Here is a 72,089-nt window from a genome sequence, read left to right as displayed (position 1 = left end):
ATAACTACAAGGACTCAACTAAAATAAAAGGAGCAAACAGTAAAAAGGAATCGCTAAACCAAACCACAAATAAAGGTCAATTAACAATAATACTCAGTCACTATCATAAAATGCTCATTAAATTATAGAGAAAAGAAAAACAAGAACTTTAAAGAAGTACATGAAAGGCAGGCAGATTTGAGAATGGAGTGAGACACTGTTGTAGCCTATGTCTCATGTTATTCAATGTGTACATTGATCAAACAGTAAAGGAAAGCAAAGAAGAAATTTGAAAAGTAGTTAAAGTTGAGGGTGAATCCATAAAAACTTCGAGGTTTACCGAAAAAGTAATTCCATCACAGGCGGCGTAGGACTTGCACAATCTGTTGAATGGAGTATATAGTGTCTTGAGAAGAGGTTGTAAGATGAATTCCGACAAAATAAAAACAAAACTAAGTTGGATTAAAAAGTAGTCGATAAATAATAAAAACAGGAGGGTGACTGAAACTTTCGAAAGTCGATGCCACAGAAGTAACTTATGATGTAGATTAGAAGGTGAGACTGAGCATAATGAAGAGTGTAAGTAACCTGTTTATATGTTTGTATGTTGGCAGCGCTATAGACAGCATTAATATCACTGACAGCGCTGTGCGCGACCGCTAAGAGACTCTGTGGCTGGACGGACTCGCACTTAGATGGTAATAGCTAGCAGTGGTAGGTTTGGTCGTGTGTCCGTGCAGATTTAGTGTTGGTCGGAAATGGATTCTAAAATGATGATTGGTGTATCTGCTAATGTTCGTGAAATGGAATTATTGACGTTTATATAATTTTGGAAATGGATGTCACTCGAATAAGGTAAAATCTGCTAATTACATTGTTTGCTCTGCAGTAAAATCTTTCCTTTGCTAACCACATACCTATTAGTAGTTAGAGCCTTTAGTAGTTAGAATCTTTTTATTTAGCTGGCTATAGTTGCGACGTGATGTAATTGCTGTAGTTCGAGTAGTGAAGATTTTCTGAGGTAACTGACTTACGAAATGTATGGGTTATTGTTAGGATTGCTTCTAATTCATGGGCATTCTTTTGAGATAATTATTTTACAGTGAAGATTATCATTTTTCAGCAGTGAGATTGCTTTGCGTTTCTATTTTGTGGATAATAAGGGAACAGGATAAGTTTGAGTTTTATTGTCGGAAAAAATTCTGTACGTGAGTATAATGATAAAACCAAGCTAAGAGGCAGTAGGTTCAGTACGTTCACTTTCACTCAGCAGTGTAGGAAGGTTCAGTTGCATTAAGCAGTTTTAAGTAAGAACACTGAAGTTTCAAGAGCTACTGGAGAGGAGCAAGTTTTGTAACGTAACTTGTCTATGAAACGGGATAGTTCGATAGAATACTTTCCGAGGCATCAGACAATAAGAAGTTTAGTAATGGAGCGAACGGTGCGGGTGTAAAAATTGTAAATGGATGCCAAAGCTTAATTACGGTAGGCTGGTTCAAGTGGTACAGGTTGCAGTAGTGATAGAGAGGTGAATAAACTTCAGCAGGAGAGATTACCAGGAAGGTTTGCACGGAAACAGTCCTAGAAGTAAAGATCAGAACGCTATAATGGACCTGGTGAACAAGCTGGACAGTCCACGAGGCGTTTCGCAGATGAGCTGTTCTGTACAGAGACGTCACTACCACAGGAAATTGCGGAGAAGTGCAGGAAAGCATGCAGAGCGAATGTGAATAAGCAGAAAGGCACGTTATCGTTTCCTTACATGACCGCTGAATAAGCTCTGCAACCAGTCACATCTGTTAAATATGTGGGGACTCCTAACGATAAACACCTCTGACCAGGGACTGCACATCGAGTAGTGTGGTATGTGTGGACTTCAGTCGGGTTTAGATATCGATGCCGCTCTAATGTGTCTTGCACTGTGTTCCATTAATGAAGCGTCATCATACCGAAACCGTGTCGTTCGAATTATGGCGCTGTCGCTACGTTCCACTACGGAAAGCATCTGCAGATATCTGTGACGGAGGTGCACGAGGTACTCTGCCCAGCCCACAACCACCACCACCACCACACACCAAAAGATGTTGGTGGAGTACGGACAGAGATGTGCATAATGCAGGTGATGGAAGAGTGGAAACAACAAACCCAATCCACGAAGAAAATGTATTAATAGGAAGGGAAGGTGGTTGCCTCACGAACAGAATTATTAATACGGGACAAAGGAGGTATTGTGTGTGCGAAGCTTTTCACAGCGTGTCTGTGCAATAAAATCTTCACGCCTAGAATTTGCACTGATCAGGGCAGTTGCTGTTTTTCTGCAATTGTAAGTTTCGCCACGAGCGCTTATCATTCATCGCACAGAAAACGGCGACACACAGCACTTGTTGGTCTGTTTGGTAAAGTGTATGGCTATGCGAGTCTGTCACCGACAGTTCCTGCCCGTACAGCGCATGCTGAAGTGATCCTGTTGCCCCACCTCCATACTCCTGGAAAATTTGTATCTGCTCTCACGCGTATGCTGTTGTAGCTTACTTTGTCATTTCTTGTCAATCCTGCCTCGTCAATAAATCCACCCATTACATCGTCATGAGCAAAACAACCATTTATCAAGAGACTGGTTTCCGGTCATACACATACAGGAACTTTTCTGCTAGTGTTAATCAGTACTAACTCTAGGAATACGTGACACTTTCTTTGCGACTCTTTGTTTGTGTAAGAAGACGGACTGGTACTTTGCCAGGAGATGGAAAGAGAGAGTACCCTTTCTGAAACATGGCGCTCACGCTACCGTATTATGAAGCAAGAAACACGAGATGATCTTATTGAAAAGGAAGTATAGATTGACCAGGGTGTAATTAGGCTGTACTGCAAAAGTTGTTATTAATTCCTGCAATTGTGGCCAATGGAACCCGTGTGTGGGCGTTCAGGTCACAGCTGATCAAACCTACTGCTTCAATGAGGAAATAACAACGAAGCATACCACTGTTCTGGTGTAGATCTTTTAGCACCAAACCCAGAAATGACCCTACTATGTTAATGCACGTGTTTCTGTTGACTCACAAATAAGAAAAGTGGCTGTCAGGGGCAGGCACAGAATTTTTTCTGGGGAAAACGTGGAGCGAGAGGAGGAGGGGGGTGGGGGGTGGGGTAGAGGGATTAGAATGCTGAGCATGTTCTTAAAGGCTTTGTGAGTCTAATTTTGGAAAAATACGCACACACACACACATACACTCTTGGAAATTGAAATAAGAACACCGTGAATTCATTGTCCCAGGAAGGGGAAACTTTATTGACACATTCCTGGGGTCAGATACATCACATGATCACACTGACAGAACCACAGGCACATAGACACAGGCAACAGAGCATGCACAATGTCGGCACTAGTACAGTGTTTATCCACCTTTCGCAGCAATGCAGGCTGCTATTCTCCCATGGAGACGATCGTAGAGATGCTGGATGTAGTCCTGTGGAACGGCTTGCCATGCCATTTCCACCTGGCGTCTCAGTTGGACCAGCGTTCGTGCTGGACGTGCAGACCGCGTGAGACGACGCTTCATCCAGTCCCAAACATGCTCAATGGGGGACAGATCCAGAGATCTTGCTGGCCAGGGTAGTTGACTTACACGTTCTAGAGCACGTTGGGTGGCACGGGATACATGCGGACGTGCATTGTCCTGTTGGAACAGCAAGTTCCCTTGCCGGTCTAGGAATGGTAGAACGATGGGTTCGATGACGGTTTGGATGTACCGTGCACTATTCAGTGTCCCCTCGACGATCACCAGAGGTGTGCGGCCAGTGTAGGAGATCGCTCCCCACACCATGATGCCGGGTGTTGGCCCTGTGTGCCTCGGTCGTATGCAGTCCTGATTGTGGCGCTCACCTGCACGGCGCCAAACACGCATACGACCATCATTGGCACCAAGGCAGAAGCGACTCTCATCGCTGAAGACGACACGTCTCCATTCGTCCCTCCATTCACGCCTGTCGCGACACCACTGGAGGCGTGCTGCACGATGTTGGGGCGTGAGCGGAAGACGGCCTAACGGTGTGCGGGACCGTAGCCCAGCTTCATGGAGACGGTTGCGAATGGTCCTCGCCGATACCCCAGGAGCAACAGTGTCCCTAATTTGCTGGGAAGTGGCGGGGCGGTCCCCTACGGCACTGCGTAGGATCCTACGGTCTTGGCGTGCATCCGTGCGTCGCTGCGGTCCGGTCCCAGGTCGACGGGCACGTGCACCTTCCGCCGACCACTGGCGACAACATCGATGTACTGTGGATACCTCACGCCCCACGTGTTGAGCAATTCGGCGGTACGTCCACCCGGCCTCCCGCATGCCCACTATACGCCCTCGCTCAAAGTCCGTCAACTGCACATACGGTTCACGTCCTCGCTGTCGCGGCATGCTACCAGTGTTAAAGACTGCGATGGAGCTCCGTATGCCACGGCAAACTGGCTGACACTGACGGCGGCGGTGCACAAATGCTGCGCAGCTAGCGCCATTCGACGGCCAACACCGCGGTTCCTGGTATGTCCGCTGTGCCGTGCGTGTGATCGTTGCTTGTACAGCCCTCTCGCAGTATCCGGAGCAAGTATGGTGGGTCTGACACACCGGTGTCAATGTGTTCTTTTTTCCATTTCCAGGAGTGTATATACAGGGTGAGTCATCTAAAACTTGCACCGCAAATATTGCGAAAATGAAAAGTGCTATTGATGTGACGTGTTGACAGAGTGTGTTGGTAGCTAGGGGCTCGTTAGCCAACAAACAGATTGTAATCGTACTCATAGTGTATTTTTTGTGCAAACATACACTATTTTAAATGGAACAGACTAAAAGTAGGATAAATTAGAATGTCGTCGGTGTTTTTTGCAAGATTCTAGTGCGAGTCGTTTACGAGGTATCATTTTTTAAAAGTTTCCACACCGACTCTTGTTTGTGCCATTAAATCTGCGTAGCTGCTAGGTACGATGTTGTTATGTTTGCTTATAGTGTGCTTGCGTGTTAGTTGAGTGCACTGTGACTCGTTAGTCTGACAGTGCAAGCAGTAGGTCGTGAGTGGACAGTGGGTTTCGCCAATGCAGAAACAGCCGACATGCTCATGGTATATGGAGAGTGTAGGACGAATACAGTTCGTCCTTGTACGGTGTATGCTGCAATACAGGGTGTTACAAAAAGGTACGGCCAAACTTTCAGGAAACATTCCTCACACACAAAGAAAGAAAATATGTTATATGGACATGTGTCCGGAAACGCTTACACTCCATGTAAGAGCTCATTTTATTACTTCTCTTCAAATCATTACAATCATGGAATGGAAACACACAGCAACAGAACGTACCAGCGTGACTTCAAACACTTCGTCACAAGAAATTTTCAAAATGTCCTTCGTTAGCGAGGATACATGCATCCACCCTCCGTCGCATGGAATCCCTGATGCGCTGATGCAGCCCTGGAGAATGGCGTATTGTATCACAGCCGTCCACAACACGAGCACGAAGAGTCTCTACATTTGGTACCAGGGTTGCGTAGACAAGAGCTTTCAAATGCTTCCATAAATGAAATTCAAGAGGGTTGAGGTCAGGAGAGCGTGGAGGCCATGGAATTGGTCCGCCTCTACCAATCCATCGGTCACCGAACCTGTTGTTGAGAAGCGTACGAACACTTCGACTGAAATGTGCAGGAGATCCATCGTGCATGAACCACATGTTGTGTCGTACTTGTAAAGGCACATGTTCTAGCAGCACAGGTAGAGTATCCCGTATGAAATCGTGATAACGTGCTCCATTGAGCGTAGGTGGAAGAACATGGGGCCCAATCAAGACATCACCAACAATGCCTGACCAAACGTTCACAGAAAATCTGTGTTGATGACGTGATTGCACAATTGCGTGCGGATTCTCGTCAGCACACACATGTTGATTGTGAAAATTGATAATTTGATCACGTTGGAATGAAGCCTCATACGTAAAGAGAACATTTGCACTGAAATGAGGATTGACACATTGTTGGATGAACGATTCGCAGAAGTGTACCCGTGGAGGCCAATCAGCTGCTGATAGTTCCTGCACACGCTGTACATGGTACGGAAACAACTGGTTCTCCCGTAGCATTCTCCATACAGTGACGTGGTCAACGTTACCTTGTACAGCAGCAACTGCTCTGACGCTGACACTAGGGTTATCGTCAACAGCACGAAGAATTGCCTCGTCCATTGAAGGTGTCCTCTTCGTTCTAGGTCTTCCCCAGTCGCGAGTCATAGGCTGGAATGTTCCCTGCTGCCTAAGACGCCGATCAATTGCTTCGAAAGTCTTCCTGTCGGGACACCTTCGTTCTGGAAATCTGTCTCGATACAAACGTACCGCGCCACGGCTATTGTCCCGTGCTAATCCATACATCAAATGGGCATCTGCCAACTCCACATTTGTAAACATTGCACTGGCTGTAAAACCACGTTCGTTATGAACACTAACCTGTTGATGCTACGTACTGATTTGATCGATGCTAGTACTTTAGAGCAATGAGTCGCATGTCAACACAAGCACCGAAGTCAATATTACCTTTCTTCAATTGGGCCAACTGGCGCTGAATCGAGGAAGTACGGTACATACTGACGAAACTAAAATGAGCTCTAACATGGAAATTAAGCGTTTCCAGACACATGTCCACATAACATCTTTTCTTTATTTGTGTGTGAGGAATGTTTCCTGAAAGTTTGGCCTTACCTTTTTGTAACAGCCTGTATATCCCAACAGATGTCAACCATCTCGGCAGGTATTTATCAACTTCTTCAACTAGTAACGTAAAAATGGTAGTGTAACACTTAGCGTAACAGAAGGAAACAAATGACCACAGAAGAGGGGGACATTAATGTTGCATTTGGTCCGCACGTTAGATCCCGCGCAATCGGAGGACGAAGTCTCGCGAGTCAGACAAATATCCTACACATCCTCCATCGACATGGGTTCCACCCCTATCACATGTCTCTCCATCTAGAGATGCCGGGTTCGATTCCCGGCGGGGTCAGGGATTTTCTCTGCATCGTGATGGCTGGGTGTTGTGTGATGTCCTTAGGTTAGTTAGGTTTAAGTAGTTCTAAGTTCTAGGGGACTGATGACCTCAGATGTTAAGTCCCACAGTGCTCAGAGCCATTTGAAACATTTTTGAACTTCTGCCTACTAATTTAATTTTTTAAGTAGTCTGTGTTCTTCCTCACCATACAAAACTTCATAAAATTCGGTTCAGTAGTTCAGGCGTGAAAGGTAACTGAATTACGTTCACAGGTATAATATCAGAAGAAGTGCTCTATCATGAGTGGAATGCGCTGGTTCGTGATAAATTGTCAAACAGGACACTGAGGTACTGTTTGTCAACAAGTGAACGGCGAAATGTCAAGGAGCGTAGAACAACAAATGTAGTGACAGTAAGAGGCCTGAAAACAAAGGAAAATGTACGCGTCTGGCTTCAAATAAAGCTGTTTATAGTAACTGATGGCACAGCTATTTCTTATTAACTAGGAAAAATCCAGAGAAATCAAAATTCATCGAAAATGTCGTTATGTGTGAGCCTCAAATTTATGAATTTTTGACATAGTAAAAGATTTAACTTTACTTGCATGCCGAATAAAACTTACAGAATAGGTCCTTTGTGTGCTACGCAATCACGAAACGATAAACAGCGTCATGTTTTATTGCACTTTTATTGTAAATTCTGACAAAATAGAAACAAGAAGCAATAAAATGGAGGCTACGGGAGAAAAGAAGTGCTTCATATCATCAGATTATGACCAGCAAGAAAATCATTGATTAATGTTCCTGAAAGAGGATGTAATAAAAGAAAACATTTCAAACGCGAATTTAAATCTGAAGTCGTCTGGAACACTTTGTTCACCTAAAAGAAATTCACATCCGATAACGTCAGTGGATTTATTGCATTACTTTCATGCCTTATACTTCTTAAGATCGACTGACGTAATAAAAGCCACATTTTTTTATTTTTTGTGTGTAAAATGCATCCGAGGCCGAACACCAGAACAGCCGTCGAACCGGCCTACAGAAGCGACCCTCTGCAGCCCGGGGCAGTACCGGGGTGCCTCCACCCCCGCCACGGCCTGACAACGCGTCAAACAGCCACCGCAGGCGGCCTGCAGAGTTCCTAACGTCGTGACCGCACCTGCACGCTGCCTGCATTGCACCCTGCAGAGATCGAGAGCGCGCCAGTTTCTGGTGAGCACACCTCTTCGTTTTCTACTGCAGACAATGACGTTTTCTCTTTCCGTCTGTTGCATTTGGGTCCACAGGTGAATTGTAAATTAGGACACATACAGCACAACGTGACCATTTCTTGTTTCACGGTGTACTTCCAATACCTCTGAGGTACGAATCTGCACGTCCTCTCCAGAAGTCACCGCAGTTCTTGTTTCTCCACATGCAGGAGGTAAACTACCGGGGAATGGCTGTCACACGCGGTGCTCGGTCAGGTACACTATTGATTGGCTTCTCCATTTAGTGCTGTGTGCACAACGACCATATATGTTAAATTAAAAGGAATGTCAGCGCTGGCCGTAATATCGATGGTTTATTGATAGCAAAATGGATTTTCAATCACATAGTGATCATCTTCAGTGCAGTGGTGAACAAATTAAACTCATAGGCACTGGTATCAAGTTATTATCAGTAACCAAAAATGAGATATTGTGATCGTTTCTCAGTTTTGGTTACTGATAACTTGCAGCGCTGACCTTCCTTTTAATTCAGGTACACTATGTAATCAAAAGTATCTGGACACCCCACAAAAACATACGTTTTTCATATTAGTTTCTTTGTGATGCCACCTACTGCCAGGTACTCCACATCAGCGACCTCAGTAATCATTAGACATCATGAGAGAGCGGAATGTGGCGCTCCGCGTAACTGACGGACTTCGAACGCGGGCAGGTGATTGGGTGTCACTTGTGTCATACGTCTGTACGCGAGATTTCCACACTCCTAAACATCCCCAGGTCCACTGTTTCCGATGTGATAGTGAAGTGGAAACTTGAAGAGATACGTTCACCACAAAAACGTAAACCCCGAACTCGTCTGTTGACTGTCAGAAATCGCCGACAGTTGCAGAGGGTCGTAATGTGTAATAGGCAGACATCTGTCCGGACCATCACACAGGAATTCCAAAGTACATCAGGGTCCACTGCAAGTACTAAAAATGTTCAAATGTGTGTGACATCTTATGGGACTTAACTGCTAAGGTCATCAGTCCCTAAGCTTATGCACCACTTAACCTAAATTATCCTTAGGACAAACACACACACCCATGCCCGAGGGAGGACTCGAACCTCCGCCGGGACCAGCCGCACAGTTCATGACTGCAGCGCCTGAGACCGCTCGGCTAGTCCCGCGCGGCCTGCAAGTACTATGACAGTTAGGCGGGAGGTGGGAAAACTTCGATTTCGTGGTCGAGCGGCTGCTCATAAGCCACACATCGCACCCATAAATGCAAAACGACGCCTCCCTTGGTGTAAGGAGCGTAAACATTGGACGATTGACCAATGGAAAAACGTTGTGTGGAGTGACGAATCACGGTACACAATTTGGCGAACAGATGGCAAGGTATGGGTATGGTGAATGCCCGGTGACGTCATCTGCCAGTGTGTGTAGTGCCAACAGTAAAATTCGATGGCTGTGGTGTCATGGCGAGGTCGTGTTTTTCATGGAGGGGCTTGCACCCCTTGTTGTTTTGCGTGGCACTCTCACAGCACGGGCCTATATTGATGTTTAAAGGACCTTCTTGCTTCCCACTGTTGAAGAGCAATTCGGGGATGGCGATTGCATCTTTCAACATGATCATAATGCACACCCTGTGGCGGAGTGGTTGCACGACAATAACGTCCCTGAAACGCACTGGCCTGCACAGAGTGCTTAATCCTATAGAACACCTTGGGGGTGATTCGGAAGGCCGACTTCGTGCCAGACCTCACCGATCGACATCTATACCTCTCCTCAGTGCAGCACTTCGTTCCCCAAGAAACCTTCCAGCCCTGACCGAACGTATGCCTGCAAGAGTGGAAGCCGTCATCAGAACTAAGGGGGTTACAACACCGTACTGAATGCCAGCATTACCGATGGACGGCGAAACGAACTTGTAAGTCATTTTCAGCCAGGTGTCCGGATACTTTTGATCACATAGTGTACGTTACAGTCATCTGCACGTGCGGTGACGCCGGTCAGGGAGGAGTGTCCTGCCAACTTTGGGAACCTGTAGCTGGGGAAGGGCGGCACGAGCTGTTTGTTGCCGGCGTGTCCGGCTGAGTGCTGGGCGACTCCAGCCTCCTAGATGACTGCACTGCAGCAGGAGAGCCCCGAACCCGGCACTCCTCCGAGGAGACGGCGCCGTTTCCCGAGAACAGCCAGACAGCTAATCCACTGCGTTTCACGCCGCACTCGGCAATGCTAAGTTAAAAGAACCACATCTACATATACATCTACATGACTACTCTGCAATTCACATTTAAGTGCTCGGCAGAGGGTTCATCGAACCACAATCATACTATCTCTCTACTATTCCACTCCCGAACAGTGAGCGTCAAAAACGAACACCTAAACCTTTCTGTTCGAGCTCTGATTTCTCTTATTTTATTTTGATGATCATTCCTACCTATGTAGGTTGGGCTCAACAAAATATTTTCGCATTCGGAAGAGAAAGTTGGTGACTGAAATTTCGTAAAAAGGTCTCGCGGCGACGAAAAACGTCTATGCTGTAATGATTTCCATCCCAACTCGTGTATCATATCTGCTACACTCTCTCCCCTATAACGCGATAATACAAAACGAGCTGCCCTTCTTTCCACCCTCTCGATGTCCTCTGTCAATCCCACCTGGTAAGGATCCCACACCGCGCAGCAGCATTGCAACAGATGACGAACGAGTGTAGCGTAAGCTGTCTCTTTAGTGGACTTGTTGCATCTTCTAAGTGTCCTGCCAATGAAACGCAACCTTTGGCTCGCCTTCCCGACAATATTATCTGTGTGGTCCTTCCAACTGAAGTTGTTCGTAATTTTAACACCCAGGTACTTAGTTGAATTGACAGCCTTGAGAACTGTACTATTTATCGAGTAATCGAATTCCAACGGATTTCTTTTGGAACTCATGTGGATCATCTCACACTTATCGTTATTTAGCGTCAACTGCCACCTGACACACCATACAGCAATCTTTTCTAAATCGCTTTGCAACTGATACTGGTCTTCGGATGACCTTACTAGACGGTAAATTACAGCATCATCTGCGAACAGACTAAGAGAACTGCTCAGATTGTCACCCAGGTCATTTATATAGATCAGGAACAGTAGAGGTCCCAGGACGCTTCCCTGGGGAACACCTGGTATCACTTCAGTTTTACTCGATGATTTGCCGTCTATTACTACGAACTGCGACCTTCCTGACAGGAAATCACGAATCCAGTCGCACAACTGAGACGATACCCCATAGCTCCGCAGCTTGATTAGAAGACGCTTATGAGGAACCATGGGCAATCATGTCTTGAACAGGGAGGGAATTCTAAAATTACGCTAGTCCTAAACACCAGGAAATGGCGTAAAATTTATACGAACTGCTGTGACCGTTTTCGATGCATAGGTATTTGGCCGGTCGGGGCCCATTTATTTTTTTGTACGTACTAGAGCAGCTAAACCTTGCTGTGGCGCATCTGTTCCAAGTATTTAGGAAAGAACGAAGGAAGGGAGGAAGGAAGATCATAGTTTAACACACTGTCGACAGGGAGGTCATTAGAGATGGAGCACAAGATACGGCTGAGTGAAGGGTGGGGAAGGAAATCGGCTGCACCCGTTCCAAGGAATCGTCCCGTCATTTGTCTGGAACGATTTAGGAAAATCGCGGAAAACCTAAATCCTGATTGTACGAATGCCTAAACAATCTGCGAAATTTTGATGGTGTAATTGTTGTTCGCCTTGTATTTCAGTCTGCAAGCTGAGCCACGGCGAGGACGGTTGTGTTACAGTTGACATTTTTGTACGAGGATGTCAACACAAGTTGGCTCTTCACTTACATTCCCACACCAGGGTTCCCGGGTTCGATTCCCGGTGAGGTCAGGGATTTTCTCTGCCTCGTGATGGCTGGGTGTTGTGTGATGTCCTTAGGTTAGTTAGGTTTAAGTAGTTCTAAGTTCTAGGGGACTGATGACCATAGATGTTAAGTCCCATAGTGCTCAGAGCCATTTGAACCATTTTTTCACTTACATGGTCCTATTAGTACGTTTTAGAAGTCAGTTGTAATTCTGGCGAGCCAATTGTTAGACAGACATTTTCACTGATGGAGGACACAGAAGCAGCTGTAAGGACTTTCCTGGTGCACGAAGGATGCGATGTTAATTCCACGTGAGTGACGATTCTACACGTTAACTGATTCTCCCGCCAGTTCTTGGTAGAACAGAATTACAATAAATGAAAAGCACAACGTTGCTTATGTTTTACAGGATTAAATTATTGAGTTAACCTGTTTTTCGGCTTACAAGATCCTGACTTTAACTGGCTTGTCAAAGAAGTTACAATGTTCGTAAACAAAACTGCAAGAAATGCTACTCATCTAACTGACTGAGGCAAAAAGACACAGTAAATATCATTTCTGACAGCGCGATGATAACTCAGTTTATAAAGTAAAAAGTTGAACATTAAATAAATAAAGGGATGCAAATGGGAAATCTTAAATCTTAAATTCGAAAACTGCGCCAGTAATCGGCTCGCATTAATAAACAAACCCAATAAAATGAAACAAAATTAGATCTTGATGAGACTACGTCAAGGGGTATTAAAGGTGGAAAGTGATGCAGAAACCAACTGAAAGGAAAAAATTAACAGATGTAACAACCAAACGTATAGAGCACATAGGCAATCAAAATAAAATAGAAGGAAATGAATATATACACGAAAGTGAAGGAATATGAAGAAACGGAAACCGTACGAAGAAACTGATGACTGAGAGGATTATGTGACCTTTAGAAAAGGAAGTATTAAGTGGTGTTTGGCCATTTAATATTAAATCTGGACAGTGGGTCAGATGTTTGTTGATTTCCAGGGCTTCCAAAAGTTTGATTTCTTGGTCTTTGTTTGCTAATGGCATGCAACAGTGGCTCGTAGCTGCGTCCCTTACTCAGTACTTGCTCAGCAAATGTCGAGCCACAATTCTGCACCCTCCAGTACGCTCCTATTCAGCAGTCTATCTGCAGTGTCTCTGTCTGACTGACCAATATGAAGTGCATCACAATTGGAATGGATGGTAATTGAATGTGATCTTTGGTATTGAAAACACATTGGGCTGTAGTGTCCTTCACGCAGTAGAAAAGCCTACAGCAGCAGGGTTCCGATGCTTTTGATACAGTCAGTGACGTCTGTCCTAGATGTGGTACTGAACGCTACTTCCTGCAGGCAGCAGAAGGGTGGCTGACGAATTTAGAGGAGGAGTATAATATTCAGTTTTTGTTTCCTGTGCGAGATGTGGTGAATCAGAACAGGATTCTAAACGTTTCTAGACACTGCTAGAATCGCTACATCACTCATGTTCGGAAGGAACGAGCCCCAAATCTCCTTGCAGCCATCTCTGGACAAATCGTGGCGGTATGGCGGCTGGCGACTTGCTTCCCTACCGTTCCCCGCCCTCACTTGCAGTCCGCCTCTAACGGCATCGCCGTCGGTGGGACGTTTAAACGCATTTGGCTTTTTCAAGTCGCCGCCTAGGTTAGACCTCTGTTTACACTGGCACCGTGTGATCAGCACACCCACTGGGGAGCCCTTGCAGCGGCGGCGGCAGCAGCCCCTGGCGGGGAGCCCTGCACTGTGACGTCACCCGCCGGGTAGAGTCTAGGCTAGCCGGGGCTGCTCTAGCGCGGTCAGAAAGTCTCCCGCCGTGAGCCTCCTGGTTCCCAGGGGACGCGGGCGGCGGTCGGTCGCTTTCAGCCCACCCGTGTTCCCATTGTACCGTTTCCCCGCATTCTCAGGCTGGGATCAGATAACGACTCCGTTTTCTGTGTCGCAATCTCCGGCGCTCAGGTAACATACACCGTCCCACTTCCAAGGCTGATTACAGGCCGGTGTTGTTTTTTACCTCCTTCGTTCACATTCAGTGTTCTGCAGATCCCCTGGCGAAGGACAGATTTCAGGGCTGTGGAACGAATCGCATTGTACAAATTGTAGACAAAAATACGGAAACACCAAAATACGAGGGTGAGTCAAATGAAAACCTTGAATTTGTAATAATACATCGAAATTTCGCGCCGTTATCCTGTAAGTTGGTAAGCGTGCTACAAACAGCGTGCAGAATGGCCTGTAGGTGGCAGCATAGTGCAGATGCACACATACCGTAGCAGTATCAGTATAAACATGGCCGCCCCACTTGCGAATTGCACCAGGGAAGCACAGCATTTCGTTATTCGGTTTTTGCGTAGTGAAGGTGTGAAACCTATTCAAATTCATCGACCAATGTTCAGTACGGTGATACATGTTTGTCACAGCAGCAAGTCTAAGAATGTAGTAGGAATTTCACAAATGGTGTGACTTCAGTGGAAGAAGCTCCTCGTCCAGGTCAGGCTCTGACTCCATAGAACATTGCAGCAGTTGCAGCCGTAGTGAAGGAAAACCGCCGAGTGACACTGAATGACATTGCAGCATGTTAACACATTAGTCATAGGTCAGCACACCGCATTGTGCATGATGTGCTCCAGTTTCACAAAGTGTCTACAAGATGGGTGCCACGGCAGCTGACTCCTGAAATGAGAGAACGACGTGTTGATGCTTGTGAAGAATTTATTCGGCGCTTCGAACGAGAAGGTGATGGCTTCCTTGCAAGAATCGTTACTGGGGACGAAACCTGGGTTCACTTCCACCAACTGGAAACGAAAAGAGCGAGCAAGAAATGGCGCCTTTCCTCACCACCAAAACCAAAGAAGTTTCGAACAGAACCATCAGCAGGGAAGGTTATGCTGACTCTCTTTTGGGACGAAAGAGGCGTCATTTTGAATCGTTAGATGCCTAGAGGGACCACTGTCACCAGTGAATCATACACAGATCTCCTAAAAAATCATCTGCTGCCTGCAATAAAATCAAAGCGACGTGGATTGCTGTCAGCAGGTGTCATTTTGCAACATGACAATGCAAGGCATCACCTTGCCCGTACAACAGTTGCTACAATCACAGACCTGCATTTCGAATGTCTTCCTCATCCACCATACTCACCAGACCTTGCCCCAAGTGATTTCCATATGTTTGGACCACTCAAAGACGCAATGGAAGGAAGAAGATCCGTTCTGATGAAGAGGTACGCCACGTAGTGCATGAGTGGTTGCGCGGAATACCAAAAGAATTTTTTTCTAAAGGAATTTATGCACTTTGTAAGCGCTGGAGGACTTGCATTGAGTGTGGGGGAGATTATGTTGAAAAGTGATACAGCTTTGTACCGCTTCTGCACAATAAACAATATTTAGAAAAATATTTAAGGTTTTCATTTGATTCACCCTCGTACGGTGTAGGAAAATATTTGGTATTCAAAAGAGCTTCCGGTCGCATCGGAATGGATAAATACATAGCTTGTATGGTTTTTAAGGAACTCGATTACTGTTTTTCCTGCAAAATGTTGGCAACTTCAGGTAACGGTGATGGAGCTGGAGAGCGATGACGCATCCTTCTCTCCAAAGGAGACCACAAAGGCCTGATATGTGGGGACCCTGGTGGCCAGGGCAGGGGCTGTGAGGCGTAGCGCCGTATAACGATCCTGCCTTGGAGGCGGTTAAGTGGGAGATGTGTCTCAGAGCTGGATAGTGACAGATGGTGGCGCAAGATTGGCCGCGCACATAGTTTATGTATCAGCCGATAGAGGACAGTATTGCATAGAGGGTCTGATTTAGTTTCGATTGTGCCCACTAGAGTGCACTAAAGCAGTAGACTGTTTTTCATAAACTGTTCTAGTATTTTCATAAAGTGTTATTATGTCTTTTTGTGTAGGTAAAATGTTGTAAATGAGTTTAGCAGTATGAATGAGGCGTGAGTGTGGTTTAAGGTTAATATGAAAATAATTGTTTAACGAGTTATGTAGTGGGACTTAGTGTGGGAACATTTCGAAGAAGTATGGATGTGGACAAAGGGGATTTTTGTAGAATAGATTTGTAAAGTATGTTTATGGTAAAGAGAAAGTTAATTCCGTTATAAATAACAATAGTAAAGAATTTTATGCATAAACAAAACTTCAGCATATTAGATAATTACGTCGGTAAAAAGCGCAGTCGTTAGGTTTATTATTTTGCGATTAGTTATGGATGAAAAGCGCGGACTGACGCGGGAGAATGTTGTTGTGCTATTGGCTGTTGAGTAAACTGACCAATGGTAAAGCAATATTCTTCGCGCGCCTTTCTCTGCTGGTAGAGAAGGCTTAGAGTATTCTAGAGAGGAGTCGGAGCCTAGCCATGAAACAGTTCGGACTTGTGTAGTAGTAGTCCTGATGGAAACGATAAGTTGCCGGATCTAGCAGTGTTTCATACATCAAAAGTGTTGGAAAGTGACGGCATAATTATTCCGATGGATGTGTAGAAATTTCGGAATTTTTAAGTGAATTTTGTGAAGATAAAAGACATAAATTCCGCGTGGCGTATTGAGCAGGTCGGTGGCTAAAAACTGTGACTGCATCAGGTACCGACAGATTTAATATTTGGCGAGCATTGTCAATCAAAAACAATCCGTATTTTTGTAGCTATTACGTTTTCGGGAAATTCAACACCATAAACTTGCTGACGTGAGTGAAAGGGATTGAGTGACTTTGTTGAGACTAGCACGGGCTTGGCAGTGATACTTGTTCACCCAAGTTTCAGAATATACTATGGACGAAATTACCAACCTTTCATTTCGTGTGAAAACTTTCTCCCGAAACGTAGATTAGTGACTTTAATTGCAGCCTGGTTCACGTCGAAGCACAGTAGGTTTCGCTCGGCTTCCCTACTGATGATCTGCTGAGACAACTGATGATCTGCTGAGACAATGTTCACAGGTGGGTGCAGGTTCGTCGTAAAGGGACGGAAGGAACCGCAGTTGGACAATGCGAGGTGTAGGCAGGGACCCTGTAGGCCTGGAACTCAGTGTCACAGTCAAAACCATCACATAATCCTTGGCAGCAATGCGTCCTTGCGGAATAACCGTGGGGCACGTCCACGTCGTAGCTCCCCAAATCATCAGCCGGATTTCAGTCTTTGGCCAGAAGTTGGGAACAGTGCGTCAGAAGGCTCGTCCGACCAAATGAAATTCTTCTTTTGTCCCTCAGACCAGAGGTTATGGCTTCGGCATTAGGTTTTTCTGTTACAGGCATTTGAATCACCAGTGAGTGGTTTGAAATTCCAGCTCGTCCTGCAATTCTCTCCTTCCGGAGTTCCCTTCATGTTATTTTGCTGCTGACAGGGTTCGCGAGTGCGACATTAGGTTTTGCAGTGACTTTTGGAGCTGACGTCCGCTTAACTTTCTTCACTATCCTCATCAACGACCGTCTGTCACTCGACACACACTTTCGTCAGCTTTGTGACTCAGCGGACGACGTTTTACCAATTTCCCCATATGCGCCATAAACAAGCCTGGCTCGAGAACATCTTTCCACATAAATGACTTACCATTTGGCAGACTCCATTGTCCCTTGTTAACTTTCAACCTTACCAGTTTTCGCTTCTAATTGTGATACGCCCTGATGCAAGTCTTACACTGGGGCCTCCATCTCAGCTTTGCGCCACAGGCGAACGAAGCTGGTCTTGGTACGCCCTGAGTAGAAATGTTAGTCGTGGCGCCACCACTCACACTTCAATATACTGAGGGCACTGCACAGGGGCCGTTCGTGCTCAGATGCAAAAGCGCAACCTGCAGGCTTGTTTAGTGCCTGCATTTACACTACTGGCCATTAAAATTGCTACACCAAGGAGAAATGCAGATGATAAATGGGTATTCATTGGACAAATATATTACACTAGAATTGACAGGAGATTACATTTTCACACTATTGGGTGCATAGATCCTGAGAAATCAGCACCCAGAACAACCACCTCTGACCATAATAACGGCCTTGATACGCCTGGGCATTGAGTCAAACACAGCTTGGATGGCGTGTACAGGTACAGCTGCCCATGCAGCTTCAACACGATACCACGGTTCATCAAGAGTAGTGGCTGGCGTATTGTGACGAGCCAGTTGCCCGGCCACCATTGACCAGGCGTTTTCAATTGGTGAGAGATCTGGTGAATGTGCTGTCCAGGGGAGCAGTGGAAGATTTTCTGTATCCAGAAAGGCCAGTACGGGACCTGCGACATGCGGTCGTGCATTATCCTACTGAAATGTAGGGTTCTGCAGGATGAAGGGTAGAGCCACGGGTCGTAACACATCTGAAATGTAACGTCCACTGTTCAAAGTGCCGTCAATGCGAACAAGAGGTGATCGAGACGTGTAACCAATGGCACCCCATACCATCACGTCGGGTGGTACACCAGTATGGCCATGACGAATATACGCTTCCAATGTGTGTTCACCATGATGTCGCCAAACACGGATGCGACCATCATGATGCTGTAAACAGAACCTGGATTCATCCGAAAAAATGACGTTTTGCCATTCGTGCACCCAGGTTCGTCGTTGAGTACACCATCGCAGGCGCTCCTGTCTGTGTTGCAGCGTCAACGGTAACAGCAGTCATGGTCTCCGTGCTGATAGTCCATGCTGCTGCAAACGTCGTCGAACTGTTCGTGCAAATGTTTATTGTCTTGCAAACGCCCCCATCTGTTGACTCAGGGATCGAGACGTGGCTGCACGATCCGATACAGCCATGCGGATAAGATGCCTGTCATCTCGACTGCTAGTGATACGAGGCCTTTGGGATCCAGCACGGCATTCCGTATTACCCTCCTGAAACCACCGATTCCATATTCTACTAACAGTCATTGGATCTCGACCAACTCGAGCAGCAATGTCGCGATACGATAAACCGCAATCACGATAGGTTACAATCCGACCATTATCAAAGTCGGAAACGTGATGGTACGCATTTCTCCTACACGAGGCATCACAACGTTTCACCAGGCAACTCCAGTCAACTGCTGTTTGTGTATGAGAAGTCGGTTGGAATCTTTCCTCATGTCAGCACGTTGTAGGTGTCGTTCCCGGCGGCAACCTTGTGTGAATGCTGTGAAAAGCTAATCATTTGCATATCACAGCATCTACTTCCTGTTGGTTAAATTTCGCGTCTGTAGCGCGTCATATTCGTGGTGTAGCAATTTTAATGGGCAGTAGTGTATGTTCGAGCATACTTTTCTCGCGCTGTTTCCACATTTTTATCGAGCCCCTGCACATTACCAGGCAGGAGCAGCCACTGTAGGTCTCTTGTGTAAAGTGCACTGACAAGAAATTATGACCAGTGCCGTAAGTGAAGTAAAGTGAAGTGGTACGGCATTGTTGGCTGGGAAAAAATCGCAACACCCAGATGGCCGCATGACACTAGCGAAACAGAAGACCGCCGTGTTTGGCTTATGGCTCTGGCGCATCGCACTACATCTGAGCAGCAATTTGCAGCACAGTGACTCAACGAAAGGTTGCAAATTGATTTATTCAAGAACAGCTCCGAGTCGGACGTCCTGCAGCGTGCTTTCAAAAAATGCTTCAAATGGCTCTGAGCACTATGGGACTTAACTTCTGAGGTCACCAGTCCCCTAGAACTCAGAACTACTTAAACCTAACTAACATAAGGACATCACACATCCATGCCCGAGGCAGGATTCGAACCTGCGACCGGCTGGCGGAGCGTACTTTCCGTGGACCTGAAACCACCGCCATTTGCGACTTCAGTCATGTCAAGCGACAGCGCATTGGAGGGCCGTGTGTTGGTCAGGGGAAGGCCATCTGAGAGCCTGGTACCAACCTTCCTTCATGCTGACGCACTGGGTCTACACCTGGAGTCGTGGTCGGCGGCGGAATTTCGGATGACTTCAAATTTGTACGTCACTCTGATGATTAGACCAGTTGGGGTGCTACTCATAAACAGCATTCCAGTGGGTGTCTTCCAACGTGACAATGCTCGCCCCCATACCGCGGTTGGAACCCAACATGCTCTCAGTTGTCGACATATTGCCTTAGCCAGTTCAATCACCAGATCTGACTCCAACTGAACACATGTGAAGCATCATCGGACGACGACTCGAGTGTCATCTACAAACAGCATAAGCACACGAAAATTGAAGGGAATCACTGCTGTCAGCTGCAGCGGGACATTACGAGGAATCAGTGGCGACGAGCGAAAATGTGTACCGGACCGGAACGGGATTCGAACCTGGGATCTCCTACTTACTAGGCAGGTGCATTAACCACTGCTGATCGATCCATACTCAGACCGAGTGACACCTATCTGCAGTCCCTCTCCTTTTTCTCCCGTTCTACTCTGATTCCCACACGAGGTCGGACATAACTGTGCATTGGCACTGAACAAAATGGATCGATTGTCCAGCTAGGCCTATCAATTACATGAATGTGCGGCGTCTGTTCTTTCAGACAGATCCAAAACAATGGGCACCATGAAACTTTCTGGCAAATTAAAACTTTGTGCCGGACCGAGACTCGAACTCGGGACCTTTGTTTTTCGCGGACAAGTGCTCCACCAACTGAGCTATCCAAGCACGACTCATGACCCAGTCACACAGCTTCAATTCTGCCAGTACCTAGTCTCCTACCTTCCAAACTTCACAGAAGCTCTTCTGCGACCTTGCAGAACTAGCACTGCTGGAAGAAAGGATGTTTCGGAGACATGGCTTAGCCACAGCCTGCAGGATGTTTCCAGAATGAAATTTTCACTCTGCAGAAGAGTGTGCGCTGATATGAAACTTCCTGGCAGATTAAAGCTGTGTACTGGACTTAGACTCGAACTCATGAACTTTGTATTTTGCGGGCAAGTGCTCTACCAACTGAGCCACCCAAGCACGACTCACGACCCGGCCACACAGCTTCAATCCTGCCAGTACCTCGTCTCCTACCTTCCAAACAGCAAGTTTCATATCAGCGCACACTCCACTGCAGAGTGAAAATCTCATTCTGGAAACATCCCCCAGGCTGTGGCTAAGCCATGTCTGCGCAATATCCTTTCTTTCAGGATTGCTAGTTCTGCAAGGTTCACAAGAGAGCTTCTGTAAAGTTTGGAAGGTAGGAGACGAGGTACTGGAAGAAGTAAAGCTGTGAGGATGGGGCGTGAATCGTGCTTGGGCAGCTCAGTTGGTAGAGCACTCTCCCGCGAAAGGCAAACGTCCCGAGTTCGAGTCTCGGTCTGGCACACAGTTTTAATCTGCCAGAAACTTTCATATCAGCGCACACCACGTTGCTGAGTGAAAATCTCATTCTGGAATCGGCACCATGCATTTGTACAGCATTAACCATCCCTCTGCAACAGGCATGGAACTCTATCCCACAAAGTGACACCTGTACAACATAGTGCAGCACGTTTGCAAGCCTGGATTCAACATTCTGGCGATTACACCGGTTATTAATGTACCAGCATTTCACATTTTCATAGGCTTATCTCGCGCTTACATTAACCTGTGATCTTGCAGTGTTAATCACTGCCGGCCATTGAGGCCGAGCGGTTCTAGGCGCTTCAGTCTGTAACCGCGCGACCGCTACGGTCGCAGGTTCGAATTCTGCCTCAGGCACGGATGTGTGTGATGTCCTTAGGTTAGTTAGGTTTAAGTAGTTCTAAGTATAGGGGACTGATGAGCTCAGATGTTAAGTCCCATAGTGCTCAGAGCCATTTTTTGGTAATCACTTACATATTCATTATTCAACATTTATTATTTTTTGGTGCTGTGATTCTTTTTCCGTCAGTGTGAATGTACTAGTGAACGCGGCAGTGTGAAACGTCTCTGTGAAGTCACTTCATAAGACGCTAGTCGAATTCGGTATAACTTATTCACTTTGCTACCTGATTTTAGCTCAATTCATGAACTCTTCCAGAAAGACAGACAATCAAATAAGGCGTATTGAATATTATATGTGTGTTTTAATATGGGTTTTCAGTTTTATTTTGTGGGAAACGCTGAGTTGATCATCGTCTGCTGGGAGCAGACGATGTTACTTTTCTTGTGTTGGCTTAAGAGCCAACGCCGTGTTACTAGTGGAGGCCGAAATGCACGCGTTTAGCTCACGCAGGCTGGCGTGAGGAGGGATGGACTATACTGACGTGAGGTCTGGAACATGACAAGGAATCAGAATTCAGAAAGCGGACGTAATAAGTTTGATACTTAACTTTAATCCATTAATGATGAACGTCGCTCTTGACGGTACATGATTCACAATATTATCTGTTCAGAATACATTCATTTTTTTTTCTTTTTTTGGTCATCAGTCTACTGACTGGTTTGATGCGGCCCGCCACGAATTCCTTTCCTGTGCTAACCTCTTCATCTCAGAGTAGCACTTGCAACCTACGTCCTCAATTGCTTGACGTATTCCAATCTCTGTCTTTCTCTACAGTTTTTGCCCTCTACAGCTCCCTCTAGTACCATGAAAGTCATTCTCTCATGTCTTAGCAGATGTCCTATCATCCTGTCCCTTCTCCTTATCAGTGTCTTCCACATATTCCTTTCCTCTCCGATTCTGCGTAGAACCTCCTCATTCCTTATCTTATCAGTCCACCTAATTTTCAACATTCGTCTATAGCACCACATCTCAAATTCTTCGATTCTCTTCTGTTCCGTTTTTCCCACAGTCCATGTTTCACTACCATACAATGCTTTACTCCAGACATACATTCTCAGAAATTTCTTCCTCAAATTAAGGCAGGCATTTGATATTAGTAGACTTCTCTTGGCCAGAAATGCCTTTTTTGCCATAGCGAGTCTGCTTTTGATGTCCTCCTTGCTCCGTCCGTCATTGGTTATTTTACTGCCTAGGTAGCAGAATTCCTTAACTTCATTGATTTCGTGACCATCAATCCTGATGTTAAGTTTCTCGCTGTTCTCATTTCTACCACTTCTCATTACCTTCGTCTTTCTCTGATTTACTCTCAAACCATACTGTGTACTCATTAGACTGTTCATTCCGTTCAGCAGATCATTTAATTCTTCTTCACTTTCACTCAGGATAGCAATGTCATCAGCGAATCGTATCATTGATATCCTTTCACCTTGTATTTTAATTCCACTCCTGAACCTTTCTTTTATTTCCATCATTGCTTCCTCGATGTACAGATTGAAGAGTAGGGGCGAAAGGCTACAGCCTTGTCTTACACCCTTCTTAATACGAGCACTTCGTTCTTGATCGTCCACTCTTATTATTCCCTCTTGGTTTTTGTACATATTGTATATGACCCGTCTCTCCCTATAGCTTACCCCTACTTTTTTCAGAATCTCGAACAGTTTGCACCAATTTATATTGTCGAACGCTTTTTCCAGGTCGACAAACCCTATGAAAGTGTCTTGATTTTTCTTGAGCCTTGCTTCCATTATTAGCCGTAACGTCAGAATTGCCTCTCTCGTCCCTTTACTTTTCCTAAAGCCAAACTGATCGTCACCTAGCGCATTCTTAATTTCCTTTTCCTTTCTTCTGTATATTATTCTCGTAAGCAGTTTCGATGCATGAGCTGTTAAGCTGATTGTGCGATAATTCTCGCACTTGTCAGCTCTTGCCGTCTTCGGAATTGTGTGGATGATGCTTTTCCGAAAGTTAGATGGTATGTCGCCAGACTCATATATTCTACACACCAACGTGAATAGTCGTTTTGTTGCCACTTCCCCTAATGATTTTAGAAATTCTGATGGAATGTTATCTATCCCTTCTGCCTTATTTGACCGTAAGTCCTCCAAAGCTCTTTTAAATTCCGATTCTAATACTGGATCCCCTATCTCTTCTAAATCGACTCCTGTTTCTTCTTCTATCACATCAGACAAATTTCACCCTCATAGAGGCTTTCAATGTATTCTTTCCACCTATCTGCTCTCTCCTCTGCATTGAACAGTGGAATTCCCGTTGCACTCTTAATGTTACCACCGTTGCTTTTAATGTCACCAAAGGTTGTTTTGACTTTCCTGTATGCTGAGTCTGTCCTTCCGACAATCATATCTTTATCGATGTCTTCACATTTTTCCTGCTCTCTCCTCTGCATTTAACAGTGGAATTCCCGTTGCTTTTAATGTCACCAAAGGTTGTTTTGACTTTCCTGTATGCTGAGTCTGTCCTTCCGACAATCATATCTTTATCGATGTCTTCACATTTTTCCTGCAGCCATTTCGTCTTAGCTTCCCTGCACTTCCTATTTATTTCATTCCTCAGCGACTTGTATTTCTGTATTCCTGATTTTCCCGGAACATGTTTGTACTTCCTTCTTTCATCAATCAACTGAAGTATTTCTTCTGTTACCCATGGTTTCTTCGCAGTTACCTTCTTTGTACCTATGTTTTCCTTCCCAACTTCTGTGATGGCCCTTTTCAGAGATGTCCATTCCTCTTCAACTGTGCTGCCTACTGCGCTATTCCTTATTGCTGTATCTATAGCGTTAGAGAACTTCAAACGTATCTCGTCATTCCTTAGAACTTCCGTATCCCACTTCTTTGCGTATTGATTCTTCCTGACTAATGTCTTGAACTTCAGCCTACTCTTCATCACTACTATATTGTGATCTGAGTCTATATCTGCTCTTGGGTACGCCTTACAATCCAGTATCTGATTTCGGAATCTCTGTCTGACCATGATGTAATCTAATCGAAATCCTCCCCTTTCGCCCGGCCTTTTCCAAGTATACCTCCACCTCTTGTGATTCTTGAACAGGGTATTCGCTATTACTAGCTGAAACTTGTTACAGAACTCAATTAGTCTTTCTCCTCTTTCATTCCTTGTCCCAAGGCCATATTCTCCTGTAAACCTTTTCTTCTACTCCTTCCCCTACAACTGCATTCTAGTCGCCCATGACTTAGATTTTCGTCCCCCTTTACATACTGCATTACCCTTTCAATATCCTCATACACTTTCTCTATCTGTTCATTTTCAGCTTGCGACGTCGGCATGTATACCTGAACTATCGTTGTCGGTGTTGGTCTGCTGTCGATTCTGATTAGAACAACCCGGTCACTGAACTGTTCACAGTAACAGACCCTCTGCCCTACCTTCCTATTCATAACGAATCATACTCCTGTTATACCATTTTCTTCTGCTGTTGATATTACCCGATACTCATCTGACCAGAAATCCTTGTGTTCTTTCCACTTCACTTCACTCACCCCTACTATATCTAGATTGAGCCTTTGCATTTCCCTTTTCAGATTTTCTAGTTTCCCTACCACGTTCAAGCTTCTGACATTCCACGCCCCGACTCGTAGAATGTTACCCTTTCGTTGATTATTCAATCTTTTTCTTATGGTAACCTCCCCCTTGGCAGTCCCCTCCCGGAGATCCGAATGGGGGACTATACCGGAATCTTTTGCCAATGGAGAGATCATCATGACACTTCTTCAATTACAGGCCACATGCCCTGTGGAAACATGTTACGTGTCTTTAACACAGCGGTTTCCATTGCCTTCTGCATCCTCATGTCGTTGATCATTGCTGATTCTTCCGCCTTTAGGGGCAATTTCCCACCCGTAGGACAAGAGAGTGCCCTGAACCTCTATCCGCTCCTCCGCCCTCTTTGACAAGGCCGTTGGCAGAATGAGGCTGACTTCTTATGCCGGAAGTCTTCGGCCGCCAATGCTGACTATTTATCAAAATTTAGGCAGTGGCACGGATCGAACCCGGGACCGAAGACGTTTTGATTATGAATCAAAGACGCTACCCCTAGAACTGAATATGGCGCCTCGCTAGGTCGTTGCAAATGACGTAGCTGAAAGCCATGCTAAACTGTCGTCTGTGCAAATGAGAGCGTAATTTTGTCGGTGAACCATCGCTAGGAAAGTCGGCTGTACAACTGGGCGAGTGCTAGGAAGTCTCTCTAGACCTGCCGTGTGGCGGCGCTCGGTTTGCAATCACTGATAGTGGCGACACGCGGGTCCGACGTATACTAACGGACCGCGGCCGATTTAAAGGCTACCACCTAGCAAGTGTGGTGTCTGGCGGTGACACCACAACTTCTCGTTCGAAGGAGAGTACAGGATGACCAACGTAGGTTTCCAGTACCTGAACAGAGAGGTTTATCCATTATAGTCGAAGGCTGTTTTTGTGTGTGAGGTTCGTGACGGAGGGCTACCCCTCTGGTAGCTTCCACTGCACGAGGAGCTAGGTAATCTCGAAATAGAAAGCGGCACTCTCCGGAGAACGCTTGGTGAGTACGGGTCACAGTTCATAAGGGGGGTTTCAGGTGGTAGGAAGCAGGTTGAGTTAGGACTTCGTTATGTTTAACTGTAAAATACTTAAGAACTTCAGCTTAACTGAAGCGTGTGAAGCGAGTTATTTCTCCGAATGTGCCGTAATTATATTGATTTAAATAGGCGATTTTTGGGTGTTTAAGTTAAAAGTGTGGAAGTTACTTTGTTCATTTTGAACAACGATGAAGTAGAATTTCAAACGGTAAATCTGATTAGGAAAAGCTGGTTAGGATCACTTCAACCATACGTGAGTGTAATACTGTGTCGAAGCGAATACGATTTTAATAATTTTTAATCTTATATTTTGTGGAAGTTACTTTTGTCTTTGTGTGTCGATTTTGTGCCACGTGTTTGATAATCTGTTACCCTTCTGGTCCTCCACGGCACCGCAATAAGCTTTATTTTAATAGTTTGCTCGTTTAATGAGCTATAATTGCCGCAAGAATATCTGTTCTTCCGTGCGCTTTCTACAAATCAGCACAACAGTTTGATTCGGAATGCACCAAGTGCTCTAATTCGGCCGTTTGCAATCAGCAGACGCAGTTAGTATGTTAAATAATTATCGCACAACTTCGTGCACTGGTTAAACCTCAGTCCAGAATAGTGCATGCGTAGAATCGTAATGGGAATATCCTACATGCTGCACAAAGATTTGTTCATGACTGTTGTTGTTGTTGTGGTCTTCAGTCCTGAGACTGGTTTGATGCAGCTCTCCATGCTACTCTATCCTGTGCAAGCTTCTTCATCTCCCAGTACTTACTGCAGCCTACATCCTTCTGAATCTGCTTAGTGTATTCATCTCTTGGTCTCCCTCTACGATTTTTATCCTCCATGCTGCCCTCCTATGCTAAAATTGTGATCCCTTGACGCCTCAGAACATGTCCTACTAACCGGTCCCTTATCCAGTCAAGTTGTGTCACAAACTTCTCTTCTCCCCAATCCTATTCAATACTTCATCATTAGTGACGTGATCTACCCATCTAATTTTCAGCATTCTGCTGTAGCACCACATTTCAAAAGCTTCTATTCTCATCTTGTCCAAACTATTTATCGTCCATGTTTCACTTCTTCAGAAACGCTGTCTTCGCCACTGTCTACATTTTATATCCTCCCTACTTCGACCATCATCAGTTATTTTGCTTCCCAAATAGCAAAACTCATTTACTACTTTAAGTGTCTCATTTCCTAATCTAATTCCCTCAGCATTACCCGACTTAATTCAACTACATTCCATTATCCTCGTTTTGCTTTTGTTGATGTTCATCTTATACCCTCCTTTCAAGAGACTGTCCATTCCGCTCAACTGCTCTTCCAAGTCCTTTGCTGTCTCGGACAGAATTACAATGTCATCGGCGAACCTCAAAGTATTTATTTCTTCTCCATCGATTTTAATACTTACTCCGAATTCTTCTTTTGTTTCCTTTACTGCTTGCTCAATATACAGATTGAATAACATCGGGGACAAGCTACAACCCTGTCTTACTCCCTTCCCAACCGCTGCTTCCCTTTCATGCCCCTCTACTCTTATAACTGCCATCTGGTTTCTGTACAAATTGTAAGCAGCCTTTCGCTCCCTGTATTTTAGCCCTGCCACCTTTAGAATTTGAAAGAGAGTATTCCAGTCAACACTGTCAAAAGCTTTCTCTAAGTCTACAAATGCTAGAAACGTAGGTTCGCCTTTCCTTTAGTCTATCTTCTAAGATAAGTCGTAGGGTCAGTATTGCCTCACGTGTTCCAGTATTTCTACGGAATCCAAACTGATCTTCCCCGAGGTCCGCTTCTACCAGTTTTAACCATTTGTCTGTATGGAATTCGCGTTACTATCTTGCAGCTGTGATTTATTAAACTGATAGTTCGGTAATTTTCACATCTGTCAACACCTGCTTTCTTTGGGATTGGAATTATTATATTCTTCTTGAAGTCTGAGGTTATTTCGGCTGTCTCATACATCTTGCTCACCAGATGGTAGAGTTTTGTCAGGACTGGCTCTCCCAAGGCCGTTAGCAGTTCTAATGAAATGTTGCCTACTCCCGGGGCCTTGTTTCGACTCAGGTCTTTCAGTGCTCATCAAATTCTTCACGCAGTATCGTATCTCCCATTTAATCTTCATCTACATCCTCTTCCATTTCCTTAATACTGTAATCAAGTACATCGCCCTTGTATAGACCATCTATATCCTCCTTCCACCTTTCTGCTTTCCCTTCTTTGCTTAGAACTGGGTTTCCATCTGAGCTCTTGATATTCATACAAATGGTTCTCTGTTCTCCAAAGGTCTCTTTAATTTTCCTGTAGGCAGTATCTATTTTGCCCCTAGTGAGATAAGCCTCTACATCCTCACATTTGTCCTCTAGCCATCCCAGCTTAGCCATTTTGCACTTCCTGTCGATCTCATTTTTGAGACGTTTGTATTCCTTTTTGCCTGCTTCATTTACTGCATTTTTATGTTTTCTCCTTTCATCAGTTAAATTCAATATTTCTTCTGTTACCCAAGGATTGCTACTAGCCCCAGTTTTCTTCCCCACTTGATCATCTGCTGCCTTCACTACTTCTTCCCTCAGAGGTACCCATTCTTCTTCTGCTGTACTTCTTTCCTCCATTCCTCTCAATTGTTCCCTTATTCTCTCCCTGAAACTCTGTACAACCTCTGGTTCTTTTAGTTTATCCAGGTCCCATCTCCTTAAATTCCCACCTTTCTGCAGTTTCTTCAGTTTTAATTTACAGTTCATAACCAATAGATTGTGGTCAGAGTTTAAATCTGCCCCAGAAAATGTCTTACAATTTAAAACCTGCTTCCTAAATCTCTGTCTTACCATTATATAATCTATCTGATACCTTCTAGTATCTCCAGGATTCTTCCATGTATACAACCTTCTTTCATGATTCTTGAAACAAGTGTTAGCTATGATTAAGTTATGCTCTGTGCAAAATTTTACCAGGCGGCTTCCTCTTTCATTTCTCGCCCCCAATCCATATTCACCCACTATGTTTCCTTCTCTCCCTTTTCCTACCCTGGAATTCCAGTCACCCATGACTATTAAATTTTCGTCTCCCTTAACTACCTGAATAATTTCTTTTTTCTCATCATACATTTTATCAATTTCTTCACCATCTGCATAGCTAGTTGGCATATAAACTTGAAGTACTGTAGTGGGCGTGGGTTTCGTGTCTATCTTGTCCACAATAATGTGATCATTATGCTGTTTGTAGTAGCTTACCCGCACTCCTATTTTTTTCAAATGGTTCAAATGGCTCTGAGCACTATGGGACTTAACTGCTGTGGTCATCAGTCCCCTAGAACTTAGAACTACTTAAACCTAACTGACCTAAGGACATCACACACATCCATGCCCGAGGCAGGATTCGAACCTGCGACCGTAGCGGTAGCGCGGTTCCAGACTGTAACGCCTAGAACCGCTCGGGCACCAGCATGGCTCAGCCCACAGGCATCACTGGATGCAGATATGGAGGGGCATGTGGTCAGCACACCGCTCTCCCAGCTGTATGTCGGTTTACGAGACCAGAGCCGCTACTATTCAATCAAGTAGCTCCTCAGTTTGCCTCACAAGGCCTGAGCGGGCCCCGCTCAGCAGACTCATCCAAATGGTGGCCCAGCCCAACAGCGCTTAACTTCAGTGTTACCACTGTGGCAAGCTCATTGGCTCATCTCTTACTTTCTTACAGCAATTACACTTACATTTTAAAGAAATATACAGGAATTTGGAAGTAGGAAATTATAAATTTATAGTATAATTTAAGAAGAGAATAAAAGAAGACAGGAAAAAAGTAGATAGACATCCCTTCACCAGTACCACCTAGGGAAATGGACTTGGTATGAATTTCACGTCCAACATCCATATGTGGTGCTCCCCTTTCTGTAATTTTCCATATGAACGTCCTTCTCCAGGAAAACTCAATTTGTTCAGTCTTTGTGGTTCTTATCTATGTCGGTGTTTGTGAAATTGCTGTGTGAGTTGATGTTTGTTAGGTTACAAACAACATGACAACTACAACTGCTACTAGGTTAGTTAATAAACAAATTCGCTAGGCTTTGGAACAATTGCCTGCCTCAATTTAATCTAATTAAAAATTGTATACTGTTCCTATACAGCTGTAGGCAGAATATCAAGCCATCACTAACCTATTGTTAACCCTGTAAAAACATTTTTGTAGAATAAAACTAGACCTTTCTAAATAGTGGATGCATTAGTTTTGTATAACTGCACAATATGAATGATCTGTTTCTGTCGTGTATTTACACTGTTTGATTTTGTTTGCTTACTTCGTATTAAATTTATATTATGTTCACTTATTATATTTACAATGATGTAAATGCTTCATATATATTTGTTTGATCTACAGTGCATGATGTGTTGTAGTCTTTTTGTGAGTGATGGTTGCATTTTAAACACTTGTCATTACTTTCAGATACCCACACCAATTGATTTCTATATTTACTGCTATATGGTTAACAATAGTTTTGTCTATGTTGAACTGCCATCAGCATATCATAACCATATCCTATATGTGTAGATGGTTGTCTTTCTTTGTTGATAACATACATGTTGTTCACACTTAGGATCTCATTGACGCTCTGACCTTGGTCAGTAGTCCGATCAGAGTGGCACAAGGTTGAAGTGGCATTGATGTCGGCTGCAATGGTCACCTTCTTCCCTCTTGAGTAAAGTACTATTTGTTGAATCATGTCTGTGTATGGTTGTACTGTATGGAAGTACTGGTCATACAATGACGCCTGTAACCATGTGACACCTCTACTGATACAGTATGTCTGTCGCACAACTGTGTGATCTTTCTGTCTATTATCACTATAGCACCCAGAGCCTCTTTGCCTCCTGTTATCCGAGTTTTTCAGGGGGGGCGGGGGGTGGCGACATACTTATTTTCCATTTCTACAGTGTGGTTCTTGAATGCACATGACATCACCATTAAACTCTTGGGGCAGCCTGGGATGTTTCGCACTTTCAGTTCTGCTCCTCATAGTACTGAGCTGCAAGATCGTCACAGCTGCCTTGTGTACGTGTAGCACTTCACCCCAACCGATCTGGGTCAAAGTGCAGTCTCCAATGAGCCCTGACAAAGCCTTTGTACATTTTCTTCATGTTGCGATCGTCTCAACTCCGTTCACAGGCCTATCTCAGGAGATCAGTAAGCCCATTCCCAGCAGTGGTTAAGTTTTCCATTCAAAGCAATATGTTTTCATCTGCTTGGTGGCAAGGAAGTAAATGGAATAACTATTCCCATGTATTAATCATGTACCCCCCCTCCCCCAGGAACCATGGACCTTGACGTTGGTGGGGAGGCTTGCGCCCTTAGCGATACTGATGGTCATACCGAAGGCGCAACCACAAGGGAAGGGTATCTGCCGTGAGGCCAGACAAACGTGTGGTTCCTGAAGAGGGGCAGCAGCCTTTTCAGTAGTTTCAGGGGCAACAGTCTGGGTCATTCACTGATCTTGCCTTGTAACACTAAACAAAACGGCCTTGCTGTGCCGGTACTGCGAACAGCTAAAAGCAAGGGGAAACTACAGCCCTAATTTTTCCCGAGGGCATGCAGCTTCACTGTATGGTTAAATGATGATGGCGTCCTCTTGGGTAAAATATTCTGGAGGTAAAATAGTCCCTCATTCAGATCTCTGGGTGGGGACTACTCAAGAGGACGTCGTTATCAGGAGAAAGAAAACTGGCATTCTACAGATCGGAGTGTGGGAGGTCAGATCCATTAACCAGACAGGTAGGTTAGAAAATTTAAAAAGGGAAATGGATAGGTTAAAGTTAGATATAGTGGGAATTAGTGAAGTTCGGTGGCAGGAGGAACAAGACTTTTGGTCAGGTGAATACAGGGTTATTAATACAAAATCAAATAGGAGTAACGCAGGAGTAGGTTTACTAATGAATAAAAACATAGGAGTGCGGGTAAGCTACTACAAACAGCATAGTGAACCCATTATTGTGGCCAAGATAGACACGAAGCCCATGCCTACTACAGTAGTTCAAGTTTATATGCCAACTAGCTCTGCAGATGATGAAGAAATTGATGAAATGTATAAGAGACAAAAGAAATTATTCAGGTAGTGAAGGGAGGCGAAAATTTAATAGTCATGGATGACTGGAATTCGAGAGTAGGAAAAGGGAGAGAAGGAAACATAGTGGGTGAATATGAATTGGAGGTGAGAAATGAAAGAGGAAGCCGTCTGGCAGAGTTTTGCTCAGAGCATTACTTAATCATAGCTAACACTTGGGTCAAGAATCATGAAAGAAGGTTGCATACACAGAAGAATCCTGGAGATACTAGAAGGTATCAGATATATTATATAATGGTAAGTCAGAGATTTAGGAACCAGGTTTTAAATTGTAAGACATTTCCAGGGGCAGATGTAGACTCTGAACACAGTCTATTGGTTATGAACTGTAGATTAAAACTGAAGAAACTGCAAAAAGGTGGGAATTTGAGGAGATGGGACCTGGATAAACTGACTAAACCAGAGGTTGTACAGAGTTTCAGGGAGAGAATAAGAGAACAATTGACAGGAATGGGGGAAAGAAGTACAGCAGAAGAAGAATGGTGCGTAACAGAAGAAATATTGAATTTAATTGATGAAAGGAGAAAATATAAAAATGCAGTAAATGAAGCAAGCAAAAAGGAATACATACGTCTCAAAAATGATATCGACAGGAAGTGCAAAATGGCTATGCAGGGATGGCTAGAGGATAAATGTGAGGATGTAAAGGCTGGTCTCACTAGGGGTAAGATAGAACTTCCTAAAGCGAAAATTAAAGATACCTTTGGAGAACAGAGAGCCACTTGTATGAATATCAAGAGCTCAGATGGAAACCCAGTTCTAAACAAAGAAGCGAAAGCAGAAAGGTGGAAGTAGTATATAGAGGGTCTATAGAAGGACGATGTACTTGAGGATAATATTATGGAAACGGAAGAGGATGTAGATGAAAATGAAATGGGAGATACGATACTGCGTGAAGAGTTTGACAGAGCACTGAAAGACCTGAGTCGAAACAAGGCCCCCAGGAGTAGACAACATTCCATTAGAACTACTGACGGCCTTGGGAGAGCCAGTCCTGACAAAAGTCTACCATCTGGTGAACAAGATGTATGAGACAGGCGAAATACCCTCACACATCAAGAAGAATATAATAATTCCAATCCCAAAGAAAGAAGGTGTTGACAGATGTGAAAATTACCGAACTATCAGTTTAATAAGTCACAGGTGCAAGATAGTAACGCGAATTCTATACAGACGAATGGAAAAACTAGTAGAAGCCGACCTCGGGGAAGAACAGTTTGGATTCCGTAGAAATGTTGGAACACGTGAGGCAACACTGACCCTACGACTTACCTTAGAAAATAGATTAAGGAAAGGCAAAAATATGTTTCTGGCATTTGTAGACTTAGAGAAAGCTTTTGACAATGTTGACTGGAATACTCTCTTTCAAATTCTGTAGGTGGCAGGCGTAAAATGCAGGGAGCGAAAGACTATTTACAATTTGTGCAGAAACCAGATGACAGTTATAAGAGTTGAAGGGCATGAAAGGGAATCAGCGGTTGGGAAAGGAGTGAGACAGTGTTGTAGCCTCTCCCCGATGTTATTCAATCTGTATGTTGAGCAAGCAGTAAAAGAAACAAAAGAAAAATTCGGAGTAGGTATTAAAATCCATGGAGAAAAAATAAAAACTATGAGGTTCGCCGGTGACATTGTAATTCTGTCAGAGACAGCAAAGGACTTGGAAGAGCAGTTGAACGGAATGGACAGTGTCTTGAAAGGAGGATATAAGATGAACACCAACAAAAGCAAAACGAGGATAATGGAATGTAGTCGATTTAAGTCGGGTGATGCCGAGGGAATTATATTAGGAAATGGGACTCTTGAAGTAGTAAAGGAGTTTTGCTATTTGGGGAACAAAATGACGGTCGAAGTAGAGAGGATATAAAATGTAGACTGGCAATGGCAAGGAAAGCGTTTCTGAAGAAGAGAAATTTGTTAACATCGAGTATAAATTTTAGTGCCCGGTAGGTGTTTCTGAAAGTATTTGTATGGAGTGTAGTCATGTATGGAAGTGAAACATGGACGATAAATAGTTTGGACAAGAAGAGAGTAGTAGCTTTCGAAATGTGGTGCTACAGAAGAACGCTGAAAATTAGATGGGTAGATCACATAACTAATGAGGAGGTATTGAATAGAATTGGAGAGAAGAGAAGAGTTTGTGGCACAACTTGACAAGAAGATGGGACCAGTTGGTAGGACATGTTCTGAGGCATCAAGGGATCACAAATTTAGCATTGGAGGGCAGCGTGGAGGGTAAAAATCGTAGAGGGAGACCAAGAGATGAATACACTAAGCCGATTTAGAAGGATGTAGGTTACAGTAAGTACTGGGAGATGAAGAACCTTGCACAGGATAGAGTAGTATGGAGAGCTGCATCAAACCAGTCTGAGGACTGAAGACCACAACAACAACAACAATAATGTAACAAATCTTTGTGCAGTATGCAGGATATCCTTTTGCTTGAGCCTACTGACGTTTGAGTTCAATTCAGTGTACTTGAGTTTGCTGATATTTGCTTATGATTATGCACTTGTTCATCCTGTATGTTTTTCAGTTCATACTTAATGTAATTAGTTACTTCATCATTATGATTACATACTTTTTCGTCCTTTATGTTGTTCACGAACTGATTATGCACCTTTACCCGTGTATCTTTCTCACATTGATAATTTTGAGAGTTAACTTTGCTCTCCTACTTTGTTTTTATGACTTTATATTTTGCCATATACTTTTGTGCCTTGCTGATAGTCACTGCCTACAGTGTCTTTGCCCTTTTTTCCCTGGTTTATGTTGTAATTAGTAGTGGTTGATGTGATTGTGGCTACTTCATCGCATGCCATGTCAATGGGGATTATTGGGATTGTTCTTACTTCATCAAACAATATCTTTGGTATCTTTGGTATATCTTTGGGAATTGGAGGTGGCACCACTACTTCATCACAAACCACATCCTTGAGAATCTGTGGAGGTATCCCTATTGCACATAGAATATCTTTGGGGAATGGTGAAGGTTTCCCTCCTTCTTCAAACACCACATCATTTGAGATTAATGGTGGTATTCCTACACAGTCACTCGCTACATCATTTTTACTTTCTTTATTCGCTACACTGTTGGTATCACCCTGTTTCATGAGCATCACTATGGATGTACGTGATGCCCTCTCATTGATGGCAGAATCGATTTTCCCTGGGTTGTAGTACCCCCCTGAGGATGAATTGCAAGGTCTTACCTATGGCACAGATGATGTCATCTCTTGCATTGTAGCACATTTCATGAAAAGTTTCCTCCATTTGGGAGTTTTGCTCAAATCCATGTGGACTCATATAGGGAGAATATGGTGGGTGTTTCAGTATCTCCAAACCCCACATGTGCAGTCACTGCTGCACATGGTGTGGCATCATGCATTGTCATGAAGGATGATGGGGGATGAAGTCCATATACAGCAGGTAAACAAGGTTGAACTGTGAATTTACTTTCAAATTTTTTTCTTAAAGATTTTACTTTATTTACTAGCGATTCATCAAGAACGTTAACACATTTAATGACACCATGTGAGTGTGGAAGTAGTTGCCAGTAGGTAACTGATGAAACAAATTTCTATCAACAAATGGAAATTTTATTAGTAAAAGCGCTTTAAAAAATGTAAAAATTATAATCAGAAAGCACCCTCTAAACATCATGTTACAACTTATTCAGAGGCAGAAATAACATTGTTTTTGACAGTATGAGCTTTCAGGCTGAGAACCTTGCCACTCCCTTTTAACACAGCCGTAGTCACGACCACTCACAACAACCTCTGAGGGACTACACTGGCGCAAATCTGCAACTTTAAACTGATAATTTTTAACAACTCACACAAACACATAAGCTATGCACCCCATAGGAGGGATGGAAATGGTACAAAACACTCACATTAAAAAAATTACTTGCCACCAAAAGAGCAACTTGTTCTTAAAAAAAAAAAGAACTCTTACGATGGAAGGGTGGCAACTTTATATACTAAAATGACCATCTAAATAAAAACCCATGACATGCAGTCTTACATAAAATGAACAAACATGCTCTACTTTACATATATACCGCCTCTCAAGATGATAGGCAAGATAAAAACATATTTCAGGAATTCGGCCTTTAGACCTTAAGCAATAAATTCGTTAACACCGAATCCGACAAACATGACAGGGGCAGCTGTTAACGTATGGCAGATTCACAGGGCGATTACGGAAACACCTGAACCGCAGATTGCTCTAACCCGCCCCTACTCCACAGGGGAAAACGGACCACCCAGTTCATGAATAACTACCTTCCCGCGGGTGGGCAAATGGAGAAGAATGGTGAGACGACCCCGAAACAAAGCGGCTGGTGATCTCACCAAGAAAACAAGTAGAATTTAACAAGACAGACACTAACTGCCGCACAAATGTGAACAAGAGACAGACCAGCAACTGGTGATGCGAGGCTGACCCAGCCTCACTCTGACTGACGAACTGACCAGACTCGCCGCCTAGTGAGCTCATAGCGCCTCTTGAATGCACTTGAACAGGCAACATTTCCCCTTTCCCACCAGAGGGAGACACCAAAGCTGCGATTGCCACAGTGGCGCCACCTTCAGAAACGGAGGGCGACTGCTTCACACTTCACGCTGCGGCGCGCTCTTCAAAACAGCAAATTTACCACGGCTCAAAGGTGCTCAGTTGTCATATTGTCCATATGGGGATGTCCTGAATGAAGCCATCCTGAAACATTTTCTGCAGTCTCGCCACCATATAATATGGAAATGCTGATCATCACACACCACATGCAGTACCTGGAAACATTGTTGTGTGTTCTGGACATGTGCCACTTCATTCTTGATCCATGCACATTTTTCATATTTACTAGACATACTGCTAGGGTATGTGAACTAGCCTTTCAGACAGTACTCACTGCAGCTGACTCAAATACAGCCATTGACTCTCACTGCGCTACTTCAACTGACATTCTCCTCCTCCTATCAGCTACAGACAGCACACATGTCATTGGACGGACATCCTTCATGTTATGGCAATGTTGCCACAACTTTTTATCCACCCCTATTTTATATATATATGTCCAAAATCTCCTCCCAAACCCCTGGATCGATTCCAGACGCATCTGGTTTACAAACTCCTAACCCCCACAGGATAGGGGAGACAGGTAAGTTTGTGCTTTTCCATCTCCTGTTATCTAGGCTGTTCGACACAACAGGTATGTTGTGTGGGAATAATATCAGCTTACCTTATCGACCTGCTATACAAGGAAGTCTACATGTCAGGGATAACACACAGTTTCTAGCATGTGATGGGTAAATTGCCCTGTATGGCAGATATGTTGGAGTAGTACAGGCCTGCTTTATAGACTTCTTTTGCAGGGAATACATATGCCAATGAGTGCAGGTGAACAGAGAGATGAGGTGAGGAGATGGACAGTAACATAGGGAGATGCAATGGACAGAGAAAAAAGGTGGCAGAAATGAACAAAGATAAGAGAGGAGGTGATGGACAGAGAGATGGGATGGAGGGATGGACAGACAGAGAAGGAAGAATGAGATAGATATAAAGCACAGGAGGAAGAAATGGATAGAGAGAGAGAGGGGGAAGACATTTGTGCAGATACTATTCGAATCACTTGCAGCGGCTACACATACAGATGGTGAGTAGAAAGAGCAGGGATGGAAGAGCTGTATAATGGGGAGGATGAGCTAGACAGGGGAATGGGGAAGGAGAAGATAGCAAGACTGGGAGGAGATGATAGAGGGAGAAGAAGAGGTAAACAGAGAGGGGGAAGAGGAGATGGGCAGAGAAAGAGGCAGGAAGTGGTGTGCAGAGAAAGTGGGAGATGGATAGAGAAAGTGGCAGGATGGTGACAAGCTGGGGGCATATTGGAGATGAAGACAGGTAGTGGGCACATAAAAAGAAAGAGGAGTTGGAAGAGATGGATAGATACTGGAGGAGGAGGATATGGACAGAGGGAATGGGAGCAAGAAATGGGAAGAAAGAAGGGGCAGAGGACTGGACAAAGAGGGTGGGGAGGAAGAGACAGAGAGACAGAATGAGTGTGGAGGAGGAGATGGAGAAATAGAGGTGGGAGCATGAGGTGCACTGAGAGATAGGGGGAAGAGAAAAAATTGAACACAGAGAGGGGGAAGTAGATGCATGCACAGCCTCTGCCATGTAGGCTACCCTGCATAACATGTGTGTTTTGTATGGGAGCAGAAGCAACCTGCCTTAATGACCTGTTTTGCAGGGCAGTCTGCACATCAGGGGCAAGAAATGATTTTCCAGCACTTGACCTGAGTCTGTCGTGCATGACAGGCATTTAGCATTGGAGTAGTATCAACCTACTTTATCGACCTGCTTTTCAGCCTATATATCATGGGCAGAAATTGGTTTTTAAGGCTTTGATGTGATCATGCTTCATGGCAGGGATGCTGTGAGAGTGGTAAATACCTGCTTTGTCCACATGTTTGCCAGGGGGCTACATCTGGGGGAAGCTTAAGATGGATAGAGGAGAGGTTGGACAGAGAGAGAGGAAGGGGAGGCGGAAAAAGGATAGAAAGAGTTGGAGGAGGAGGAGGAAGTTGACATAGCAGGCAGAGGGATTGGACAGAGAGAGGGGTGAGGGGTGGATGAACAGAGATAGGGAAGGAGAAGATGTACACTGGGAGGAGAGAGGAGGAGATGGTCAGAGAGGAGTGAGAGGAGGACATGGAAAAAGAGAGAGGGGAAGGAGGAGGGGAGAGGCAGGGAGTGGGTGGGTGGGGCAAGTGAAAAAGGAATGCGGGGAGGAGGAGATGGCCAGAGGGAGGGGCAGGATATGGACAGAGGGAGGGGGGTGCAGACAGAGGGAGGGGGAGGATGTGGACAGGGGGAGGGGAAGGAAGATATTGTCAGAGAGAGGGAGTGGTCGAGACTGACAAAGAGAAAGGTCAGGAGGAGATGGAGAGACAGAAAGAGTGAGGAGGAGGAGATGAAGAGATAGAAGTGGGAGGATGAAGTGAATAGTGAGACTGGGGAGGAAAGAGGTGAACACAGAGAGAGGGTAGGAGAGGATGTATGCAGTACATGTGCCGAACGCATAAGGGGCGAAACCGTGGGCATCATGCAACTTCTTTTACAGCAGAAGTGAGCAGTAAGACCACTGTGTAAACTGGAATACTAAAGAATATGTTGCGGTTTCATTAAAAATTTTAGAATTCTTACACTTTTCGGAACTTTTTATATTTAATGGAATTTTTGTAGGCAATAAAAATAAGCTTCAGCTGTACTGTGATTTTCACAATCTCAGCACAAGAAGACACAAACGAGCTTTTCAGACAATGGAAACTCCAAGTAAGAATATACAATTGTTAAAAGTATTTTTCATGTAGAATTTAGCAAAGCTTAGTTATATAATTTAATGCCACTGTCATCACATAAAGCAATAAATTAGGAAACGCTAACGACTCAAAAGGAAATTAAGACGTATCCCAATACCCATTCCGTCTACAAATTATCTGGTTACCTATTCCTGTAGTCTACGGGACAGACAGCAATAATTTTCATTGTAAAGCTGCGTGGCAATTGGAACCGTAGAGTAGCATAAACACACCTCTATTGTTACACTGTAGGTGAACAAGTTCTTTAGAGAGAAAAAAAGAATATTCATGTAAATATTAAGTTACCAAAGGAAAATGAAAGCGGATGTACAATTTAATAAAATTGAAACATCGAACTTTGTTTTCAAAATAGCTCCTTTCTTGCTACGTTAAGAGAATACATTTAGTGGGTGTAAACACAAAGGGTATTGAGTAGTTTAATGCACACCTTGACTCGTTCCAATTCCAGGTCTCTAAAGTTTCTTCTTCTTAATGGGATGTACGGAACACGACGATTGAATGGCTAGATGGATGGGTGAATGAATGAACAGGGAATTCATGTGTTAATGTCTGAGTTTCAACGACAGCAAACGGTATCATCACTAAAGATTTGTTTTAACGACGAGTGTAGAACTCAAGGTAAATAATGCTCATTGTTTGTCATTATTCACTGAATGAAAGGATGACTGAAATATGGACAATCGATCGATTTCTTATTTCGCTAACAGACGCTTTATCTTCGAGCCACTTACTCGAGTATCCGTGTTTCAGTCCAAATACAAACTAATGCCAGTTCGGTGTGTACTGATGTGCTAAATGAAGGACCGAGCGAGGTGGCGCAGTACACTGGACTCGCATTCGAGAGGACGACGGTTCAATCCCGCGTCCGGCCATCCTGATTTAAATTTTCCGTGATTTCCCTAAATCGCTTTAGCCAAATGCCAGGACGGTTCCTTTGACAGGGCACGGCCGACTACCTCCCCTAATCCGATGAGACCGATGACATCGCTGTTTGGTCTCTTCTCCCATATCAACGCAACGCTACATGAAGGGAAAGTGTTCTTGACTTCTCGATCAACTAACACAAATCGTCAAAATGAGCGTTTCCTCTAGGTGACTCTTCCTCAGTAGGAAGCTACTACTCACATATCCTGCAAGTGGTCGTGACTTCTCGATTAACGAACATAAATCATCAAAATGAGCGTTTGTTCTCGGCGACTCTTCCTCAGTACGAAGCTATTACTCACATATCCTCCAACGATTTACTTCCACTATCGCGGGCCCCGAAGAAAGTCCTGTGTTGAATCAAAGAGGTAGAAATCGAAGAATACCAGATCCATATTGTATATGGACGGGTGACCACGAAAGACATCGACTACCTTATCACCTGATTCATTGCGAATAGGTGCTGGGACGTCATTTGGCTACGGTGAGAAATGATTGCTTTCAGTCTTTAACGGTCTTATACTCTTAATGGCTTCTTGAACCTTCTGGAGTTCCTCAATGTACCACTCGCTGTTGGTGATACAAGAAGAGTGACGCCCTCTTTATTCCAACAGACGAAGCCCACGATTTCTGTGCTGAGCACTCTTTGATTCTCATACTTGGCCCGCATCTCGTGGTCGTGTGGTATCGTTCTCGCTTCCCGCGCCCGGGTTCCCGGGTTCGATTCCCATCGGGGTCAGGGATTTTCTCTGCCTCGTGATGGCTGGGTGTTGTGTGATGTCCTTAGGTTAGTTAGGTTTACGTAGTTCTAAGTTCTAGGAGACTGATGACCACAGCAGTTAAGTCCCATAGTGCTCAGAGCCATATTTCTCATACTTGTTACGCCCTGATGACATGACGTAATTCTCCAATAATTTATAAGTTTCCGGGTCATAACGGTAAGTTCAAATTTCACCTCTTTTCACGTGGTCGGAAAATTCGAGGCCTAGTTAGCTTCAAACGCTTCAAGCAGATAAGAACAGACTTCAATTTTTCTGTCCCTCATATCTGGTGTCAACAGCGATGGTACCATTTGCTCATAGTGTTCTATACCCCAGAGCTTTTCACCACCTTGTGTACGAAATTTGTGACCTCAATTAATTTGAGCAGCAAGATCACGGAATACGACACACCTGCCCGTGCCAGACATCTCGCCCACTCGGCGACGTTTGTGTCAGCTGGCGCAGTTTGTCCTAATGTCTAGTTCCCCCCAGAATAACTTCTTCGTCAAATTCTGGACACTCCTGTTGCCTGTGATGTCTCGGGATGCACACTCTGCATCCCTGCGTGGAGGACAGGCAACATTCACCTCTCTTTCGGCTGCGACCAGCGGTGAATCTAGGCTGTGGCGACCAGCCCGTCTGCCTCCGTGGACGTGTAGTGTAGTGTAACGACGTAAGTTTTATATAAATGATTTTCTTTTGACATATGACCATGTGCAGACTTCGTCACCTGCGTCAGTTACAAAACACTTCAAAATTATTTGAATTCTTTTTGAAGTTGTCTCTCAATGGTTCTTGAACGAAACTGTAATTAAAACATCATCATTTGAGTCGTATGCGCAGAATTACGTCACTCAGTCCAATTGGTTTGCGCAAACTTTTTTCAATTTAGATGAATGTTGTCAAAAATTAATAATCTTGTCAAATAAATCAGTAATCCTTCTTCCTTAATGTAATTCTTCATAAATAAATTCTCGGAACACGTATTTAAACTTTTGTAGTATACACTAGTTTATTATCTACATATATACTACATACAGACGTGAACCTGAGCCTCGACAAGATAGGACTGAACATTTACAATATGATTAAACTTTCTATGACGTCATTGTTGTAGAAACATTACAAATTATTATTTTTTCTGTTTTTAGAAGCACGACGGAGTACGCATTAGGAGTGATTTAAAATGGAATGATCATATAAAGTTGATCGTCGGTAAAGCAGATGCCAGACTGAGATTCATTGGAAGAATCCTAAGGAAATGCCATCCGACAACAAAGGAAGTAGGTTACAGTACGCTTGTTCGCCCACTGCTTGAATACTGCTCAGCAGTGTGGGATCCGTACCAGACGGGGTTGATAGAAGAGATAGAGAAGATCCAACGGAGAGCAGCGCGCTTCGTTACAGGATCATTTAATAATCGCGAAAGCGTTACGGAGATGATAGATAAACTCCAGTGGAAGACTCTGCAGGAGAGACGCTCAGTAGCTCGGTACGGGCTTTTGTTAAAGTTTCGAGAACATACCTTCACCGAAGAGTCAAGCAGTATATTGCTCCCTCCTACGTATATCTCGCGAAGAGGCCATGAGGATAAAATCAGAGAGATTAGAGCCCACACAGAAGCATACCGACAATCCTTATTTCCACGTACAATACGAGACTGGAATAGAAGGGAGAACCGACAGAGGTACTCACGGTACCCTCCGCCACACACCGTCAGGTGGCTTGCGGAGTATGGATGTAGATGTAGATGTAGATGTAGATGTAGACGCAACAACTCGGTTTCAGGATCTTCTGTTGCTCTTTGGCTGTCGACCCGCGACGTGTAGTGGCCAGCTATTTTCTCTCTGGTCCCGGCAGTGAAGATGCTGTCTCCATTCATTGTGCCGCCCTCTCCGTACATAAAACATAAAAACAAATACAAAACTTTAGATAATTCACAATCATTACAAATATTACAAAATACATAAACACTAAATTAAACTTATATTCACCTGCAAACTGGGCTGACACTGGTGGATGGGTGACGCTTCAACTTCGCGTTCCACTACAAAGGGCGGAAGAAAATGAGGAAGAGGAGCAGAAAGGGGTTGACGGTGGAGTAAGCAAGAGAGGTAATAAGTAAAAGGAGTGGAAGTTGTAGCAGCAGAAGAGACAGTAGTGGAGGGGAGGAAATCGTGGGTAGACTAGGATTGTATTGCATTGAGCATCACTCCCATAAGACCTACAGCTACCTGTTAGGGAGACGCTTCTTTTTTGTTTTCAGCTACAGGCGGAGCCGTTCTAATTTCGTAAGTGGGCCAACGCACTGGAAGTGTAAAGAGTATACGATATTTTACGGTTGTTACTTCTTTGCATTGACTGACAATGAAACAACCAAGGGAATATCGTACTGCTGTTTCAAGGAAAGAGACATTGAAATGTTTGTTTTTACAAATTGCAATTGTGTCTTCCAAAGTACTTGTTTGAAAATTGTCCCTTTTACTTCATTGTAAAGCGCTGTTGATCTCGAGCAATGAAGAAAGAATAAAGCGGGTAAACAGCGATAAAGATTGTACGAAAAAAAAAAACTGATTTCGGCACGGCTGGGGGTTGGGGGGGGGGGGGGGCAAGAGGGGGGAGGGCGACGCAGGATGGAAGTTTGCTCTGGGCGCGTCACTCCACTGCCAACAACTCAGTAGCAGCACGGTGCTTCTGTTTGAAGTTCATTCATTATCCACTTTAAAAAAATATTTATTCACACGAAGTAATGAATGCTATCAACAGGGGATGTCATGTTGATTCCGTATTCCTAGATTATCTCCAGACTTTCCACACGCTTCCTGACAACCGGCTTCTAATCAAATTCCATGTGTGTGGAGTGTCGCCTCAGTTATGCAATTGGATTCCTGATTTCCTGGCAGAGAGGTCACAATTCGTAACAACCGACTGGAAGTCATCTACCGAAATAGAAGTGATATCTTGTGTTCCCCAAAGAAAATGCCCTTGCTGTTGTTAATCTACAGCACGAAAGCGGTTTAGGTGGCAATGAAAGCAGCCGTCTTAGATTATTTTCAGATGATGTTGTCGTTTACCTTATACTAAAGTCAATACGAATTACATGATAAAAGTAGCAACTGATCTTTAACAACAGAAAGCGTGTCGTGCTCCACATGAGTACTAAAAAATGCCACTAAATTTAGGCTACACGTTAAATCACGCAAGTTTAAAGTACGTTGATTCAACTATATACTCGTATCTGCGGAACGCCATCACATAGAAAATGTTCTTGGGAAGGCGGACCACAGTTTTACTGAATGAAAGCTTAGAAGACACAACAGGCCTACTCCACGCCCGTCCTGCTCTTCTGGAGTCCTATTGTTCGACACGGGGTCCTCAAGAGGTAGGACTGACCGAGGACATCGAAAAAGTATAAAGAAGGGCAGCACGTTTTGTAGCATCGCAAAATAGGGGAGAGAGTGTCACGAATATGATAATCGCGTTGGGGTCGCAGTCACTAAAAAAATGTTTTTTATTGTGGCGAGATATGTTCAGAAAACTCCAATCTCCAATTTTCTTCTCTAAATGCGAAAATAATTAGTTGACTCTCAGCGACAAAGGAAGAAGTGACCATTGTGTCAAAATAAGATAAATCAGAGCACGCAGTGGAAGATTTAGGTGATCATTTTTTGCCACGTGCGATTCGAGAGTGGAACGGTCGACAAATGGTGTGAATATGTTTGTCTGCGCTGCGCTCTCTGCCAAACACTCACCTGTGAACTGCGGAGTAAACCTGTAGATGTGCCTACTGAAAGGGACAATCCAATATAAATTGATATAAAAGAAAGGAAGCTTAGGGTTTATCGCCCCGTCCATGTCTTCGTAATTGGTGGCGGAGCACAAACTCGGGTTGGTTGGTTGGAGGAGGGGAGAGGAAAACGCTTGCCTCTTTTCCGAAGGGTCCATCACGGTATTTGCTTTAACATTTTGGGTAGGGTTGCCAGGTTTCAGTGAGGAAAAATAGGCACTCATGTATCGAAACTAACTTTCCTAAAATCATGTTTCGTGCGCATTTGCTTCATAGCACACAATTAAGAGGAGTACTCTTCAGTTGAGAGAGGAATTCTCAACATTTTTTCATTAGGCGGCAGAGTCTTGTAAAAATAATTGCAACTATAATCATAATTAAAATAATTGTACAATTCATTTTTTATTACATGTTAGTTCAGGCGCAGTTATCTGAAACGAAAAAAGCAGTATTAAATGTGCCTTTTTGTAATTTCTGAATAGGACTATTATTACACTGAAAATTAGAAATGTTAGAAATAGCACGCAACTACTGCTACAAACCTCGTGTGCTTCGATAGAGTCCACATTGTAGAGACTTTTCATTATCGTGGCTTGCACCAATGTTAAGTTTTTCCGGTTGTGGTTAACAGTGTTAAAACGATGCCTAACATCGGTTACGCCGCCGTGTGAAATGGAAAATCCCTCTCCAGCTTTTTCAACACGAAAGTACATCTTGCCTTACATGCGTTTCCTGGAACTGACCGCAGTTTTGTAAATTATTTTTCCCAAACTTAGCGATACACTTCCAGTCTTCTATTCCGGTGAGTGCTGGTTTGAATATCTCATTTACATTTAGTGAGATTTGTCACACTCCCATCCTTTTTGAACACACTACTACCGCAAAGTAATGAATTCCAAAACGGAAAATGCACGAAGGCTTGCCACCAAATGCCGGACGTACTGCCGAAGTGAACGAAACCGAGTGCCTTCTCGAGTGGAGTGGAAGTATGCAACGCATTTCCGCTTCTGACGTCACATCCGTCGCAGCTCCCATCATATCATCGCGCCCTAGCGTGAAAAACATTGTCCGCATCGTAAAATTTGGTACTGCAAGATTATAAAATATACACTACTAGCCATTAAAATTGCTACACCAAGAACAAATGCAGATGATAAACGGGTATTCATTGGACAAATATATTATACTTGAACTCACACGTGATTACATTTTCACGCAAATTGGGTGCATAGATCCAGAGAAATCAGTACCCAGAACAACCACCTCTGGCTGTAATAACGGCCTTGATACGCCTCGGCATTGACTCAAACACAGCTTGGATGGCGTGTACAGGTACAGCTGTCCATGCAGCTTCAACACGATACCATAGTTCAGATACTGGCGTATTGTGACGAGCCAGTTGCTCGGCCACGATTGACCAGACCTTTTCAATTGGTGAGAGATCTGGAGAATGTACTGGACAGGGCAGCAGTCGAACATTTTCTGTACCCAGACAGGCCGTGCATTATCCTGCTGAAATGTAGACTTTCGCAGGGATCGAATGAAGGATAGAGCCACGGGTTTTAACACGTCTGAAATGTAACGTCCACTGTTTAAAGTGCCGTCAATGCGAACAAGAGGTGACCGAGACGTGTAACCAATGGCATCCCATATTATCTTGCCGGGTGATACGCCAGTATGGTGATGACGAATACACGCTTCCAATGTGCGTTCACCGCGATGTCACGAAATACGGATGCGACCATCACGATGTGTTAAACAGAACCTGGATTCATCCGAAAAATTGACGTTTTGCCATTCGTGCACCCAGGTTCGTCGTCGAGTACACCATCGCAGGCGCTCCTGTCTGTGATGCAACGTCAAGGGTAACCGCAGCCATGGTCTCCGAGCTGATATTCCATCCTGCTGCAAATGTCATCGAACTGTTCGTGCAGATGGTTGTTGTCCTGCAAACGTCCCCATTTGTTGACTCAGGGATCGAGACGTGGCTGCACGATCCGTTACAGCCATGCGGATAAGATGCCTGACATCTCGACTGCTAGTAATACGAGGCCGTTGGGATCCAGCACGGTGTTCCGTATTACCCTCCTGAACTCACCGATTCCGTATTCTGCCTACAGTGATTGCATCTCCATCAAAGCGAGCAGCAATGTCGCGATACGACAAACCGCAAATGCCATAAGCTATAATCCGACCTTTATCAAAGTCGGAAACGTGATGGTACGAATTTCTCCTCCTTACACGAGGCATCACAACAACGTTTCACCAGGCAACGCCGGTCAGCTGCTGTTTGTGTATGAGAAATCGGTTGGAAACTTTCCTCATGTCAGCACGTTGTAGGTGTCGCCACCGACGCCAACTTTGTGTGAATGCTCTGAAAAGCTAATCATTTGCATATCACATCACCTCCTTCCTGTCGGTTAAATTTCGCGTCTGTAGCACGTCATCTTCGTGGTATAGCAATTTTAGTGGCCAGTAGTGTAAGTCATCGCGCCTAAAGTTCAAACTGCTAATATTTGACGTGCGGTTAAAAGTTTGCACCGTGCCCAGGACAAGAAGGGAAATTTTCGTATCAATCCGGCCAAAACCGTGCGTCTGGCAACCCTAGATTTAGGGAAACCGAGGAAGACCTGCTTCTGGCTGGCCAGCTGGGGACTCGAAGCGCCGTCCCGCCGTATACGAGGAGTCCAGAGCTGCGGCCCCCGCCCTGTTCCTGCGGCCACTTCCCCACTTCCTTCTGCACAGCCCTCGCACTGGACACCGGCAGTCCAGGTTGACGAGCGACCCCGGCCCGGACTGGCTTCGCAGTTGGCGCGCGCACGCACTTCCTGCAACGCCGGCAGCAGGGCTGCCAACCTCAGCGGCGCGGCTGCCCGCCGGTGGCGAGGTCAATCGCCGGCCGGTGGCGCCTTGATGAGAGGACGACGTGGGGGGGGAGGGACTCCACGCTCGCGTTCCGCTTCGGGCCGTCTGGACTCTCACTCCTTAATAAGCGACGCGGGGTTCCCGATTAATCACCGACATATACTGTGGTAACTTAGGTTCGGCGTTCTGGTCGTAGGTGGTGCGACCGACCGTCGTGTCGTCCTGTGGCAGTGACGTCATCGGATGCCTTCAGAGGGGCACGTGGTCAGCGCGCCGCTCTCTCGCTCGCTGCTGATCGGTCGAGCAGCTCAGCTCCTCAGCTGCCCGACCAGAGCCAGTCCAGTCCTCCCACCGAGAGGAAACCTCTATCAGTAGCGGGAATCGAACCAGAGTGTCGTACGTGGCAGTCGGCAGCACTGACTACAATGGAAAATTGTACTGAAATGCAGGAGGATTTGCAACGAATTGACGAATGGTGCAGGGAATGGCAATTGAATCTCAATGTAGACAAATGTAATGTGCTGCGAAATCAGAGAGAAAGATCCTTTATCATTTAGCTACAATATAGCGGGTCAGCAACTGGAAGCAGTTAATTCCATAAATTATCTGGGAGTAGGCATTAGTAGTGATTTAAAATGGAATGATCGTATAAAGTTGATCGTCGGTAAAGCAGATGCCAGACTGCGATTCATTGGAAGAATCTTAAGGAAATGCAGTACGAAAACAAAGGAAGTAGGTTACAGTACACTTGTTCGCCCACTGCTTGAATAATGACCGGTGTGGGATTCGTACCAGAAGATATAGAGAAGGTCCAACGGAGAGCAGCCCGCTTCGTTACAGGATCATTTAGTAATCGCGAAAGCTTTGCGGAGATAATAGATAAGGACTCCAGTGGAAGACTATGCAAGAAAAACTCTCAGTAGCTCCGTACGGGCTTTTGTTGAAGTTTCGAGAACATACCTTCACTGAGGAGTCAAGCAGTATATTGCTCCCTCCTACGTATATCTCGCGAAGAGACCATGAGGATAAAATCAGAGAGATTAGAGCCCACACAGAAGTATACCGACAATCCTTCTTTCCACGAACAATACGAGACTGGAATAGAAGGGAGAACAGATAGAGGTACTCAAAGTACCCTCCGTCACACACCATCAGGTCGTTTGCGGGGTATGGATGTAGATGTAGATACGTAAAGGTCAAATATTAGGATATGTCACATTCTTTATACAGATCTTCCAGAAACAGAGGTATGAATTATGTAGAAAGACCGTATTCCGAGGACACTAAAACTTATTAAAAACAAAAATAAATCACTTTTTCAGGAAATAATGCCTCATTGTGAAATGGTCCTCTGAAAAATACGTAATGAGTAAAACCTACTTTAACTCAAAAAGCTAAGAAATATCTTCGGTCCTCACTAATTAAAAAGTACTCCCGCAGATGGTACTGAACGTAGGTATGGAGGAGCGCCCAAAATACTGGATAGGTATACACGCTGTAAACTTCAAAGTGATGTCTGCAGTCTGCTAAGGGAATGGTGACAATTAGAGCCAATTCATTGTCCATCATGACTGAAAACATCACTCAATTGGTACTACAAATACAAATTTTGCATATTGACAGGTAGGAACATAGTCGCAGGATTAGTTAGTTTCCTTTCCATAGCTATTAGCAATGCCAAAAAATCTTTAGGATGCAGCAAAAACACTGCTCAAATGACTAGTTGAGCTAGTTTCAATGGCCTGCCTCAGATTAGAAGCATCTAGGCGTGCATTTGACAAACTATAGGTAATCCTAAACAACAAAGTATATGACATGACATATGGCGCAAACAACTGGCAGATACTCGGTTTTGAACATGTCAACATATGGCCAGGAAAGTTTCAAGATTTACAACAAAGTATTTAATTCTACATGGGCATTCAAGATATTGACTTCGTTCCATAATTTCCTTTGGACTCTTGTAGTCTCATTGTTTGCTTTGGAAGAAATAAATGTGTCAAATGGCTCTGAGCACTATGGGACTTTACATCTGAAGTCATCAGTCCCCTAGAACTTAGAACTACTTAAACCTAACTAAGGACATCACGCACATCCATGCCCGAGGCAGGATTCGAACCTGCGACCGTAGCGGTATCGCCGTTACAGACTGAAGCGCCTAGAACCGCTCGGCCACTCCGGCCAGCTGCTTTGGAAGAGGAGTCCTGTTTTTTTTCGAATTTATATCATGTTTATGCTTTGGAAATGAGTTTTATTTGCCTTGGAAGAAGAAACATATTTCTTTCAGAAAAGATATCAAGTCTGTATTTTTTGGTTTTCACTAGGAATTTTGAGTATTACGTTGGAGAGGAGTACCGCGTGATACGGCTTAACAAAACAATGAAGAAAAGTGGTAAAGTCCCAGATCACCGTTGTGTACGTCTCTTGATCGATCCTCAGTCGGTCATAGGACTTACCTGTCACGTTTCACTCCTTGCACCTCAGGCAGTATTTGTTGCTGTGAGAAATAATGAGCTGCACCGTGGTTCAGAATGGACATTAAGCTCTAATGACCCTAGTAACTGGCTACGTACGTCAGTTCAAAGGTCTTGGCGTCCCACCAATAACAGAACTGCGTCTAGTAAATCACAGCAGTATCCAGACCAGCCTTGGGGTTGGTGACAGCTTTATTTTTTTTAATCATCACATAGAACTGTCAAAACCAAAGAAACTACAAAAAATGGCATTAAATGTGAAGATAAAACCGAATGTGAGACACGCTAAAGTTAAAATTAGTAAATATGTGAAACACTTTTATTATAGAGCGTGCATAGTATTGTACATCTGTGAAAAATTATAAAAGTAATGGAAAAAAATTCCACATGTAAATTATCTCTAAGCTCTAGATTAATGCTGGCGTAAGCGGCAAGTGCAAAGAATAATAGGAAACCGGTGGAGTGTTTCTCGCATCATAATTTTGGAAATTTGTGGTAAGGTCTTAAGGGAACAAACTGTTGAGGTCATCGGTCGCTAAGCTTACACACTACTTAATCTAACTTAAACTAACTTACGCTAAGGACAACACAGACACCAATGAACGAGTAAGGATTTGAACTTCCGACGGCGAAATCTCGCATCGTATATTACCGTATGGCGTTCATTAAAGGTACTAAAGGCAAATCAACAGAGATACAACTGAAATAAAGTCACACAAGACCATAATAAATCACTATTCAGACAACCATGTTGTTGCTGTTGTGGTCTTCAGTCCAGAGACTGGTTCGATGCAGCTCTCCATGCTACTCTATCCTGTGCAAGCTTCTTCATTTTCCAGCACCTACTGCAACCTACATTTTTCTGAATCTGTTTAGTGTAATCATCTCTTCGTCTCCCTCTACGATTTTTACCCTCCACGCAGCACTCCAATACCAAATTGGTGATCCCTTGGTGCCTCAGAACATGTCCTACCAACCGATCCCTTCTTCTAGTCAAGTTGTGCCACAAATTTCTCTTCTCTCAAATTCTTTTCAATAACTCCTCATTAGTTATGTGATATACCCTTTTAATCTTCAGCATTCTTCTGTAACACCACATTTCGAAAGCTTTTAGTCTCTTCTTGTCTAAGCTATTTCTCGTCCTCGTTTCACTTCCATACATGGCTACACTCCATACAAATGCTTTCAGAAACGACTTCCTGACACTTAAATCTATACTCGATGTTAACAAATTTCTCTTCTTCAGAAACGCTTTCCTTGCCATTGCCAGTCTACATTTTATATCCTCTCTACTTCAACCATCATCAGTTATTTTGCTCCCCAAATAGCAAAACTCCTTTACTACTTTACGCGTCTCATTTCCTATTCTAATTCCCGCAAGATCACCCGATTTAATTCGTCTACATTCCATTATCATCGTTTTGCTTTTGTTGATGTTCGTCTTCCACCCTCCTTTCAAGACACTGTCCATTCCGTTCAACTGCTCTTCCAAGTCCTTTGCTGTCTCTGACAGAATTACAATGTCATCAAGGAAACTCAAAGTTTTAATTTCTTCTCCATGGATTTTAATACCTGCTCTGAATTTTTCTTTTGTTTCCTTTACAGCTTGCTCAATATACAGATTGAATAACATCGGTAAGAGGCTACAACCCTGTCTCACTCCCTTCCCAACCACTGCTTCCCTTTCGTGCCCCTCGACTCTTATAACTGCCATCTGGTTTCTGTACAAATTGTAAATAGCCTTTCGCTCCCTGTATTTTACCCCTGCCAGAGAAAGAGAGTACTCCAGTCAACATTGTCAAACGCTTTCTCTAAGTCTACACATTCTAGAAAAGTAGGGTTGCCTTTCCTTGATTTTTCTTCTAAGATAAGTCGTAGAGTCAGTATTGCCTCACGTGTTCCAATATTTCTACGGAGGCCAAACTGATCTTCCCCGAGGTCAGCATCTACCAGTTTTTGCATTCGTCTGTAACGAATTCGCGTTAGTGTTTTGCAGGCGTGGCTTATTAAATTGATGGTTTGGTAATTTTCACATATGTCGATACCTGCTTTCTTCGGGATTGGAATTATTATATTCTCGTTGAAGTCTCAGGGTATTTCGCCTGTCTCATACATTTTGCTCCCCTGATGGTAGAGTTTTGTCAGGGCTGGCTCTCCCAAGGCTACCAGTAGTTCTAACGGAATGTTGTCTACTCCCGGGGCCATGTTTCGACTTAGGTAAAAGTGCTCTGTCAAACACTTCACGCAGTATCATATCTCCCATTCACATCTTCATCTACATCCTCTTCCACTTCCATAACATTGTTCTCAAGTACATCGCCCTTGTACAGACCTTCCACCTTTCTGCTTTCCCTCCATCTGAGATCTTGATTTTTGTACAAGTGGTTCTCTTTTCTACAAAAGTCTCTTTAATTTTCCTGTAGGCAGTATCTATCTTACCCCCAGTGAGATATGCCTCTGTTGTTGTTGTCTTCAGTCCTGAGACTGGTTTGATGCAGCTCTCCATGCTACTCTATCCTGTGCAAGCTGCTTCATCTCCCTGTACCTACTGCAACCTACATCCTTCTGAATCTGCTTTAGTGTACTCAACTCTCGGTCTCCCTCTACGATTTTTACCCTCCACGCTGCCCTCCAATGCTAAATTTGTGATCCCTTGATGCCTCAAAACATGTCCTACCAATCGATCCCTTTTTCTAGTCAAGTTGTGCCACAAACTTCTCTTCTCCCCAATCCTATTCAATACCTCCTCATTAGTTACGTGATCTATCCACCTTATCTTCAGTATTCTTCTGTAGCACCACATTTCGAAAGCTTCTATTCTCTTCTTGTCCAAACTAGTTAACGTCCATGTTTCACTTCCATACATGGCTACACTCCAAACAAATACTTTCAGAAACGACTTCCTGATACATAAATCTATATTCGATGTTAACAAATTTCTCTTCTTCAGAATCGCTTTCCTTGCCATTGCCAGTCAACATTTTATATCCTCTCTACTTCGACCATCATCAGTTATTTTACTTTCTAAATAGCAAAACTCCTTTACTACTTTAAGTGTCTCATTTCCTAATCTTATTCCCTCAGCATCACACGATTTAATTTGACTACATTCCATTATCGTCGTTTTGCTTTTGTTGATGTTCATCTTATATCCTCCTTTCAAGACACTGTCCATTCCGTTCAACTGCTCTTCCAAGTCCTTTGCCGTCTCTGACAGAATTACAATGTCATCGGCGAACCTCAAAGTTTTTACTTCTTCTCGATGAATTTTAATACCTACTCCACATTTTTCTTTTGTTTCCTATACTGCTTGCTCAATATACAGATTGAATAACATCGGGGAGAGGCTACAACACTGTCTCACTCCTTTCCCAACCACTGCTTCCCTTTCATGCCCCTCGACTCTTATGACTGCCATCTGGTTTCTGTACAAATTGTAAATAGCCTTTCGCTCCCTGTATTTTACCCCTGCCACCTTCAGAATTTGAAAGAGAGTATTCCAGTCAACATTGTCAAAAGCTTTCTCTAAGTCTACAAATGCTAGAAACGTAGCTTTGCCTTTTCTTAATCTTTCTTCTAAGATAAGTCGTAAGGTCAGTATTTTTCACGTGTTCCAACATTCCTACGGAATCCAAACTGATCCTCCCCGAGGTCCGCATCTACCAGTTGTTCCATTCGTCTGTAAAGAATTCGCGTTAGTATTTTGCAGCTGTGACTTATTAAACAGATAGTTCGGTAATTTTCACATCTGTCAGCACCTGCTTTCTTTGGGATTGGAATTATTATATTCTTCTTGAAGTCTGAGGGTATTTCACCTGTCTCATACATCTTGCTCACCAGCTGGTAGAGTTTTGTGATGACTGGCTCTCCCAAGGCCTTCAGTAGCTCTAATGGAATGTTGTCTACTCCGGGGGCCTTGTTTCGACTCAGGTCTTTCAGTGCTCTGTCAAACTCTTCACGCAGTAACGTAACTCCCATTTCGTCTTCATCTACATCCTCTTCCATTTCCATAATATTGTCCTCAAATACATCGCCCTTGTATAAACCCTCTATATACTCCTTCCACCTTTCCGCCTTCCCTTCTTTGCTTAGAACTGGGTTTCCATCTGAGTTCTTGATATTCATACACGTGGTTCTCTTCTCTCCAAAGGTCTCTTTAATTTTCCTGTAGGCAGTACCTATCTTACCCCTAGTGATATGCGCCTCTACATCCTTACCTTTGTCCTCTAGCCATCCAGGCTTAGCCATTTTGCACTTCCTGTCGATCTCATTTTTGAGACGTTTGTATTCCTTTTTGCCTGCTTCATTTACTGCATTTTTATATTTTCTCCTTTCATCAATTAAGTTCAATATTTCTTCTGTTACCCAAGGATTTCTACTAGCCCTCGTCTTTTTACCTACTTGATCCTCTGCTGCCTTCACTACTTCATCCCTCACAGCTACCCATTCTTCTTCTACTGTATTTCTTTCCCCTATTCCTGTCAATTGTTCCCTTATCCTCTCCCTGATACTCTGTACAACCTCTGGTTGTTTCAGTTTATCCAGGTCCCATCTCCTTAATTTCCCACATTTTTGTAGTTTCTTCAGTTTTAATCTACAGGTCATAACCAATAGATTGTGGTCAGAGTCCACATCTGCCCCTGGAAATGTCTTACAACTTAAAACCTGATTCCTAAATCTCTGTCTTACCATTATATAATCTATCTGATACCTTTTAGTATCTCCAGGGTTCTTTCATGTATACAACCTTCTTTCATGATTCTTAAACCAAGTGTTAGCTATGATTAAGTTGTGCTCTGTGCAAAAATCTACTAGGCGGCTTCCTCTTTCATTTCAAGCCCCAATCCATATTCACCTACTATGTTTCCTTCTCTCCCTTTTCCTACACTCGAATTCCAGTCACCCATTACTATTAAATTTTCGTCTCCCTTCACTATCTGAATAATTTCTTTTATTTCATCTCACATTTCTTCAGTTTCTTCGTCATCTGCAGAGCTAGTTGGCATATAAACTTGTACTACTGTAGTAGGTGTGGGCTTCGTATCTATCTTGGCCACAATAATGCGTTCACTATGCTGTTTGTAGTAGCTTACCCGCATTCCTATTTTCCTATTCATTATTAAACCTACTCCTGCGTTACCCCTATTTGATTTTGTATTTATAACGCTGTAGTCACCTGACCAGAAGTCTTGTTCCTCCTGCCACCGAACTTCACTAATTTCCAATATATCTAACTTTAACCTATCCATTTCCCTTTTTAAATTTTCTAACCTACCTGCCCGATTAAGGGATCTAAAAATTCCACGCTCCGATCCGTAGAACGCCAGTTTTCTTTCTCCTGATAACGACATCCTCTTGAGTAGTCCCCGCCCGGAGATCCGAATGGGGGACTATTTTACCTCCGGAATATTTTATCCAAGAGGACGCCATCATCATTTAATCATACAGTAAAGCTGCATGCCCTCGGGAAAAATTACGGCCGTAGTTTTCCCTTGCTTTCACCCGTTCGCAGTACCAGCACAGCAAGGCCGTTTTGGTTAATGTTGCAAGGCCAGATCAATCAATCATGCAGACTGTTGCCCCTGCAACTACTGAAAAGGCTGCTGCCCCTCTTCAGGAACCACACGTTTGTCTGGCCTCTCAACAGATACCCCTCCGTTGTGGTTGCACCTACGGTACGACCATCTGTATCGCTGAGGCACGCTAGCCTCCCCACCAAAGGCAAGGTCCATGGTTCATGGGGGGGATATGCCTCTACATCCTTACATTTGTCCTCTAGCCATCCCTGCTTAGCCATTTTACACTTCCTGTCTAACTCATTTTTGATACTTTGAATTTTTTTGCCTGGTTCATTTACTGTATTTTTGTATTTTCTCCTTTTATCAATTAAATTGAGTATCTCTTCTGTTACCCAAGGATTTCTACTAGCCCTCGTCTTTTTACCTCTTTGATCCTCTGCTGCCTTCGCTATTTCATCCTTCAAAGCTACCCATTCTTCTTATATTGTATTTCTTTCCCCCATTCCTGTCAATCGTTCCCTTACGCTCTCCCTGAAACTCTCTACAACCTCTGGTTCTGTCAGTTTATCCAGACAACCATAACAAACCGTTTTTCAGACAACATACCTACGACGGGCGTTCAGTAAGTAATACAACACTTTTCTGAAAGCAGGTTCGTTTTATTCAGAAATCCAATAAACCATATTATTCCCCCTTTTTTGGCTACAAAATCCTATTCGTCATTGTAATCTGCATTCAATGAGACGGACGTAGTCCAACTTAGTGGGGGGCCCTGTCTGCTGCACGCTACTGATCGACGTCAGAGCCAACGTCAATGACCTCCCTGTAATCAACGTACTGCTTCCTGCGGAGTGCATTCTTCATTTGGCCAAACAGACGGAACTCGGAAGGTAGGAGGTGCGGTCTCCTCTGAGGCCCTACGTTGTCATGGAGAAGGAGAAATTCGTTTGCACTGTCGTGGCGACGAACACACTGAAGTCCTTTCTTGAGTTCTACGTCTGCATCTACATGGATACTCTACAAATCACATTTAAGTGCCTGGCAGAGGGTTCATCGAACCACCTTCACAATTCTCTATTATTCCAACCTCGTATAGGGCGCGGAAAGAATGAACACCTATATCTTTACGTACGAGCTCTGATTTCTATTATTTTGTCATGGTGATCGTTCCGCCCTATGTAGGTCGGTGTCAACAAAATATTTTCGCATTCGGAGGAGAAAGATGGTGATTGGAATTTCGTGAGGAGATTCCGTCGCAACGAAAAACGCCTTTCTTTTAATGATTTCCAGCCCAAATCCTGTATCATTTCTGTGACACCCTCTCCCATATTTAGCGATAATACAAAACGCGCTTCCTTTCGTTGAACTTTTTCGATGTACTCCGTCAGTCCTACCTGCTAAGGATCCCACACGTATTCTAAAAGAGGACGGGCAAGCATAGAGTAGGCAGTCTCCTTAATAGGTCTGTTACATTTTCTGTCTTGCGAATAAAATTCAGCCTTTGATTAGCTTTCCCCACAACATTTTCTATGTGCTGTTTCCAATTTAAGTTGTTCGTAATTGTAATGCCTAGGTATTTAGTTGAATTTACGGCTTTTAGATTAGACTGATTTATCGTGTAACCGAAGTTTAACGAGTTCCTTTTAACACTCATGTGGATGACCTCACACTTTTCGTTTTTTAGGGTCAGCTGCCACTTTTCGCGCCATTCAGATATTTTTTCTAAATCATTTTGCTGTTTGGTTTGACGTTATAATGACTTTATTAGTCAATAAACGACAGCGTCATCTGCAAACAACTGAAGATGGCTGCTCGATTGTCTCCCAAGTCGTTTATACAGATAAGGAGCAGCAAAGGGACTATAACAGTACCTTGGGGAACGCCTGAAATCACTTCTGTTTTACACGATGACTTTCTACATCTACATCTACATTTATACTCGGCAAGCGACCCAATAGTGTGTGGTGGAGGGCACTATACGTGCCGCTGTCATTACCTCCCTTTCCTGTTCCAATCGCGTATGGTTCGCGGGAAGAACGACTGCCGGGAAGCCTCCGCGCGCGCTCGAATCTCTCCAATTTTACATTCGTGATCTCCTCGGGAGGTATAAGTAGGGGAAAGCAACATATTCGATACCTCATCCAGAAACGCACCCTCTCGAAATCTGGGCAGCAAGCTACACTGCGATGCAGAGCGCCTCGCTTGCAGAGTCTGCCACTTGAGTTTGCTAAATATCTCCATAACGCTATCACCCTTACCAAAGGTGTCTCCTTTTTAAACTCGAGTCTTGAAACGGAAGACTTACAGGAGCTTGTTAACGTCCCACCAAGGTGAAATGAACAGCAACTACTCGTGGGGCGATTCTGTATACAACCAACACGCGGGGAGCTCTTCTATCAACTCGACCCGCTCGTTACACACAACCGACGTACGTCACGTGGCGACTCGGTACAACCGACCACGCCTGCTTCGCGCTGGAGAGCCACACTGCCCTCCTATGTCCACCACACTCTCTGAGTTATCATCGGTCAAAGATCTCACTTCCTCCATAGCAGTTTCCCGGAAGAAAAACCGCAGATATCCATAGCAGAGGGAAAAGACAGCCAAGCAGCCACTTAATGACAGACAACATATCAAACAAACATGTCAGGGGAAGAAAAGGAAAACCAATGCAATTTAAACACAAGGTGTAGCACGAGTGTATACACGGCTCACGATTATTTCCCTCTACTTTTGATATCGAAATTGCGTCAGCTCTCACTTCGTCCCCAGCATTAGCCAATGGAAATACAGTATTCTGAGTAATGATGAAAACTTCAGTGTGCATGTATGGAGACGTTGGTTCACAAACGCAAACAGGAAGTAGCCCCTCGAGAGAGACGGAGACGGGAAGCAAGTCTGTAGTTTCCTGACAAACAGAATGCCACCACTTGATGCTTTGCTTGGGGCCGCGAGATCACAGGAGGCTGATATTTGGCCCGTGGGTGGTGGTATTTAACATCGTGATCTGTAATTAGGACACTGGGCAGTTTTTGACCTCTGTGGTGGCGCCCGGACGATGAAGACACGAGCGTAATACCCCAAACATTGTCTACTATACCGCACTACATTCCATTCGTCGGTGCTTACAGTTATTATGTAATGAGAAGTGCGGGTGGGGGACAGATGTGTGCTCTACCTAAGTGGAGGAGCCCTGTCTCCTGCAAAGTGATTAAGTAGAGAGTGTGCATCAATAGAGAGTGAGCATCAATATATTAGTGACATTGATTTGAATTTTTTGTCCTGAGATCCTTCCTCTACAGCACAGAGTGAGTCTTTTTCTTGCCTGTTTCAAAACAGGGCAGGGGTGGGGGGAGGGTGGGCTGAGGGATTTCCCAGGAGGGGGAGGGGGTAATTAATTGACAAGTTTAATTAGTAAGTCAATTAATTTGTTATTAAAAATGTGCTTGAATTGGCGAGAGGAAGAGGGGGAAGGTTGGGGATGGGGGATTTCTCAGAGAGGTGGGGAGGAGGAAGGGGGTGGTCAGGGGTTTCTCATGGGGATGGAGTATCCTAAGGTGGTCATAAATCAACCCTCAGGGGATCATAAGGCAGTTAGCAGAACTCTATGTTAGGGGAAAGGGGGAGAGAGGGGGCCAAAAATCAATGAAGTATGCCCCTGAATGTACGCTTGTCTCTGAATGTCTGGAACCGACGATGTGGAGTGACACCCAATTAACTACTAGCATGGTCATACTAGTAATTCAGCAGAGCCTTTCTGCAATACCTGTTACTAGCAAGAAGCTGAAACATAACAAGAGAACATTTCGCTTAGTATGATCTACATAGAAGGCATCCTTTAAGTACCAGCAGTTGAGAGATATAGACTGGATTGGCGAAGCAACACGGGAGGTGTAAGTGCACACTTTGTTTAAGACCATACAGACGAGTATTGAATGTGGTGTGGGCCGTAATATAAAACGGAAGACTTCTATATATCAAAAACTCACTGTGTAACCGAATTTGGCCACCAAGTGCGGGGGAGGGGGGAGGGGGTTGGTCATCTACATTATTGTTAACCCTCTCGTCCACTCCACCTACCTCAATAGGAGTCTTGCCGATGTCCCTTCACTCTGTGGTATCAGATGAAACAAAATGGTTCTGATGGCTCTGAGCACTATCGGACTCAATATCTGAGGTCATCAGTTCCCTAGAACTTAGAACTACTTAAACCTAACTAACCTAAGGACATCACACACATCCATGCCCGAGGTAAGATTCGAACCTGCAACCGTAGCAGCAGCGCGGTTCGGGACTGAAGTACCTAGAACCGCTCGGCCACAACGCCCGGCTAGTTGATGAAACCACTGCCTAATACATACCACACGGATGCCACGTAACTGTAGCGGAAAGTCAGTTCCTGAAAGTTCATGATTAAAAGAGCTGGTGTTTGGGATATTCAGTCTACTTGTAGAAAAGCGTTTAAAATTAGATTACCTCTGTTTTTTTTATTTATATTGAAACACATGAAATGGCTATCAAGTCCGCATTTAATATGGTGAAATGTTATCATAGAAAGTTCACTGTCTGTCTAACAAATATTCACGCGAAAAGCAACCAGAATTTTAGCAAGTCCGACCCGACTAATTTCACGCTCTACCAGTCACAGACCGACAACTATTCGCGAGTTAAACGTTCGGTCATTTCAGTGGTCTCGCCAAAATATTCTGTACAGAGCCCGAAACACGCCACGCTGAATTGTTACTAAGACCACATAGTTCACACGCTCATATCTCTCAAACTATTTAACTTAGACACACCAAACTTTCATTAAAATGTTCGTAACTCCAGTCGTTTCAGTAACGATATGTTCGAACCGAAATTAGCTCAAATAAAAGTAAGTAAATAAATAAAGTAAATAAAGTAAATAAAGTAAGTAAATAAAAGTAAATTAACAAAGTGTTGCTTCTTTGTTTTACTTAATCAGCAACATCAAATTTACTAAAAATTTTTTTGAGAATGTATTTCCTTTTGAAGACCTAATGAGTTTTCTTAAAAAATATTTGCTATTGAAAGCAAAACTTATACTTTTCCTTTATTTTAACTCAACTTGAGAACATTTAATTCTGAAAAACACATTTCACACATAGCAATTATTTACAAACATTTTATATTAAATAGTTACCACTTTTATGCAGTGTCTCTTTGCATCACTTCTTCTTCATGTTTTTCTACAACTACTGAAGAGAAATCAAAACCTTTTTTATTTACCATTCATACATATTCCTTTCATAGTAAATGTTCTTTAGCTTTATCCAGGTATATTTTTCATCATATTTGTTTAACTTCGTTTACTGTGTGGCCACTGATACCCCTTTTCATCATACAACACGTCTTTTCCTGACCACTACACTTTAGTGTACATCATAAAAATTTCCTTTATTAACTGCATTTGTCACATCTGATTACTTTCATTTCCCTACATCTCACCCGGCGTCCAATTTATTTTTACATATTCTAACAGGGTATTCCTTCCTATCTACTAATATTTTAATTGATACATTAATGCTTTGTACACTTTGACATTCCATGGAATAACTTCCCGTATTACTAAAACCAAGCCTTACTGTCAGCTTCCGGCAGGATAATGCACTCCTTTTCTACTTTTCCTTTATGACATCACCTTCATACCTTAATTATTTTCCTACATCAACATGTTGTAACCGCAGAAAAGCCAACGATACACCAGAAATCATACAGGGAGATAGAGTTAACAGGGGACGCCAGGCGTGTCAGAGGGGTCACAAAAGATAACGACGCAGCCAGATAGCCGAGGCGGCGGTCCAAGCGGCCAGGCAGCTGCGCGTGATAAGCAAGGAAGCAGACTCAGCTATTAAGATAAACAGGGCGCTCTGGGCAGGTCCCTCAATAAGCAATAACTTGCAGTATCAACACTCTTGGCTAGAGGGAGAAGTCTGGGAGCGGAGAGAGAAAGAAAGAGGGCCCTAGGTGGGGACCGCACTACGTCATGAGGAGCCAATGAAGGGCTCAGGACGCAGTGCGTGACCATATAGGGAGAGGCCCCTCTACCCCTCCACCCAGCTTCTGAAGAAAAGTACTGAAGTTAATACTAAAACAATCCCTAATAAGGAAAAGTTGCACTCGACACTACGTCATGCCAAGCGCTGGCGGGGTCGAAGGGGAAGAGCTAACAAAACTCGGAGGCACGCCGCTCCGGGGAGCTCTCTCTCTCGGGTGTAGGCAGCGACGGTAGTCAGCGTGAGTAGCAGCCGACTTGGGCTGAGGGCGGGCTGCAGGCAGACAGTTGGAGATAGTCGCCGATGAGCGTTTAGGCAGCGACCGCGGGACTCTGACGTAGGGTGCTAGTGTGGGCAGCAAAGTGCTGGAAAGTTCTATCAGGCAGCCAGAACGACGGTGGAAGTCAGTCACCGTCTCTGTAATGGGCTTGGCTATTCTGTAGGTACAATCACTACGCAGTGAGGGTGATCTGTATTCTTTATGAATAAATTAGAAGTTTTATAACGTCCATACGAGTTTACTTCTACCAACATCCTAGCCTTGTACCTTCACACCAGGGAATTTAACATCTTAGCCAGATCAAAAGCCTCCCTCTCAATTAGGTCAACCGGCTAATTCCCGTTTACGAACCGTGTCGCTCAATCCCTCGCAAAACCCACGCTTGGGACGTGGCAAACATACTTATGTTGTCACTTCACTCCATTACAATTTCATGCCCATTTCCCCCACCATGAAACTTATTTCATCATTAGATACCATAACACCCTCTCATGCTCTCAAACACTTCTTGGAAGACTGACAATACAAAAAGAAACTGAAGTATACATTGTCAATAATTCGTGCACCTGATGTTTGTCAAACAACTAGCATTGCATAGGTTGCAACGTCCTCTGAGGCCTCCAAGCTTAGCTCACCTCTAACTCTGGACTAATGTATCTTATCAGTTTACTATTCTACACCTACTTGGGTTGTTTTCAATAATTCTAAATGGACCCATATATTCGTCCATAAACATGTTAGTTTCTGCAGTAACCTTTTTTTTTATTTTTCCCTTGTTTTGACTAATACCAGTTCTCCAATTTGGAAATTTGTTGACAGAGCCTTAGCTATGTTTTCTTGTACTACCTTCATTTCCTCTGCGTACACCCCTACATTATCCCCACACTCATTGTAGCCCTCTACATCTTCCATCCTTCTACAGTGCTTAATTGTTATACTGGCTACTTCTCCTTTGATCAAATTATTTTTTCGACGAAATGGTACAACCACATCTTTCCTATTCATTCCAAAAATCACTACTTTTCATTAAAATTTAATCTTCCTTCGTACTGGTTGAAGAAATCTACGCCAATTAGCATTTTTTTACATATCAGGGATTATAAGGAAGTTATGGAGTACTTGCACACCATTTATTTTTACTGGCAACAGAACTTCGTGTTTAACAGGCTTTTAACTTTTCCTGTAGCTGCAATTATCGCACCCCCCATAACTGGGATTATTACAAATTCATTTCTGTTTGGCAACGATTCTAAGCAAATTTTACTCACAGCACACAAATCACTGCCGCTTTCTGCTAAACGCTGTACTTCTTCATTACACACTTGCAGACTAATTACAGGCTGACTCAACACCTTCCCTTGATTGCTAGTGTCAGAAGCCTCCTCCAACAAATCGTTCACAACCTCCCTTCTATCGAAACCTTCCCTGTTTTCAAAAATTACAAAAAAAATTCCAGAATTACCCTCATCAGTTTTCTTTCCCAAACTAACTATTCTGTCCACCAATGACAGCTCAAATTTTTTTCTGGCGTTTCGCCATTCCCCCTTTTCTCTCTCTATTCCTTTTTCCACGATTAATTCGCTGACTCACAGTTTGGTGACCGTTTTCCTGCATCTCTCTTATAGCCTCACAAATGTCGTCATTTATAGAAGCTAGTGACATCACTAATCTCACGTAATTCTGCAACTTCTGTACTTTCTCCTTCTCCATAACATGACTCGACTTCAACTTGGTTGCTGAAGACTTTCTGGAAATCAGGTTCTGTCACATTTTTCCACTAATATATTAGCCATTTCGTGTGCAATACAGTGCTTGTTTTGTTTATGTCCGTCCAAAAAATCCCCTTAACCTCCGTTAAATGTAAAAATTTTTATGTAGCCCATTTTGTGTGTTGTTACTACCTTCTCCTGCTACTCACTTATAGCCCCTGTCTGTTTCCTGTTAACGCGTACAAGAGGGTTTTGCTAACGGATTCAGATTACTACTTCCCATTACAGCCCTATTACAGATAGCATTTTTTTAACGGATTCTGTACAATTTCTTATGTTTGCTGTCGCCTTGGCGCAACATCATCTTCTCGCACCGGAGAATACGACCGATAATTGTTCACCTGCTCCCCATTACTTCACCTGTTATTTGCTGTATAGCGCCACCTCAGGGCACCTCTGCTCCTGCTATTTCCACGGTACACGACAATTTTGTTAACGTTTACATTCCGCTGCGGTTCTTCATTATTTGGTGGTCTGACATTACGGTTTGTTTGTTCCTACTCATGCAACAACTTCTCAACTCTCTGCAAGTAATTAATTAATTTTTTAACGTCATCCCTCATACCTGCAATAATTTCGTTCCTCCTGTTCATCTGATTTTACTTTCCAGGCCCATAACAATTTGTTCTGGCTTGACTTTATTGTTTAAATATGACAAATCTGTCATCCAGTTAAATGCGAAGTTTCTTATGTTTTCCTTTGTGGAATTAAACTTTTCACCAGGCCATAAAGTATTTAGCAACTCCATTTGTTTTAGTTTGCCCCAATATTCTTTAAAAACGCCTCTTTAAGCTTATCTAGATCGTACGGGTCATTAGCGATAAACCCCTAAGTTCTAGCCTCTCCCGTGAATTTCGACATAAGAAACCCCATTTTTTGTCTGTCTCACCACTAACTATGTAGAACATCTTCAAAGTCATTCCAAAATTCTTTTGGATGTACATTTCCTGTTGGATCAAAATGTAAAAACTGCCTGTTTCGACCATAACACCCGGTCCTCCATAACGGCCACCTATATTTCATATATTCCCCGCAAACTTCCCTACAAAAGGAGTACCAATCCACAACTCTACGCTTACTCACACGACATTCATGGACACACAGTCACTCAGGATATCTCAAACACCAACCGTACGTGGTTTTCATAATGCCTCTCAAAGAGAGCTTAGATTTTTCGAACCACGTCGCTCGTCTAATGGACCGCCACAACCAACCTTGCTGCAGCGCCATACGAATAAGACGTGAGTACGGCGACAAGGTACACTTGTGAGGCGCATTTGTTCGCCGCACTCACGAAATCGAACATACTCGGCGACGAGAGCGCACGTTTGTGAAAAACAAATCGTGTCCAACATATCTATGCCCATAGCCTCTCTCAAATCATCCAGGTTCATCGGAACAGATAAATCCATAGCTACAGACGAAAATGAGATACTAAAAATTGTCCTGAAATAAAAAACTAATAGTCCAAATTACCTCAATATCAGTAAGAATCAAATTCAGTCCCGAATGAATTGCAAACAACCAATTGTTTAAATAAATGCACACGAAGAATATTTTGAGCAATATGTTGCGATCTCTTTTAAAATCCATTTAATTATTTTAATGTACAGTGATAGCGCTTATCCGGAACACAACCATGGCTGAAATTGAAGACATTATTATCTATGAGCAACGTGTGGCGTCATTGGTGAAAGCCGACGGGTTGTATCCCGTGCTTCACTAGACCCCGGTTTCCCAGTAACGTCTCTTTCCACGCCGGCGACAATGGTCACGGCGGCGTCACCCCGGTAACAGCCCCTTTTAGACGTGCCCTGCTTGCTGTCCGCCATAGTTACCAAAACGCCCTTACTGCTCGGCGTCCAAAACCAAAATCCCACCCCCTTCCTCAGCTTTTCCTCTCGCCCGCGGTAGGTGGCGCCAGCGCGCTTCTCCGCACACCGCCGGAAAGATGACCCACACCGGCGGCGGGAATATCGCTGATCGAGACACACGGCTCACTTGGGTAAATTAGAATGTCGGTGATGTTTGTTGCGCGATTCTTCTTCCAGTCGTTTACGCGATATAGTACACTACTGGGCATTTAAAATGCTACACCACGAAGATGACGTGCTACAGACGCGAAATTTAACCGACAGGAAGAAGATGCTGTGATATGCAAATGATTAGCTTTTCAGAGCATTCACACGAGGGTGGCGCCGGTGGCGACACCTACAACGTGATGACATGAGGAAAGTTTCCAACCGATTTCTCATACACAAACAGCAGCTGACCGGCGTTGCCTGGTGAAACGTTGTTGCGACGCCTCGTGTAAGGAGGAGAAATGCGTACCGTCACGTTTCCGACTTTGATAAAGGTCGGATTGTAGTCTATCGCGATTGGGGTTTATCGTATCGCGACATTGCTGCTCGCGTTGGTCGAGATTCAATGACTGTTAGCAGAATATGGAATCGGTGGGTTCTGGAAGGTAATACTGAACGCAGTGATGGATCCCGACGGCCTGGTATCACTAGCAGTCGAGATGACAGGCACCTTATCCGCATGGCTGTAACGGATCGTGCAGCCACGTCTCGATCCCTGAGTCAACAAATGCGGACGTTTGCAGGACAACAACCATCTGCACGAACAGTTCGATGACGTTTGCAACAGCATGGACCGGAGGCCGTGGCTGCGGTTAACCTTGACGCTGCATCACAGACAGGAGCGCCTACGATGGTGTACTCAACGAAAAACCTGCGTTCACGAATGGCAAACCCTCTTTTTTTCGGATAAATCCAGGTTCTGTTTACAGCATCATGATGGCCGCACCCTTGTTTGGCGACATCGCGGTGAACGCACATTGGAAGCGTGTATTCGTCATCTCCATACTGGCATATCACCTGGCGTGATGGTATGGGGTGCCACTGGTTACACGTCTCGTTTTCCTCTTGTTCGCACTGACGGCACTTTGAACAGTGGACGTTACATTTCAGATGTGTTACGACCCGTGGCTCTACCCTCCATTCGATCCCTGCGAAACCCTACATTTCAGCAGGATCATGCACAGCCGCATGTTGCAGGTCCTGTACGGACCTTTCTCGATACATAAAATGTTCGACTGCTGCCCTGACAAGCACATTCTCCAGATCTCTCACCAACTGTAAACGTCTGGTCAATGGTGGCCGAGCAACTGGCTCGTCACAATACGCCAGTAACTACTCTTGCTGAACTGTGGTATCGTGTTGAAGCTGCATGTACCTGTACACGCCATCCAAGCTCTGTTTGACTCAATGGTCAGGCTATGAAGGCCGTTATTACGGCCAGAGGTGATTCTTCTGGGTACTGATTTCTCAGGATCTATGCACCCAAACTGCGCGAAAATGTAATCACGTGTCAGTTCTAGTGTGATATATTTGTCGAATGAATACCCATTTATCATCTGCATTTCTTCTTGGAGTAGCAATTTTAATGGCCAGTAGTGTAGTTTGAAAAGTTGCCACACTGCCACTTGTATAGTACCTGTGGCAGTGCACACTGAAGAACAGCACATGTGCAGACACTAGGAATGTGGATTTTGACCAGTGGTCAGAATGACCACAGTGATCAGCAATACACGCATCCAGTCTGGTATGGAACGACTGCTAGCATTTCAGCGGAGATGTCAGGCAGAAATATCTTGTTGCTTATCATACATAGCGTGTAGCTGGTATGTCCTTGAAGACAGTCTTTCCCCACAGGAAACAGCCTTCAGGCACCAAATCCAGGGAATGAGGCGGCCGAGGTACAGGTGCTCTGCTCCCATTCCAACGATTTGGAAACAATTCGTGAAGACACGCTGTAGTATTTCATGCACTACGGGCTGGACAGTCATCGAGTTGGTACCGTAGTTCCCTACTAGTCTGCAAAAGGTACGGCGTCTAGCATCCGTGGAAGATTGTCTATAAGGAGGCTGTGATACTTCTGGGCTCTAAGTGTTGCATGTAAGGCTGATGGTTCACTATCCCACACCACACGTTTACACTACATGTACGCTGACGTTCCACATGAGGAAGCCGCTGGGCGCTTCCAACAAACCGGTAGTGCATGTTTCGGCGGTTTGCCTGGCCGTGTTTGGTAAAAGTGCCTTCATAACTACATAGGATACATGATACTTCAGGGGTATCCTGTCTTAATGCCCATGTACAGAAGTTAGCAAAATTCTCATAATTGTTTGCATCTGGCTCTTGATGCAGAGAGTTGTGATAGGCATGGAACCCATAGTAGGGGGGCTAAAGAGGTGCGGCCCCACATTCCATTGTTGCCAGATGTATCCAAGGTGGCGGCGTGTAGACTTGGCAACAGCACATCATTCAAGATGCAAAAGAAGATCACCTCCACTAACCTAATTCACCAGACAGCCACCCTAAATAAATTGCTCCAAAATAAATAAATTCCTTCCTCTATCCATGAGCCTAGTGCAAGCTGAGTCCTTTTCCCACCAACCCCTAGGAAGAGGTGGCTGTCTGGTGACTTAGGTTAGGGGAGGTGAGCTTCAATGGTTCAAATGGCTCTGAGCACTATGGGACTTAACATCTGAGGTCATCAGTCCCCTAGAACTTAGAACTACTTAAACCTAACTAACCTAAGGACATCACACACATCCATGCCCCAGGCAGGATTCGAACCCATGACCGTAGCGGTCGCACGGTTCCAGACTGAAGTGCGTAGAACAGCTCGGCCACTCCGGCCGGCAGTGAGCTTCATTTGCAACAGTTTTCTTAGGTTGGTAGCAAAACCCCAAGCGAGCTTTGTTTACTGCCTAAATTCAAACTTGGCGCCAGTTTGTAGGAGGAAGCAGTGGTCGGGTGACTTAGGTTAGTGGAGGCATCCCAATTGACCTTCTTCCTGAGATTTTCTTAGATTAGCAGCGAAACCTTAAGTGACTTACCTTCCAGCGATTTTCTTAGGAGTGACGCATTATCCTGTTGGAATTTGAACTTCCCGCCATTTTTTCTGGAGGGTTAGGTTAGTGGAGGTAGCCCAATTGACCTATCTTCCCACCAAAATTCGCCATCTTGAATGACGTCATGCACTGTTGCCAAGTCTACACGACCGGATCTTGGACGACGTCCTTGCTGCCACCTTGGATACATCTGGCAACAATGGGATGTGGGGCCGCACACCCGGCGCCCCTGTACTACCCATGTTGTTAGAGAATGTGCAGGACACTTGCCTGACTCATCTCGCTTCCTCGTGAGCTTGCACGAAAGGAAATAAGCGGGTCAATTGCAACAACGACAAAAATATTAATTTCCCCTCTTCTGTCATCACTTGTTTCCTTCTGTTACGTTGTCTGTGTGTTACACCACCACTTTCACATAACGGTTAAAGATGATGATAAATAACTGCCGAAATGGTTGACCTCTATTGGAATATCTTACCACATACACCGTACAAAAACGAACTGCATTCTTCCTACACTCTCCATAAACGATGAGCATGTCGCCTTTTTCTGCACTGGTAAATCCTATAGTTCACTCACGACCTGCTGTTTGGTCTGTTTCACACTAAGTGATTAGAAAGTCGCAGAGCACTTGATGAACACACAGGCACACTGCAGGCAAACGTAACATCATACGCAGGTTGGAAGGGGCAAACAAATGTCAGTGTGTGAACTTTTCAAAATACGATACCTCGCAAACGACTCGGATTAGAATCTGTCAGCAAACACCATTGACGTTCTAATTTACTCTAATTTTAGTGCGTTAGTGTCAATAGGCACTGTTCCATTTAAAAAAGTACGTATACACTTCATAAGTATTATTACAATCTGTTGATTGGCTGACAACACGAGCCCCTGACTACCAATACATTCTGTGAAAACCGCACATCAGTACCAATGTACGCTTCCGAAATATATGCGGTGCAAACTTTGGATGATTCACCCTTTACAGCTTATTACTATTCTCATTTTAAGTTTATTTACTTTCAAGTGTTTTTTCTCTACATCACATGGCGGGAGATCAGATGTTATGGACCATGTTAACACTAAAAAGCATCAAAATGCTGAGGTTCACAAGGCACACCGCAAAGAATCACAGAGTTCTTCCCGCAAGCCTGCAGTAAAAGCGATCTGAAGATAGCAGCAGCTGAGGCAGTATATGCACTTCCTACCGTAAAACACCACCAGAGCTTCAGCTCGATGGAGTGTACTAATAAATTGATTGGTAAGGCTTTCGATGACTCAAAAATTGCTGGGAACTTTTCTTGTGCTTGAATGAAATGTGAAGCAATAATCAGCAACGTAGCAGACTCTGAGAGGCTAGAGCCCTAGATCAATTAAAAGTTGAACTGGAAGGAGTTAAACTGTGGCCCAGTGCACCTATCTCGATTAACATTTAACCGCGGTTAAGTCGATATATAATCCTGATCAACGCAAAATTATGGCGCACCAACATCGATCTAAGTTAAACGAGGGAATCGACCGCGGTTATATTTAACCGGGTCTCTTCCCCGGCTTTCTCGACATGACCGCGGTTTTAGAAGCTTACGCTATTAAGATGGATGCGCGTTTTGATGTTATGGATGTCATTTAGGAAGAATTGTTATACCTTGACTATTTAAATCGAGGCCGAAATCGTGTTGGAGTGATTGTGGAAAAGGGAAACCCTTTTGAAGATTATGGTGACAGGAAGAGAGATTTCGTCTGTCAAAAGAAACAGTGTGGTGGTTATTAAACCAAATTAAAGGATGGTTAGAATTTCCTACTGATCGGAATAACCCTATTTCGCCGATGAACAAACTTTTGATTACTTTAAGGGCATGTTCAAGAGGTGCATTCAACATTCTCAGGGGGGACAAAAATAATGTACATCGTACAACAGCACAAAGAATCATCAGTGATGTATCAAAGTTCATAGCGTCAATGTCTCGTCGCTTTATAAAATTTCCTACAGGAGAAGAAGTGCACTCCGTGATGTATGGTTTTAGTCAGTTGGACCGATAACCTGACGTTCTTGGTACCTTGGATTCTACCCACATAAGAATTCAGTCTCCTGGAGGACACAATGCTGAACTTTTCCGCAATAGGAAATCATATTTTTCCTTTAACTGTCAAACCATTAGTGATCACAATTTGTTAATAAAAGGTATTGTCGCTCGATGGCCGGGCTCTGTGCACGCCAGTACCATATTTCTCAACTGCGCTCGCAGAGTTCAGTTTGAAAACGGAGAAATACCACAAGGTCACTTATTGGGAGATAGTGGTTATGCATGGAGGTCCTACTTGTTAACTCCACTTTTAAAACCGCAAAATGAAGCAGAGCTACGATATAACAGGTCTCATATTAAAACTAGAAACACTGTTGAGAGAAAATATGGTATGTGGAAGAGAAGATTTCCCATATTATCTGTAGGAGTAAGATGTAATTCACAGAGAGCAATGTCAATAATTGTGCGTACGGCTGTCTGGCATAATATTGCGAGGAGTACAAGCAGTGAAGAACCACCAGAAGATCCACAAATTTCTCGACTTTTAAATCAGTTACGTGATGAGAGAGGTCCTAACATTGAAGATAACGAACCTGTGCTACGTGGACAGCGGATGTATCGTGATGATACATTACCTGGAAGAGCATTTCGCCGTGCTATAAATTATGAACATTTCCAATAAGGTAACATAAATTCAGACATTGTTCAGAATGAAAAATTACGATTATAGTTACGGGATTTCGCCGTATTTTTAGTTTCTCCTAGTATTTCACCATGCAATCTATTTTCTTTTGTTGTCTACGGAACATAAAAGTACCCACTGAACTGTGTGTGTGATGAAAAATTTGAGGCTGTGGTTGCTAGGGACAGGATGTTACGCCTACGGACAATTACCCAGCTGCTGCTTTTCTGAGAGATTTTTTTAGTGTGGAACTGTTGATAATT

This window comes from Schistocerca gregaria, chromosome 7, assembly GCF_023897955.1.
Source record: "Schistocerca gregaria isolate iqSchGreg1 chromosome 7, iqSchGreg1.2, whole genome shotgun sequence".
NCBI lineage: Eukaryota > Metazoa > Arthropoda > Insecta > Orthoptera > Acrididae > Schistocerca > Schistocerca gregaria.
This window is presented reverse-complemented; position numbering follows the sequence as displayed.